At 40.0% G+C, this 70,660-nt stretch overlaps 1 protein-coding gene and 15 non-coding genes across 16 annotated transcripts; all 16 read right to left on the reverse strand.

Moving 5' to 3' along the window:
• Nucleotides 1–381: 381 nt before the first annotated feature.
• Nucleotides 382–21,507, reverse strand: LOC140279823 (platelet-derived growth factor receptor beta-like). The gene is made up of 28 exons (XM_072375019.1): nucleotides 21,429–21,507; nucleotides 20,477–20,582; nucleotides 19,029–19,088; nucleotides 18,859–18,953; nucleotides 18,568–18,763; nucleotides 18,206–18,466; nucleotides 17,967–18,097; nucleotides 17,800–17,881; nucleotides 17,563–17,637; nucleotides 17,299–17,482; nucleotides 17,029–17,144; nucleotides 16,824–16,935; nucleotides 16,647–16,749; nucleotides 16,438–16,546; nucleotides 15,644–15,738; nucleotides 15,389–15,521; nucleotides 15,084–15,188; nucleotides 14,904–15,008; nucleotides 11,375–11,477; nucleotides 11,179–11,300; nucleotides 10,891–11,006; nucleotides 5,478–5,600; nucleotides 5,257–5,368; nucleotides 4,580–4,679; nucleotides 1,420–1,525; nucleotides 1,178–1,295; nucleotides 948–1,071; nucleotides 382–819 (listed from the first exon to the last, which is right to left on the reverse strand). The coding sequence occupies exons 3-28, from the start codon at nucleotides 19,084–19,086 to the stop codon at nucleotides 678–680; spliced, it is 3,126 nt and encodes a 1,041-aa protein (XP_072231120.1). The 5' UTR covers nucleotides 19,087–19,088; nucleotides 20,477–20,582; nucleotides 21,429–21,507; the 3' UTR covers nucleotides 382–677.
• Nucleotides 21,508–23,188: 1,681 nt separating this feature from the next.
• On the reverse strand, nucleotides 23,189–23,260 carry trnaw-cca (transfer RNA tryptophan (anticodon CCA)). Its single transcript has one exon. It is a non-coding gene; the product is annotated as a tRNA-Trp (tRNA).
• A 1,817-nt stretch (nucleotides 23,261–25,077) lies between these two features.
• trnag-ucc (transfer RNA glycine (anticodon UCC)) lies at nucleotides 25,078–25,149 on the reverse strand. Its single transcript has one exon. It is a non-coding gene; the product is annotated as a tRNA-Gly (tRNA).
• A 428-nt stretch (nucleotides 25,150–25,577) lies between these two features.
• trnaw-cca (transfer RNA tryptophan (anticodon CCA)) lies at nucleotides 25,578–25,649 on the reverse strand. Its single transcript has one exon. It is a non-coding gene; the product is annotated as a tRNA-Trp (tRNA).
• Nucleotides 25,650–30,818: 5,169 nt separating this feature from the next.
• Nucleotides 30,819–30,890, reverse strand: trnag-ucc (transfer RNA glycine (anticodon UCC)). Its single transcript has one exon. It is a non-coding gene; the product is annotated as a tRNA-Gly (tRNA).
• Nucleotides 30,891–31,318: 428 nt separating this feature from the next.
• On the reverse strand, nucleotides 31,319–31,390 carry trnaw-cca (transfer RNA tryptophan (anticodon CCA)). The gene has a single exon. It is a non-coding gene; the product is annotated as a tRNA-Trp (tRNA).
• Nucleotides 31,391–44,574: 13,184 nt separating this feature from the next.
• On the reverse strand, nucleotides 44,575–44,646 carry trnag-ucc (transfer RNA glycine (anticodon UCC)). The gene has a single exon. It is a non-coding gene; the product is annotated as a tRNA-Gly (tRNA).
• A 428-nt stretch (nucleotides 44,647–45,074) lies between these two features.
• On the reverse strand, nucleotides 45,075–45,146 carry trnaw-cca (transfer RNA tryptophan (anticodon CCA)). Its single transcript has one exon. It is a non-coding gene; the product is annotated as a tRNA-Trp (tRNA).
• A 10,193-nt stretch (nucleotides 45,147–55,339) lies between these two features.
• trnag-ucc (transfer RNA glycine (anticodon UCC)) lies at nucleotides 55,340–55,411 on the reverse strand. The gene has a single exon. It is a non-coding gene; the product is annotated as a tRNA-Gly (tRNA).
• Nucleotides 55,412–55,839: 428 nt separating this feature from the next.
• trnaw-cca (transfer RNA tryptophan (anticodon CCA)) lies at nucleotides 55,840–55,911 on the reverse strand. Its single transcript has one exon. It is a non-coding gene; the product is annotated as a tRNA-Trp (tRNA).
• Nucleotides 55,912–61,815: 5,904 nt separating this feature from the next.
• trnag-ucc (transfer RNA glycine (anticodon UCC)) lies at nucleotides 61,816–61,887 on the reverse strand. Its single transcript has one exon. It is a non-coding gene; the product is annotated as a tRNA-Gly (tRNA).
• Nucleotides 61,888–62,315: 428 nt separating this feature from the next.
• On the reverse strand, nucleotides 62,316–62,387 carry trnaw-cca (transfer RNA tryptophan (anticodon CCA)). Its single transcript has one exon. It is a non-coding gene; the product is annotated as a tRNA-Trp (tRNA).
• Nucleotides 62,388–63,426: 1,039 nt separating this feature from the next.
• trnag-ucc (transfer RNA glycine (anticodon UCC)) lies at nucleotides 63,427–63,498 on the reverse strand. Its single transcript has one exon. It is a non-coding gene; the product is annotated as a tRNA-Gly (tRNA).
• Nucleotides 63,499–63,926: 428 nt separating this feature from the next.
• On the reverse strand, nucleotides 63,927–63,998 carry trnaw-cca (transfer RNA tryptophan (anticodon CCA)). Its single transcript has one exon. It is a non-coding gene; the product is annotated as a tRNA-Trp (tRNA).
• A 5,488-nt stretch (nucleotides 63,999–69,486) lies between these two features.
• trnag-ucc (transfer RNA glycine (anticodon UCC)) lies at nucleotides 69,487–69,558 on the reverse strand. Its single transcript has one exon. It is a non-coding gene; the product is annotated as a tRNA-Gly (tRNA).
• Nucleotides 69,559–69,986: 428 nt separating this feature from the next.
• On the reverse strand, nucleotides 69,987–70,058 carry trnaw-cca (transfer RNA tryptophan (anticodon CCA)). The gene has a single exon. It is a non-coding gene; the product is annotated as a tRNA-Trp (tRNA).
• Nucleotides 70,059–70,660: the final 602 nt, after the last annotated feature.

A 70,660-nucleotide genomic window follows, 5' to 3' on the forward strand; every position in this document is an offset into this window, starting at 1 on the left:
CTCTGTATCGTAGACATCTCTTCTTCAACTTACCAACATTTGCGCTCTTATTTCAGGCATTACTTGGGTTTTGGACAGCTCAGTTAGCTGCTCCAATAGGTTACCAACTTCCCTATTGCCATGCTTACACATCACAACAGATGGTACTTCTGCTGGTAAAAAATTACCAGCAGAAGTACTTCCAGCCTTCCAGCAGCACAGCATCCAAAGAAGCTCAGAAGCATATTTAAAAAATATGTGTTTTCAGGATAAGCAGAAGCTCATGGTTGGGTAGATGGGTTCTAATGGGAAAAATTAGATAATTTCAGATCTTTTGCTCATCAGGATAGTGTTTTACAATGTGGATTCTGTGATGTAGGCAGCTGAAAGACTCAGAGAAGCTGATGAATATATTTTATTTAAGACTTCAGTTCTGACAGGAGTCAGCAGTTTGTGTGATAAACACAGATACAAATTCCTACATGAGTAATATAAAAGGTTATAAATCTTATCTTAGACCTGTTTCATGTTTGTTTAGCCACACCTGATTACATGTAAAAGATTAATGATCAGTGCCTCTGGCAGCCTTACAGTCTGTGCTCATGGCACAGTCACCAAGCCTCTGATTGGTCCAGCTGTGAAGATAGATGTCAGGGGTTAACAGAACCCTCTGGCTGTCTGTCAGGTAGCTGAGACCTTTACAGACAGCTCTCCTCCTCTTCTTCTTCACGGTCACAGGACGACACTGGAGCCTGTGCAGCTTTCTCTGATGATGTCACTTCCTGTGCTCCTGATTCCTCACGAGACTGCAAGATGCTGAGAGGATCTGACATCAGAGGGCTGGGGAGGAGGCAGACCATCATCATCATTGTCATGGTAACATCCTGGAGGTGTGTTCAGCTGTGTGATCACATGACACAAAGTTCTGTGTAAGAACACTAAGTCTGTTCCACCTGAACGTGTCTTACCTTTCTGCGTCCAGCGCAGCGCCACTGCTGCTTTCTGTGGTGATGTCACTGATGGGAATGATGTAAGTGGTGTGGGAGGGGCCTGCCTCCACTAGGTCAACTTCTACTTCAGAGGCAAGATGTTCTATGAAGATGAAGGGAGTGGGCTTTAACTGCAGTTTTTGTTGATGGATGAATTGATCGCTTGTTATATTAAATGTGTCTCACTAACAGTATTTTGTGTGCATTACCTGTTGAGTGTTTCTGCCCTTCAGTCTGATCTTCACTACTTCTGGATAAACTCCGTCTGGATCGAACAACGGCTGGATTTTCTCCTTTCAGGAAGTTTTCAGTCAGCTGGAGATAACGCTGACAAACAACAACAACAGTATTCAGTGCCTGTTTATGAGGAAGGAGCAGGAATATAAAGCAGAATAACGACCCTCCATCAGCTAAATGAGTCACATCAAACTGAGACTCAATTGCTGGTCACCTGTCTGTAGTTATCAGTCAACATGTTGCCCACGGTGATGACCAGTGAGGAGAAGGGTGGTCTGGACTGAGGTTCTTCCCTCCAGCACTGTTTCATCAGGTCATATCTGCAGACAGAAACGTTTTAAAAATATGTGGTGGAGCAGTTTTTAGATATAGAGAGTGTTGAAAGACTCACAGAAGGTTGTAGGTGTGTGTGTGTGTTAATTATCTTAACTTCATCTCTGATCAAAAAAGGCTTCTCTGGAAAACATCTGATTGATTCTGACATGTTTTCATTACAGCAAAAACCCAGCTCACAGTCATTTGTTTAGGTAAGCTCATTTATATACTGATAGATGTATAAAAGCACAAATAAAAACACAACAAAAAGAAAACAGTAAAACAGAAAAAAAGAGTACAGATGTTCTCTACTTTACATAAAAACAATTGAATCATGTAATCTATTTAAAACAAACAGTTAAACATGTTTTTGTCTCCGGGGAAGTAATAATAAGAATAACAATTAATTAAGTAGGCTCATTACAGAAACACTGCTGAACAGAGATATGATTCTGGATTTGTTTTCCACTCTGAAACTGAGGAGGACGACCTGATTTGGAGGGAGAGACTCCTTCAGAGTGTTACAGGTGGAACTGAAAAGGTCCAATCAGCCAGGATACAAATCTGGATCTCAGAACAACTAAAGCTGCCAATTCAATGACCCAACAGTACAATCTGGAGCAGGAGGCAGAACAGGTCCTTTGTGAGAAAAATTTAGAACAGAGGTTCTTTACGAAAAATTACATTACACCGATGACACTTTGGTGACCCATAAATAAAATTAAGATTTTTGCAGAATTGTTCAAAAAGGAATATAACATACTGTGATTTCACGTGTGGCAGGAGGGTCTGATAAATTCAGAAGGATCTTCTCCAAACACTTCAAACCCAAGAACACCGTCAGACAGAGATTGCTTCACCCAAAGGACCAAACATACAAACGCAGACTGAGTGGTGTTGTGTATGATTGATCTTTATAAAGGGGAACAACAGCTACACAGGAGAACCAGAATCTCAGCTCCAGACTCAGCGGTTCACCTCCATCTGAAGGAGAAGGGACACTCTGAGGACAGTAAAGTCCACATTCTGGTTCCAGAGGAGTCAAATCAGCATTTATGTTAAAGTGGGGAAACCATCACTGAACTGAGGAGGTCGTCTCAGGTATCACATTCCCAAGAGGTTTCACAACCATTCACACCTTGGATCATGTGACCAAAACATGCTTTTTCAGACAGGTAAACAACTCATAGGTAAGAATGACTTAAACCACCCACACATTGGTCAGGTGGTTCCTCAACTGCTTATCAGTTGATGTTGTTTATATATGTTTATGCATTTAGCAGACGCTTTTATCCAAAGCGACTTACAGGTAGGCAGGTAGGGTAAGAGGGTCTTGCAAAACTAACTACAACTCAGCTGAATTACAGATAAAATCATCTCTGTTTTCATTTAGTTTTCTCCCTCGATTACTGCCTGTCCTGCAGTAGCCGCTATGCTGCTACCCTCCCTCCACAAAAATGCCACAGCCTGATATGGGACTATTTCGAGAACGACCCACTGATGGATAAGAGTACATGTATCATGATGAGGACTGAGGGGAACATTTGTGGGATGCAACTAAAGGGGAAAAATCCCTCAAATTTGAAAGTTCATCTTTGGAGCTCTCACAGAGATGCTCATGAAAAGTTCCAGGCATGGGACAAGAAGGCGCCTAGCCCTGAGTCAGACAGTTGCCACGCATCAAGAGGTCCACAAACTTAGTCCTCTCCACAAACGAGACCATTTTCGTAGAGATTTCATAATAGTGAAGATCATTTGATCTAATTGTCTGAGGGGCATAGATGCAGCCTTTATGGTTACATAAGAATTAGTAAAACAATTTCAATTTGAGACCAGAGATATGGTTCTGCCAGAGGTTTCTTCCTGGTTCTGGTTCTGCCAGAGGTTTCTTCCCGTTAAAAGGGAGTTGTTCCTTTCCACAGTCCCTCAGGCTCAAGACGGGAGATTGGACTGAAGACAAGTTTTGGTGCAATATGTTGGTTTCCTTAGATAGGATATTGTTTTTGAATTGGCTCTCTATGAATTAATTGGATTATTTTGGAATTAATTAATTGGATTTCATTGGATTATGATTATAATGAACTGAACTCCTATTGGCTTGAATTGGACTATATTATTTAAGTGCCTTGAGATGATGTTTGTTGTAATTTGGCGCTATATAAATAAAACTGAATTAAATTGAATATGTGAGTATAGGTGCTTCTTTAAGCTGTTCAAACCAACTTGTCTCTCTCTCTCACCTTCTCTACTGCAACTAACATCCTGTTTTTGTTGCTGATATATATAGTTTGTCTTTGGATGAGGGCCTATTAAATAAAAATTCACATTAAAGTTTACTAGATTTACATGCAGAAATCATTTGACTGGTAGTGCAATTCTTATTTTCATATTTATAATATTTTCCTCGGGCAGATATGAGGCATCCATTTTTTATCAAGCCACCTGTGAAATACCTGAGCATTATGACTGTATGGGGTGAGATGAATTGGATTTGTTTTTCAGTTATAGGAGTGTCGCCAGTGTCCCATGTCAAAGTTTTAAAAAAACTAAACATTTTGACTTGTTTCTGGAGGTTCACAACTGTTTTTGTGTGTTAAGGTTTTTCCACAACTTCTTGCTGGAATACAGACCATTTCAAGTATTACTTATGACTTACCTGCAGGTGATGGTTAAAGATTGAAATTAAAGGACTTGATAAACCATATTTGGTGTCACACATTGTTTCATCCTTTTTCAGCTTCAAGGCTTTCTCTTAATACCTGGAAAAACTAAAACTAAGACTAAAACTAAATAAAAACTAAACTGAAACTACAAAATCACTTGTTGAACTAATTAAAACTAAACTGAAATAAAAAAGCAATCTGAAAAACTAAAATAGCTTTGCTCTGGATCAGTTCTACTTGGACATTCAACAGATTCAGTTCTTCATGCTGACTCCAGAGTTTCTGACTGAAGCTGCAGTGATGTTCAGAACTTAGAAGAAAGTTTAGGTAAAACCTTTTGCTAAATGACTGAAAATAAATGTAACATAACTTGTGTCTACATGTGTGTTGTCGTACATGTCATAAGGGGCGTGTTCTGGTCGGTTCATTCTGTGTCCCCTCTTCAGAGCAGAGTAAAACTCTCGAGTCATGGGGAGGTCTGGGTACGGACTGGCGCCTGCGACACAAGACAGATATACTGCAGAGGCATGGATGTAAACTGGTCTGTAAACTGACCTATGATGGTGTGAACTGGTATAAACAGGTGTAAACAGGTGTTCGAAATGGTCTGTGTTGGTGTAAACAGGTCTGTTTCAATCTAAACTGATCTGTGGTGGCGTAGATTGGTCTGTAAACTGGTCGCTAAATTGATCTTTTTCAATGTAAACTGATCTGTTTATGTTTATGCATTTAGCAGACGCTTTTATCCAAAGCGACTTACAGGTAGGCATGTAGGGTAAGGGGGTCTTGCCTAAGGACCCCTACTGGAGGTATTACCTTTCATTTGAACTCAGGTCCCCCACATTGAAGGTGGCAATCATACCACTACACTATCCAGTCCAATCTGTAATTGATATAAACTGGTCTACTTCAGTGGAAACTGGTCTGTGTTGGTGTAAACCGGTCTTTAAACTGGTCTGTTTTAGTGTAAACTGGTCTGTGTTTTTGTGACCTGGTCTGTAAACTGGTCTGTTTTAGTGTAAACTGGACTGTAAACTGGTCTGTGATGGTGTAAATAGGTCTGACTTTGATACCCAAAGAGAAGATCTCCCACAGAAGGACTCCGAATGACCAGATATCACTATTGGAGCTGTAAATGTTCTGGAAAATGCTCTCTGGAGACATCCACTTTAGTGGCAGGAAGCTCTGAAATCAAAGCAGCAGCGAAGGGGTACATCAGGTCTTATGATATCATCAAAGTTGTGACATATTGGTCTCCAATACTCAACAAAGATGATTTAGCATGTTGACTGACGTTTCCTTTAGCGATGTAATTATGATCCTTCTGCAGGTCTCGAGCTAGACCAAAGTCACAGATCTTCACCAGCTTCCCCTCACAGACAAGGACATTTCTTGCTGCCAGGTCTCTGTGGACACACTAAAAAACATGAAACAGGAGGGACATGTCAACATGAGGGACACCCAACATCGCTCTGTTGAGCCATGTATTCTGTTAACTCTCAGTAGAACCTGATTTCTATTTAGACTGTTTTTGTCCAGTCACTCAGTGCAGTTACATGCGGGGCATCGGATCGGATTAATGGCTAAATTACAATAAGATTGAATTATTCAGTTCATGTAGACAGCTTAATCTGATAAGAAATTGAATTGGATCGGGTTACTTGCGATTGAATTAAGACCCCGAGATAACTCGATCCAAATGCCCATTGAACGTGCAGATGACAGTGGATCGGATCGAGCGTTCTGCGCATGCTCAAGATTTTTTCCCGCCATCGTCACCCGGAAGTCGAAGGAGACGATATTTCTGTTGTTTCTGTTTCTGTATTTATCAGACGCTTTTATCCAAAGCGACTCACAAATGAAGATATAACAGCTTTATAAAAAGCTAACAATAAGCTAACAATAAGCTAACAATAAGCTAACAATAAGCTCCATAGAAGGAACCCAGGAGTCCGACTCTGTCAGAGGGGACAGAGTAGAGATAGGGTGCAGGCATAGAAGGAAGTGCAGAAAGATAAAGAGCAGAGATAGAGGGGGTAGGGAAGTACAAGGTAAGTGCTGGGATAGGAGATGCTCTCTGAAGAGCTGGGTTTTCAGGAGCTTCTTGAAGATAGACAGGGACGCCCCTGTTCTGGTAGCGCTCGGTAGGTCATTCCACCATCGTGGGACGACACATGAACAGAGTTTGGATTGTCTTAGGCGTGGTGTAGGAGCTGCTAGACGACAATCCTGGGACCAACGGAGGGACCCAGTTGGGACAGAAGCCTTTGCTTTGTTGTCGCCGCTGTCAGAAAGAAACAAACAACGCGATGGAGAATGCGCCGTTGTGCAGCACGTTTGTGCCATAACCATGTCTAACCCCTGGTTACTGGACATATTAAATAAATAAATAGTAATTTTATTTATAGTACTTGATTTATATTTAGGTTACATGATCTAAATTAATAAATAATTATTAATTAACTAAATAAATACATTTATATATTTCTAATGTAACCATAACAACAGTCCCCTGATATAAAAGGCTGTGTAGACCAAAGTGCCCTCACTCTCAGACAGACGGAGTCAGAGACAGACCAACAGAAAATAAAAAGAAAGAAGAAGAAACCCCTCCTGGAACAGTAATAATCCTGCTGTTTTAAATCAAAGACCCTTGGTGAATTAAACGTTAACGGCTACAGCCTTAGCATTGTTGCCGGTGAATCAGCTGACTATCAGCTGATCCAGTTTGTAATTATAGATAGGTGTGTTTTATTTTGTTTTTACTCTATATTAATAATATAAATGTTATTATAATCAAATGATAACATAACATCATTTAGAAGGTGTGTTTTAGATTAATATTGATTATTTTCCTGGCTTGTGCTTCCAAGGCCAGGAGCTTGTGTGTGTGTGCTGATCGTGACCCTCATCATCATCATCCCCCCTCCTCATCATCATCCCCCCTCCTCATCATCATCCCCCCTTTCATCATCATCCCCCCTTTCATCATCATCCCCCCTCCTCATCATCATCCCCCCTTTCATCATCATCCCCTCCTTCTTTATGGACAACATTCAACTTCTTCAGTTCAGCTGGTCAGACATTACAGTCTGAGCTGAGGTGGCAGCCAAACCCACTGAACCTGGACTGCCAGAGAAGTTGATTTAGTTTATTTGTGATATATTGTGATTGTATAGCCTACTTTTACTGTGGTAACTATTCTTATTTATCTTTGTTTATTGTTTTGATTGAGAGAGGCATAAGTTAAGGAAACCACCTGTCAGTAAGAAACACACTAAAATAGGATTAAAAATACAGAATTATAATTAAACTAGACAATTAGAATAATAACTAAATTAGCACTAAACTAAGAATTGAAGATCAAACAGGTTGATTTGTAAAGGAAAAGAGGGAATAGTTTGTGTATTTTTGATTTTGTCTTATGTGTTATTATTGTATAGAAACCGAGAAGAAGATAATTAATTCATATCGAAATAAATGATGTTTTACTTTTTTTAATATAACACAACAGTGATCTCTTGTTTGTCTTTTCCTACTCACACCCATTTCTCCCGAGTGAATCTAATCTTCTGAATAACTGGTCCACATCTAAATTTCAATTTTATTTATTTTACATTAATAACTGGTTCTATTATTTAACCAGGTGTTACACATGCTCATCACAAATGTAGAGAGATGAAGCTTCTTCTTGCTCTTCGTTCGCCATCTTTCTGAATGCCTGAGTTTGTTGTTGTTGGTGGTGAAAACGTCAACAGGAAGTGGCTCTATTAGCGATAGCTGAAATGGGGACAGCGCCACCTATCGTACTGCGGTATTGCATGCTTTGTGCCAGTGATTCGATTCATTCACCGCCATATATCCAAGGATAATTATCCTTGCTCAGATAAGGAGCAGAACCCAACTATAGCTATAATCCAGTTAATCTCATCATCTTAACCCACTGACTGTCTGAGCTAAAAACAACAATAGATCGAGATAGACATCTAGATAATACTAGATGTAGTTTAGACTGTTCAAGAAAATTTTCCCCTTAATCAATCCTTCCATTTTGGATTGGATCAATCAATTCTTAACAGGTTATGTACCTCACATTTTTAAGGTTGCTGTAATTAAAACTTTATTTAAAAAACTAATCTTGATTCAGAAGTGTTGGCTAATTATCGACCTATATCCAATCTCCCTTTTTTGTCTAAAGTTCTTGAAAAAATAGTTGTAGCTCAACTTTGTGATCATTTACATAGAAATAATCTGTTTGAAGAGTTTCAGTCAGGATTCAGAGTGCATCATAGCACAGAAACAGCACTGGTGAAAGTTACCAATGATCTCCTCTTAGCCTCTGATAGCGGACTTGTTTCTTGTCCTGTTGGATCTCAGAGCTGCATTTGATACGATCGATCACAGCATTCTGTTACAGAGACTTGAACATGTTATTGGGATTAAAGGAACTGCATTAGGCTGGTTTAAGTCATATTTATCTGATAGATTCCAGTTTGTTCTTGTAAATGAAGAATCTTCCTCACACACCAGAGTAAGTCATGGAGTTCCTCAGGGTTCTGTGCTTGGACCGATTCTTTTTACTTTATACATGCTTCCATTAGGTAACATTATCAGACAGCATGGCATAAATTTCCATTGTTATGCTGATGATACTCAGCTGTACTTATCTATGAAACCAGATGAAACCAACAGGTTGGTCAGACTACAAGCCTGTCTTAAAGACATAAAGACCTGGATGACTCAGAACTTTCTGCTTCTAAACTCAGACAAACTGAAGTTGTTCTCTTTGGACCTGAGCGCTTCAGGGAGAAATTGTCTGGTTATATAGTTACTCTAGATGGTATTTATTTGGCTTCTAGTCCTACAGTGAGGAACCTTGGAGTTATTTCTGACCAGGATCTGTTCTTTGACTCTCATATAAAACTGGTTTCTGCCTTCTTTCACCTTTGTAATATCATTAAAATCAGGACCATCCTGTCTCAGGGTGATGCAGAGAAACTGCTCCATGCATCTGTTCCTTCAGGACTGAACTACTGTAATTCCTTATTATTGTTCTGTCCCACAGATTCTCTGAAAAGCCTCCAGCTGATCCAAAACCCTGCAGCCAGAGTTCTGATGAGATCTAACAGCAGAGATCATGTTTCTCCAGTTTTAGCTTCTCTTCATTGGCTCCCTGTTAGATTCAGAATAGAATTTAAGATTCTTCTCCTCACATATAAAGCTCTTAATGACCGAGCTCCATCACATCTTAAAGATCTCACAGTTGGATATTTCCCCAACAGAGCACTTTGCTCTCAGGCTGCAGGTTTCCTTGTGGTTCCCAGAGTTTCTAAAAGCAGAATGGGAGGCAGAGCCTTCAGTTATCAGGCCCCTAAAAGCAGAATGGGAGGCAGAGCCTTCAGTTATCAGGCCCCTAAAAGCAGAATGGGAGGCAGAGCCTTCAGTTATCAGGCCCCTAAAAGCAGAATGGGAGGCAGAGCCTTCAGTTATCAGGCCCCTAAAAGCAGAATGGGAGGCAGAGCCTTCAGTTATCAGGCCCCTAAAAGCAGAACGGGAGGCAGAGCCTTCAGTTATCAGGCCCCTAAAAGCAGAATGGGAGGCAGAGCCTTCAGTTATCAGGCCCCTAAAAGCAGAATGGGAGGCAGAGCCTTCAGTTATCAGGCCCCTCTCTGTGGAACCAGCTGCCAGTTTGGCTTCAGGAAGCAGACACCCTCTCTACCTTTAAGATCAGGCTCAAACTTTCCTTTCTGATAAAGCTTATAGTTAGAGATGGCTCAGGTGAGCCTGAAACATCCCATAATTATGCTGCTATATGACCTACACTGCTGCGGGACCTCTCATGATGCACCTGTCCTCTCTGCTCAATGCCCGTTCGATCGTGACGGATCGGAGCCACCCTTTGGGTCATGAGCTTCTGCTGCTTCCGTCCTGCCAAAATGCAGGGCAAATGGATATAAACATTCTCTCGTCCCTGCTGCCATTGCTCTGCTAAATAAGTAGCTGTACTTTACTTTACTTTGTTTTTATTCACCATTGTCCCCTTGCTCTTATTTTATTTGTTTTGCTTTGTCTTTGTTGTTTTGCATGAATACCGAATGACTGCTTACTGCAAACTAAATTACCCCACGGGGATAATAAAGCCATTTTCAGTGGAAGATTGGTGCCGTTTTGCCTCTTGCCACACCTCGCATAAGATCAAACTCCTCCTACAGATTTGATGATAACGGCCTCAAACTTGGTCTGGTTACTTTTCAGCCATGGTTTATTAAAAGTTGTGATAAACTCTTCCAAAGTCTGAAGGGTGTGGCCTTTGCAGACCCTCAAACTTTGAGGACTTGCTACTGCTTGCCACAGAACACAAAGTCAGAACACAAAGTCAGAACTTGTGCATACATTGTCCGATCTTCATCAAACTTCATAGGCTTGCCTGGGACTCTGCCCTGACTGAGTACATATGCGCATACTGACACTCACCTTTAGCCCCACCTGCTGGTTGTTGGAAAAATCACTTTGTTTCCACACCTGGCATATGATCGAACTGCTCCTACAGATATAATGGTAACGGCTTCAAACTTGACTAGGATGTGCACACGTGCTCGGGCCCGATCATCGCTGCTTGCAGATTTAACTGTGTTTGTTTTTACAGGAATATATCAGAAATGCAGTGATCAGCTGTGTATTGATCTGTGGCTGCTGACTAATCTTACCTTTCTGGAGGAAAGGAAGTCCATAGCCTGAGCGATCTGAAAAGAGAAGCTGATGAGGTCATTGAGGATGAGGAGAGGGGAGCCACTGAGGAGGAGCGATGCCGCCTCTTGGTGGTCTGAAGAGGGATAATCAGTTTGAATATAAGTAACAAACAGGTTAATCAAATAAATAATGATCATTATCTAGTCATAAAAAGCCTGAAAGATCCTATTTTTTTCATCAGAAAACAACTTATTGTTTGTATCATGTTGTGACATGACCACAGAGCAGTAACTGGTGTTTCACACCTTCTGGCATGTGTGACGTTTCATACATGGCAGGTTCAGTGTCGGCATAGCTGAGCTCCTTTGTGGTGACAAACTGACCGCCCTCCTCTTTGTTCATGTCCATGTAGCCTCCATCACTATCGCTGTGGGTGAGAGACACTCCGTCAGAGCACTGACAGGGGAAGAGAGGACTCGTGCTCAGAGTGTGTGTATTCACCTCTTGGTGGGTGTGTTGCCCAGTAGAAAGGTGTGTTTGTTCCTCTGCAGATAGCTCACCAGGTCTCCGTGATGGCAGAACTCGGTGATCAAATAGACTGGACCTGGACAGATAGAATGAGAGTTTGTCTGGGACAATGGAAAAAAGAATTAATTTACCATAAAACAACACAAGACTTAGTGTCGCCATTAAAACAAAAACACGTGGATTGTTTCTAACAAACTCCAACAGGACAAACTCAGTCTGCTCCCACCTGACTGGATCCCAACAAGGAAGGAAGTGTTTCAGAAATCAGAGCTCAGGTTGGTTGTGGTCAGGAGGGTCACTAACTTATATCCATCCTTTCGTTTTTTATACCCGCTTAATTCTTTGGTCGGGTTGCGGGGGAGCTGGAGCCCATCTCAGCAGTCATTTTGTGGGGTACACCCTGGACAAGTCGCCAGTCCATCACAGGGCCACACAGAGATAAACAACACAAACACTCACTCACAAGGACAATTTTCAGGAGCCTAGACAGCGATCACTGGCGTCCCAGAATCACTCTAATTCCAGCCATCACTGCTCCTCACACCACAACAACACCAAACTCCTTTTTCCACAACCACAAGCTAACCCAGCGTCTCATCAACTGCACACCAGTCATAGTGGGATGGGGATACAAACCCTGGTTCGGGTAGGGGGTAGAAATAGAAGAGCCCTGCTCTCTGGTCTTCCAAAAAAGAGTATCTCTAATCTTCAGCTACTCCAGAATTCAGCCACACGAGAGCTGACGAGGACCAGAGGAGCACATTACACCAGTTTTAAAATCGCGCCATTGGCTCACCGTATGCTTCAGGATCAATTTTAAGGTTCTTTTACTCGTTTTTAGATGTCTTAACCGTCTTGGGCCTTCTTTTTTAGTTTTTAGCTCCAGTGTTTCCTCATGGGTGCCTCCCACACTGGGTTCTGCTTTTGGTCCACTGATGGGGCTGCTGTCCTGTGGACTGCTATGGCCCGGGTGGCTGGAGGGCTCTGTACCTTGGTGTGGGGCCTCGTGTCTGCCCGTGTCGAGGTTGTCTCTGTGGCGGCGCTCCCTGTAGCAGTGGGCCTGGAGCCCTCTCAGTGTGGCTTTTTCCTGGCCTTAGGTCTGGGTGCCGCCATGTCTCTCTCAAATAGGTGCAGTGGGTCTGAACTTGACTGTTTGTGTGTGTGTCTCGATATCTCTTTGGGTATTTATGGGGGTGTTTGTTTTGTCATTGTTGTTTTTAGGGTTAGGGTTAAAGCTTTGTGTTGCTTTACAATTATGAATAGTGCCATAACAATAAAACGTGATTTGATTTGATATCACAGGCTCGTTTTGATAGCAAGACAGCTCCTAAGTATCTCAGTGACATAAACAAATTGGATTTTTTTTTTTTTTTTGCCCACAATGGATGATGTCGAAGGAGAAACTAATTTGGTATCAAAACTTGTGAAAATTCCTTTTTCAAGGCGGACTTTTCAAGAAAAGCTGGACATTGCTAGCCAGCTCGTCTCATCCGGGAAAAGGGTTTGTTTATTTAGATATGTAAATGTTAAATTATAAATATAAATGATTAAATATTCTGAACTGCTGATGTCACATTTTAAGTTTAGATTCATGTCTTGTCTCGTCATTTCCTGTTTTATTTTGAAATACTAACTGCCCCTCTCGTTTCAGGTATCTTGCTCTTCCTCTTGTGTCAAGTATCTGATTGTTTTCCCTGATTCCAAAGTGTTTCCACCTGTTCCCCTTGTCTCCTCATGTGTTCAGATAGTCTGCATCTCCCTTGTCTTGTGCCAGTGTGTTGAAACTTGTCACGCTCCTCACTCTAGCGTCCCTGTCCCACAGAAATCCATAGTCCTGAATCCTTGAGCCTGAAGTTGAGCGATCCTCCTTCAGATCTATCTTTATTTGTAATTTATTCCATAGCCATAGTTTAGCCACAGTAAGTTTTTCATAGTCTGTTTTGTTTCCTCCAGTAAGGAGTGGTTTTTTGTTCATGTTAATCTTTCATAGAACCCCCGATAGAGGAGTGTTACGTGTTTAAGTTATTGTTAAGTTTCATAGTGCCTCCGTTAGAGGAGAGGTTTATGTTCCATAATAATTGTGCCCTGCTTATCGGGAGAGGTTCTTTCGTTTCAGTCTGCCTCAGTAGGAGAGCGTGATAAGTTGATTTATAATCGTTTGTGGAGAGAGTTTTGGTTTTGTTAATTTTCATAGCTGCTCTCTCCTCAAATATAGTTATTGAGCAGAGTGCCTCAGGATTTTCACAGCCCCTTGTTTTGCTCTCTCTGGAGATCCTCGACTTGTTTACTGTGAATAAACAGTCTTGCTCTGAAAAGACCATGCACCTGTGTCCTCTGTCCTCACGGTCCATGACAGCTGATATACAGTCTGTGGAAATAATAACAATAACTCGCTCTCAATACGAGAAATGCCTCTCATAATTCATTATAGGCTAATTGATGAATAAACATCCTGACGCTGAATATGTGTTAAAAAAAAATCTGCAGGTAAACCTGCAGAAGAAAGTCTTTTTACAGCCGTCTCTCTGTGTTTATTTGCATACAGCACGGTTAGTGAGATCTGGATCCATGCGGTCACTCAAGACGCATTTAAATAACGACTCTGAATGGACGGTAAACCCACACTGAAGGCCCAGTGGATTAACGAGCCCCTCCCTCAGATCCACAAGCCCTTGCATTTTGAAACATAATTACAGTAACAGAATAGACCAATTCTGATGCTGTGTTTGAAAGTCATGTCCGTAACTCCACCAGACTTTTACACGTTAAATTTGACAATGACTCTCTTTTTCAGAAAATTAGACCTTTCTCTGGTAGAGATGGTAACATACTGGTGGAAGCCAGATTAAACTGTTGTGAGATCCATTTGATTAAAATGACCAACTGATAAAATAGGTTTGTTTGAAACTGAAAACCAGCTTTTCTTATGAGGTTATCACGTAATTGATCTGACAAATCACCACTCTGAGTATGAACGAGCACCAGACATTAATGTCATCCTTTAGTGTGTCAGAGGGATTTGTTTGAGTTGCAGCCTGACCCTTGTCTACTCTGTCCCTCATGAACCAAATATATACCAGAGGGAGTCCTCTTGTTCAAGCTGACTCATTTTAACTCTGCTCTGGCTGGCAGGTCTGAGGATATGAGAGGCAGTGATTGTCTGAGGGTCTGCTGCACTTCACCTAATCTCTTTTACCAACACCGTTGAAGGAAGTTTTATCCCAAGCAATCAATCAAAACGTTAGTGTTTCAGTTTCCATGAGTTAAGAAACTGACAGCAGAAATATGATTTACCATTGGGTCTCTCAACCCAAACTTCTGCATTTTACACCATCCCCCACAAGGTCAGCTCTCATGTGGATGTTTTTCCTGATCTCATGCAGCCTGCTGAGTTTCAGAATGTTTTGTTCCAATTTCCCAGCGCTAAGCTACTTGGAGTGCAGGGTCGGAACAGGATCAGATAAGGACAGAATCAAGACTGAATCAGGATTGTAGTCTGTACCTCCTCTAGTGCAGGCTCCCAGCAGGTTGACAATATTCAAGTGAGGACCAAGATGCCCCAAAACCTTCAACTCGGACACCAGGGACTGAACTGCATCTCTTCTGGCTGGACCAACAAACAAATATACATGTTTTCAGTCTGATATGAGTCTAAAACACTGACGGATAGACAGACACATACGTTTGACCATCTTCACAGCCACTTTAGTTGAAGAATGAGAGGGAATTAAACCAGAGATGGTTGCCTCGACGACACGCCCAATTGCACCTGAACTCAACACCTGACCTGGAGACAGAGACAGATTAAGTTAGCTGGGTTGATGTTTTGAACATCACTTTTACTCTCAATCAGTTCACAGGAGTATTTTGGTGTACTATCTACCTATAATTGTATCTGGTGCTATGCTGTGTTGTTGTAGAATTACTTGGTACTACTTGTCTCACTGTGAAATTACTTCGTATTATGTGGTTTGGTTGTTACGTTACCGAGTACTACATGGTCTCGTGGTATTTCCCAGGCCGAGCTATAGGGCAGGTCTGCAGGGTCAAGGTATGTACAGTGTTTTCCATCAGGACTCATGGACTCGATCACTTTCCAGCGACCTTCATAACGAGGTTTCTACAAACAGGACAAGAGAACTGGGTTTATGAAAACTGTACATGAAAAGAGAGAGCCTTGTCAATGGTGAGTTCTACTGCTCAAGTACTGCTGTATGAAAAAGCACGACACTAAATACTGACTTTTCTCCAGAGAACGATGAGGATGATGAGGAAGATAACAGCAATGACGACCAGAACCAGAACTGCTACCAATACTGCAACCTGAGATAGAAGAGCTGGAGACAGGACAGGTTGAGACATTTACCCATTCTCCAGACCAAAGAAGCTAGTGGAGTACATTATAGTGGTACTGCATTAATATTGGAATAATACTGAGCTGTTGGTGGAGGATAGACATATACTGCTGAAGAGTAGCTGTGAAGTATTTTTTTTCTTCCACAGAAAACATGTTTGTCTAATCCAGTTTGGATCTACCTGTTACCAACACAGCTGTAGCCCTCTGATCTGCTACGTCCTCCTTCCAGTCTTTCTCTGCCAGTGTTCATCTTCTGGTCCTGACCTTAACTAATGACAGGCATCACCAACATTCTTAGAGTGCCGCCATGAAGCTGTCTCGTCCTGGAGATTTTGATCATATTCAGACAACATGTCCCCAGAATGGGGGATAAAATCTCAGGGGTCGAGAACATAATCCCAGAAAATCATCACATAAGATTTGGTATATCACAGGGGTTCAATTCAAGACACAGGCTCAGATTGGGTGTCCTCACACCCTCGTTGCCCAGGTCAACACAGGTAGGCAGATTTATGTAGTGCTGAAGGACAGGAGGCCAATCATACTGCATCAACATTACTGCTACACTGTAGCCAGGGGAGATTTAACTCCACAATAGTTTGTATTTGGAGGTAAGTAGCACTAGTAGTACTGTAGTAGTACAGCTATAATACTGTTGTGGTACTGCTGTATTACTTACAGGTGGACATGACTCGCAGGTCTCGGGCTCGTGCTCCTGCAGAGTTTCGAGCTTCACAGCGAATGGCTGACACGGCGCTCAGACTCTGAAGAGTCAACACACTGCGTACCTGCACAGGTCAGACACAGAGCTGTCAGCTGTCTGTCTCATCAAATTTGGTCCAGTCTCCTCCCACCTGCTGACATCATGGTGATGATGTTTCTGCTTACCTGTGTGATGCCCCTCTCTGTCACCTTGGTGATGTTCTCTTGCAGAGCCACGCCCTCTGACGCCATTGATTGGCTCCTCCAACTGTCACTCAAATTGCTACACCTGCAGCAGGTTGACCACCAGTTACTATGGTAACATGACTGCTGTTTCACCATATTTCGTTCATGTATGTTTACCTTTGTGAGCTCTGACAGGTGTACCATGTAACAGAGGGGGGCGGAGCTCCCTCACTGACACAGAGAACAGCGTTGCTGCCAACCTCTGACAGAGATATGATTTTTGGAGGCGCTAGACACACGGAAACATCCACAGGTAAACACACACTCAAGGAAACACACGGGTAAACACCAGGTAAGCTGTCAATCATCCTGTAATTCATACCTTTGACCTCCAGGTAGAAGACAACCTCTTTAAAATCATCATCATTGAAAGCAGTTGCCTTGTAACTTCCTGTCTGTTCCATCTGCAGTTGGACCAGTGTAAGTGTGCTCCAATATCTGCAATCAATCAATCAATCAATCAATCAATCAATCAATCAATCAATCAATCAATCAATCAATCAATCAATCAATCAATCAATCAATCAATCAATCAATCAATCAATCAATCAATCAATCAATCAATCAATGCCCTTTTCTTCCTTTAATCTACCTGCTGCCTGTTAGGTGAGTGGTGTTGATGGCGGTGGTTTCCAAGGCAACTGTCTGGTTGTCTCTGGTCCACAGGACGGTGGGGGTGGGGTGGGCGTCGACCTCCAGGCTCAGCTCCACCGCATGGTGGAGGAGGGACGTCACGTTGGTCTCACCTGCTGGCCACAGGTAGACGTAACCTCGGTCTGTGGGAGAAGGACGCTGTTTACCTGTGCATGCGTGTGTGTGGGTGGGTGGGTTTTCTGTGTTCTGTGTGTGTTCTGACCCAGCACTCTTATTGTGATGCTCCTCTCCTCGGTGTGTCTCTGCACCGTATCTTGAACCGCACACACGTACACACCTGTCGTAAATACAGACCATCAAATCCCCATGGTAAAAGACTGTCTCCAAGTAAAACATCAGATTTGTTTCCATAGTAACAGGTAAATATTGGTTCAGAACACATGGGGGATTTTAGCTCCCACAGTGTAGTCTGTCAGGCAGTCTCAGTCGGAGCTCCTACCTGCATCTGCTTCTGTGGCAGCGGGGATGGTGACAAACGAGCGGATCTGATTAGGCAGGAAATCTGTCAGAGGTTCTATTTCCTGAAGGAAAAACTCAGCTCAGCATAACCATTTATCAGAGTACAGTGACACAGCAGTTCAGAAAGATAGGTAGAGACACATATACCTGTTTGCGGGGGAAGCTCCAAGAGAAGTAGACCATCTCAGCATCTTTAACAGTGCAATTAACGGTGAGAACCTCCCCCTGTTTCAACACACTGCTGGACACCGTCAGGTCCACCTCCATCACCTGAGGACCTAACAGGTGTGGGTGGAGACAGGCAGGTTACAGAGACAGGAAGGTATACCTCCATCACCTGAGGAGGTGACAGGTATAGAGCGCTGTTCTGCTGAAGCTAGACTAACCTACGATGCTGAAGACGTAGTACACCTGGGATTCCCTTTCATCGACTCCACTGGTGGCCACGCACACGTATGATGTATCGTTGAGACGACCTGTGAAGCCTCGAGCTGGTTCATACGTCATCCCACTGATCAGTTTCCTGTCAGGACGTTCATATAGAGCGACACTGAGCTGTGGGTCGGACACCACACACGGAATTATAGCTTCCTCCGCCTCCTTCATCACCACACCTGTACTGAATGGAACAAACCATTCATCGGGACCTGACGGGGGAGATGGGGAGAAGAGAAGGGGTAAAGTAAGAGTAATACAAGTAGGACAAATGCACCAGGGAAACACAGGTGGAATAGGTGTGGACTTTTACCTTGTCCAGGTATGAAGATATCAATGTCTCTTCTCTGATCAGCTGATGTCTCCTCACAGGTGTATCGACCAGAATTCCTCCAGGTGACATTAAAGAGCTGCAAGGTGCTGCTGGTGCCCTGATTCTGCTCAATTACTCCATCTAACTGGGAGTCCTGAGGTAACCGCCATGTTACCTGACTCCAAGCTGAACACACCTGAGAAGAAAAAACAAGGGACCTGACCACACCTGACCAGAGAGGTACCTGAACACACCTGAAAACAGGCACAGAGACATATAGGTGTTACTGACCACAGTGAAGTTGGAATTTGATTGGAGCAGAACTTCTAAGGATGAAGGCAGCAGTTCCAAGGACACGCCCCCTTTAGGATGAACCAGTAAAACACCTGCAATCAGATAGACAGGGAAACAGTCAGGTTTCTTTTCTTCTTTAAACTCTTACTGAAGTTTTTGTTACTCACCCAATAGGAAGTGCAACAGGTTCAGATTTCCTAAATGTCCTCCAATGGGTGCCATCATGGCTGTTAACCCAGGCCAAGAGGAGAGATGTTAAAGTAAGTCAGTCTGTTCAAACTGAAAGGGCCTCCTGTCAGAGGTGATCATTAAACTGAATGTTACTGTCAACAAGCTGCAGGTTAATTGGGAAGCATTAACTAGGTGCATCATGGGACTTGTAGTTTTACACTGAAAGTTGAAGTCACTTATTGTCATTGATCTGAGAAGCATTCTATGTGACATCATCAGTGCTTGGTATTAAAACTACAGAACTCAAGTATATTCATGAGGTAACAGTTCTATCTGCTTTTCTACATTCAGAAGTATTTTTTTACTGCAACTCAGGTCTGTGATAACTGCAGATTCAGACCCATCTTAACCATCTACAGTGATGAACATTTTACTCTTCATGTCAGCTAAATGTTGTTGAGTGTGTGCTTCTGCTGAATGAACTGTAGCTCTGGTACTCTGAATTCACTGTGCAGTCCATTGAACAGAAACAGCCAACGTCTGTTAAATCAGTCCACTCGTTTCTTAACTGATGTTTCAAGCAGACACCAACACATTCCTCTCTGTGTGTGTGCATGTGTGTCTGTGTCTGTGTGTGTGCGTTCCCAGGGGCCTCGACCAATCACAAGTCTTGTTGATCTGGTTGAATGTGAGTCAATCCCTGAATAAGAAAATAAACAGGAAGGTATTTCCTGTGGGCATCGGAAAGGAGAGCGTACAGACTATCCTCCTAACTCTCAACCAGTCACAGCTCTACACTCTGCCCTGTTGGATCTGCTCTGAGGTCAGTGTTGCAGGAGTGCAGTGATGTCACTGCTGATGTCACAAATCATTGGTGAAAACAGAAAGACCAGGGAATTGCAACGGTTTGGTTCTGACTCACTTCAGCTGCACCATCAGAGTGGGTCATTTACATCAGGGATGATTATAACACACACACACAGGTGAGAATCTGGACATGTAACAACCTGCAAAGGTGCATCACAGCTTCAGATCTGATCCAGAACAATGGCTCTGCTGCTTAGAAAAACTGAAACTTGCCAGCGGTATTGAAGTGAAAACGTCAGCTCAAAGATGACAGCAGGAACTGACACGAGGCAGGACCCTGGTGCGCTTGAGGGCCTCCAGGGCCAAATGTGCTCACTGGGCCCCTGACGGCTGACCACATGTGCCAGTTTTACTTTCTCAGACACCCTGAAACTATTCAGCTTCAGTGCCTACAGACCGAATTCCGGTGTGACTGCACAGACTTAATCATTAAAGAACAATTCCAAATCACGTTGTCGATCCTCCATCATATGTCAGCTTTGAAAATTGTGATCAAGCACATCAATAAATCATCATCCTTTCATCATCTAAAATATTTCAGCAGACAAAAGAAGAACAGCTGTGATGTCACACTCACCTGCACCACAGGTGTCCCAACTGTCTGTCACCCCTGCATGACGTGTCCTCTCTTCCCTCTTGATTGTTTTAGACCAGGTGATTGACAGTTGTCAGTGACCTCTGACCTTCAAAGAGATGGCATGTAAATTAGATAAAGATTTGTTTCCAGAAACCAACTGTGTGTGATATAAATGATTGATAGAACGACAGCACTGTATCTTGTTAAACTCAAACAAAATATGATCCACGTTATTGATGACATTGCTCTTGTCTGACGTGACTGTGGCAAAATGTGTGATGTAATGATGTCGTCAACTGCAATGGTAGACTATGATGACAGTGCCATGTGAAGTGGAGTCAGGGACAGGTGGGTGACGCAGTTGTAGGCAGTTAGGGGTAGAATTATTGTTAGTAGGTAGGGTAAGGGTAGAGGTAGTTATCAGTGGTAATGATAGTGTTAGTTATCAATGTAATAATCATGTTGTCAATGGAAATGGTATAGTTCATGTTAAGTGATAATTGTAGTATTAGTGTTCAGTGGTAACAGTAGATTTATTTTCCATTTGTTATGGTAGTGTTAGTGTTCAATGTTAATAATTGAGTTAGCGTTCAGTTGGGGTTAGGGGTTAAAATATTAGTTTTAGTGCTTAGTGGTAATGGTAGATTTGTGTGTTTTTACTCAGTGGTCTCCCTCCTACGCAACTAGATAGCTGCCATGAAGTTTGGTATAGAAACCAAAGGGGTGCACGCTACAAGTGACGACGGTAGAGTTAGTTATCAGTGGTAAGGGTATAGGTAGTGTTTAGTTGTAATGACAGAATTAGTGTTGAGTGATACTGGTAGCGTTAGTGTTCAATGGTAAAGGTAGAGCTACTTTTAAGGATAGAGTTAGTGTTGAGTGGTAAAGGTAGTTAGTGGTCAGCACTAATGATAGTTAGTACTCATATACCAAATGCTCAGTTTGTTCAAACCTTTTGATGGTCTTTTTCAGTCCTCTTCTTTACTTCTCTTTTTCGGTCCTCTTCTTCGCTCCTCTCTCCTCATTCCAGACTAACGACGAATGAAAACCAGACTGAGTCACAGAGGGAGAGAGCGGGTGAGAGACCTTCACAGACAGTGTAGAGAGAGACTGCGGCTTGGAAGAAAGAAAAAAAGGAGAGACCTAGATTTACACTTGGAGAGAGAGAGACGACGACGTCTGTTTTCAATCTGTCGGTGCCTCCCCCCCCTCCTCTCACAGGAAGTGAACTGAGTCCAATACACACACACACACACACTTTAACACACAGACACCCACACACTTAAACACAAGCTTCACTTTAATGAATTTTTACGAAAAATACTGCAGCAAAAAAAGAAAACACAAAAATACCCTTCCTCTGTGTGTTTTGTACTGTATGTGTTTATTACTGTTTTAGTTTTATTCAGAATTATTAGAAGTATTAGATGGCAGCATTGAACTTTCTCAATACTCATTATCAAATTATTGCATTACAACAATCACACTTAATTTTATAGTGGTATTAAGACGTTTTACATCAAACTACATCACTGAGAACCACGCTTCTTTTAAAAAATAAATCAAGATATTCAATACTTTTTAACTTAAAAATTTGCAAGCTTCCTTTTGCTTACCTTGCTGAGTACGTTCTTACTATGTTCAGCTTAGAAACAATGCCTTCTTTACAACAGAGTTAGGGCGTCCAAGTGTGGGGTGGTTGGGGTTTGGGGTGGGGGTTGGTAGGGGGTTGTGGGAGGACTGGGTGTGCTGTGCTGTGGTGGTTGGATTTGGGATAGTGGGTGCCTGCCAGGGTTGTGACCGGCTAAGGTTGCAGTAGGTATAGAGGTGAGAGGGGGTAAAGAGACCGTCTAATCTAAGGGTTTGGTTGTAACTTTTGAAGGGAAGGTGGTAGAGAGTAGAAAGTGTGGTGCGCCCCCCCTATTTCGGGTGCGTTCCAACGGTGTTGTCCATTTCCCCGAGTGAGATTACATTTGGGAGTTGCAGGCGTTTTTGGGGTGTGTAGGTGCATATCTCAGGAAGGGTAGGTTGTGTGCCGCCCCCCCAAGAGGAGACGGTAAGCCTACCTTTCACTGCAATGTCCCTATAAACAATAAATTGGGTTCTCCTAGGTGTTATACATTTAACTTTCACTTTCCCTTACTTCCTCAAATTAGTTTCAAATTAGCGTAACTTAGCTTATGTTAATTTGTTTTCTTCACACTTCCTTCACAATGTTTCGACTTAGTTTTGTCTTTCTCAGGTGTTAAGTGTGTTCTGTTCCCTTTTTCCCATTTTTTCGCATATTTAGTTTAAATTTTTTAAGATTGCTTTAATTTAGCTTAGGCACCCCCTTTCCGATACACATCCCTCTCTTAATTATTTAGAACATTAAAATGTTTGGACCCCGCCATCCACGACGGAGTCGGGGTCAATGCACACTCCATCCAGCCCCCACCAAAACCCCCCCCCCCCCCACACACACACACACATAAAAGGATATCTAAATAACAAATGTATTATAACAGTGAATAATATGTATATATTCTTTTATGTATAATGAGAAGATATATTGTGTGATTTTAGAAAACGGGAAAAAGTTATAAAGACCTGCTTCAAAATTCTGTCCTGAAGCATCATATTCGCATATGGGGGGGTTGGTGAGGAGCACGACCAATTTTTCGATAATGTTACTTCTTCATAAGGCAGAAGAAACCTATAAAGGTGCAGTAATGACCCTGATGTGATTTGAACACACAACCTTCTGATCTGGAGTCAGACGCGCTACCATTGCGCCACAGAGTCACACGAAGCTGTTTGGTGGACCTCTGGTGTGAAGTATGGGCCGGATGATGTGACCGCACCTGACCCTGAAGCACCAGATGTGATACACCAAAGCTTTGGTGGTATAGTGGTGAGCACAGCTGCCTTCCAAGCAGTTGCCCGGTGTTCGATTCCAGGCCAACGCAGCGCCCGATTTAAAGTGTTGAAAATATGAAACATTTTCATGCAGGAAGTAATGACATTACAGCAATCTTAAAAAAGTAATCAGAATACATTAATCTTTAAAAAAGTAATCAGATTAGAGTAATCTTTTAAAAAGTAATCAGATTACAGTAATCTTGAAAAAGTAATCAGATTACAGTAATCTTTTTAAAAAATAATAAGATAAGAGTAATATTTTCTTAAAAAGTAATCAGATTACAGTAATCTTTAAGAACTAGGCTGAAACTTCTTAACTCGTTCAACAATGAAAAATTTCAATTACATTTTAACACAACAGAAATCCCAGTGTTAAAAATAACGTTGAAAATATGAAACATTTTCATGCAGGAAGTAATGACATTACAGCAATCTTAAAAAAGTAATCAGAATACATTAATCTTAAAAAAGTAATCAGAATACATTAATCTTTAAAAAAGTAATCAGAATACATTAATCTTTAAAAAAGTAATCAGATTACAGTAATCTTTTAAAAAGTAATCAGATTACAGTAATCTTGAAAAAGTAATCAGATTACAGTAATCTTTTTAAAAAATAATAAGATAAGAGTAATATTTTCTTAAAAAGTAATCAGATTACAGTAATCTTTAAGAACTAGGTTGAAACTTCTTAACTCGTTCAACAATGAAAAATTTCAATTACATTTTAACACAACAGAAATCCCAGTGTTAAAAATAACGTTGAAAATATGAAACATTTTCATGCAGGAAGTAATCAGATTACAGTAATCTTATTAAAGTAATAAGATTATAGTAATCTTAAAAAAAATCAGAGCACTCTAATCTTTAAAAAGTAATCAGATTACAGTAATCTTTTAAAAAGTAATCAGATTACAGTAATCTTTGAAAAGTAATCAGATTACACCTATAGTTTTTAAAGTAATCAGATCACAGTAGTATTTTCAAAGTAATCGGATTACAGTAATCTTTCAAAAGTAATCAGATTACACCTATATTTTTTAAAGTAATCAGATCGCAGTAGTATTTTTTAAAGTAATCAGATCAGAGATCAGAGAGTCTGTACTCTCACTCTGATTGGCCGATCTTTAGCTGCGTTATGATTGGTCGGTCTGTACTCTCACTCTGATTGGTCGGTACTCTGATTGGCCGATCTTTAGCTGCGTTATGATCAGTCGGTCTGTACTCTCTCTCTGATTGGCCGATCTTTAGCTGCGTTATGATTGGTGGGTCTGTACTCTCAATCTGATTGTTCGGTACTCCGATTGGCTGATCTTTAGCTGCGTTATGATTGGTCTGCCCTCTCTTATTGGTCTGTACTCTCACTCTGATTAGCCGATCTTTAGCTGCGTTATGATTGGTCGGTCTGTCCTCTCACTCTGATTGGCCGATCTTTAGCTGCGTTATGATTGGTCGGTCTGTCCTCTCACTCTGATTGGCCGATCTTTAGCTGCGTTATGATTGGTCAGTGTGTACTCTCACTCTGATTCGTCGGTACTCTGATTGGCCGTTCTTTAGCTGCGTTATGATTGGTCAGTCTGTACTCTCACTCTTATTAGTCGGTACTCTCACTCTGATTGGCCGATCTTTAGCTGAGCGGTCCGTTTCTACTCTCACTCGTCGATACTCTCACTCTGAGAGTACCGATCTGAAAACGGTCGCTGCGTTGGCCATGACTCGAACCTGGGTCAACTGCTTGGAAGGCAGCTATGCTCACCACTATACCACCAACGCTGTGATGTAACACATCTGGCCCATCTGGAGTGAGACCGACAGCTAAGTGCTTCAGGGTCAGCTGCGGTCACATCATACTTCACACCAGAGGTCCACCAAACAGCTTCGTGTGACTCTGTGGCGCAATGGTAGCGCGTGTGACTCCAAATCAGAAGGTTGTGAGTTCAAATCATATTGGCGCCATGATTATTTCCTGAGACCCGCAGCTGATTCTGAGATGCAATGGTAGTGATTCAATAATATTTCTTTTAAAAAGATTACTGTAATCTGGTTACTTTTTAAAAAGTAAAAAGGTTGATAAAGACTTGCTTCAAAATTCTGTCCTGAAGCATCATATTCGCATATGGGGGGGTTGGTGAGGAGCACGACCAATTTTTCGATAATGTTACTTCTTCATAAGGCAGAAGAAACCTATAAAGGTGCAGTAATGACCCTGATGTGATTTGAACACACAACCTTCTGATCTGGAGTCAGACGCGCTACCATTGCGCCACAGAGTCACACGAAGCTGTTTGGTGGCCCTCTGGTGTGAAGTATGGGCCGGATGATGTGACCGCAGCTGACCCTGAAGCACCAGATGTGATACACCAAAGCTTTGGTGGTATAGTGGTGAGCACAGCTGCCTTCCAAGCAGTTGCCCAGTGTTCGATTCCAGGCCAACGCAGCGCCCGATTTAAAGTGTTGAAAATATGAAACATTTCCATGCAGGAAGTAATGACATTACAGCAATCTTAAAAAAGTAATCAGAATACATTAATCTTTAAAAAAGTAATCAGATTAGAGTAATCTTTTAAAAAGTAATCAGATTACAGTAATCTTGAAAAAGTAATCAGATTACAGTAATCTTTTTAAAAAGTAATGATAAGAGTAATATTTTCTTAAAAAGTAATCAGATTACAGTAATCTTTAAGAACTAGGTTGAAACTTCTTAACTCGTTCAACAATGAAAAATTTCAATTACATTTTAACACAACAGAAATCCCAGTGTTAAAAATAACGTTGAAAATATGAAACATTTTCATGCAGGAAGTAATCAGATTACAGTAATCTTATTAAAGTAATAAGATTATAGTAATCTTAAAAAAAATCAGAGCACTCTAATCTTTAAAAAGTAATCAGATTACAGTAATCTTTTAAAAAGTAATCAGATTACAGTAATCTTTGAAAAGTAATCAGATTACACCTATAGTTTTTAAAGTAATCAGATCACAGTAGTATTTTCAAAGTAATCGGATTACAGTAATCTTTTAAAAGTAATCAGATTACACCTATATTTTTTAAAGTAATCAGATCGCAGTAGTATTTTTTAAAGTAATCAGATTACATTAATCTTTTAAAAAGTAATCAAATTACAGTACTCTCACTCTGATTGGCGGATCTTTAGCTGAGCTCTGATTGGTCGGTCTGTACTCTCACTCTGATTGGTCGGTCTGTACTCTCACTCTGATTGGCCGATCTTTAGCTGCGTTATGATTGGTCGGTCTGTACTCTCACTCTGATTCGTCGGTACTCTGATTGGCCGATCTTTAGCTGCGTTATGATCGGTCGGTCTGTACTCTCACTCTTATTGGTCTGCCCTCTCACTCTGATTGGCCGATCTTTAGCTGCGTTATGATTGGTCGGTCTGTACTCTCACTCTGATTGGCCGATCTTTAGCTGAGCTCTTATTGGTCGGTCTTTCCTCTGGTCGGTCTGTACTCTCACTCTGATTGGCCGATCTTTAGCTGCGTTATGATTCGTCGGTCTGTACTCTCACTCTGATTGGTCGGTCTGTACTCTCACTCTGATTGGCCGATCTTTAGCTGCGTTATGATTGGTCGGTCTGTACTCTCTCTCTGATTGGCCGATCTTTAGCTGCGTTATGATCGGTCGGTCTGTACTCTCAATCTGATTGTTCGGTCTGTCCTCTCACTCTGATTGGCCGATCTTTAGCTGCGTTATGATTGGTCGGTCTGTACTCTCAATCTGATTGTTCGGTACTCTGATTGGCCGATCTTTAGCTGCGTTATGATTGGTCTGCCCTCTCTTATTGGTCGGTACTCTCACTCTGATTGGACGATCTTTAGCTGCGTTATGATTGGTCGGTCTGTACTCTCACTCTGATTGGTCGGTCTGTACTCTCACTCTGATTGGCCGATCTTTAGCTGCGTTATGATTGGTCGGTCTGTTCTCTCTCTCTGATTGGCCGATCTTTAGCTGCGTTATGATTGGTCGGTCTGTTCTCTCTCTCTGATTGGCCGATCTTTAGCTGCGTTATGATTGGTCGGTTTGTACTCTCACTCTGATTCGTCGGTACTCTGATTGGCCGATCTTTAGCTGCGTTATGATTGGTCGGTCTGTACTCTCTCTCTGATTGGCCGATCTTTAGCTGCGTTATGATTGGTCGGTCTGTACTCTCACTCTGATTGGCAGAACTTTAGCTGCGTTATGATCGGTCGGTCTGTACTCTCAATCTGATTGTTCGGTCTGTCCTCTCACTCTGATTGGCCGATCTTTAGCTGCGTTATGATTGGTCGGTCTGTACTCTCAATCTGATTGTTCGATACTCCGATTGGCTGATCTTTAGCTGCGTTATGATTGGTCTGCCCTCTCTTATTGGTCGGTACTCTCACTCTGATTGGCCGATCTTTAGCTGCGTTATGATTGGTCGGTCTGTACTCTCACTCTGATTAGCCGATCTTTAGCTGCGTTATGATTGGTCGGTCTGTCCTCTCACATTAATACATTAATACATTAATCTTTAAAAAAGTAATAAGATAAGAGTAATATTTTCTTAAAAAGTAATCAGATTACAGTAATCTTTAAGAACTAGGTTGAAACTTCTTAACTCGTTCAACAATGAAAAATTTCAATTACATTTTAACACAACAGAAATCCCAGTGTTAAAAATAACGTTGAAAATATGAAACATTTTCATGCAGGAAGTAATGACATTACAGCAATCTTAAAAAAGTAATCAGAATACATTAATCTTTAAAAAAGTAATCAGATTACAGTAATCTTTTAAAAAGTAATCAGATTACAGTAATCTTGAAAAAGTAATCAGATTACAGTAATCTTTTTAAAACGTAATAAGATAAGAGTAATATTTTCTTAAAAAGTAATCAGATTACAGTAATCTTTAAGAACTAGGTTCAAACTTCTTGACTCGTTCAACAATGAAAAATTTCAATTACATTTTAACAAAACAGAAATCCCAGTGTTAAAAATAACGTTGAAAATATGAAACATTTTCATGCAGGAAGTAATGACATTACAGCAATCTTAAAAAAGTAATCAGAATACATTAATCTTAAAAAAGTAATCAGAATACATTAATCTTTAAAAAAGTAATAAGATAAGAGTAATATTTTCTTAAAAAGTAATCAGATTACAGTAATCTTTAAGAACTAGGTTGAAACTTCTTAACTCGTTCAACAATGAAAAATTTCAATTACATTTTAACACAACAGAAATCCCAGTGTTAAAAATAACGTTGAAAATATGAAACATTTTCATGCAGGAAGTAATCAGATTACAGTAATCTTATTAAAGTAATAAGATTATAGTAATCTTAAAAAAAATAAGAGCACTCTAATCTTTAAAAAGTAATCAGATTACAGTAATCTTTTAAAAAGTAATCAGATTACAGTAATCTTTGAAAAGTAATCAGATTACACCTATAGTTTTTAAAGTAATCAGATCACAGTAGTATTTTCAAAGTAATCGGATTACAGTAATCTTTTAAAAGTAATCAGATTACACCTATATTTTTTAAAGTAATCAGATCGCAGTAGTATTTTTTAAAGTAATCAGATTACATTAATCTTTTAAAAAGTAATCAAATTACAGTACTCTCACTCTGATTGGCGGATCTTTAGCTGAGCTCTGATTGGTCGGTCTGTACTCTCACTCTGATTGGTCGGTCTGTACTCTCACTCTAATTGGCCGATCTTTAGCTGCGTTATGATTGGTCGGTCTGTACTCTCACTCTGATTCGTCGGTACTCTGATTGGCCGATCTTTAGCTGCGTTATGATTGGTCTGCCCTCTCTTATTGGTCGGTACTCTCACTCTGATTGGACGATCTTTAGCTGCGTTATGATTGGTCGGTCTGTACTCTCACTCTGATTGGCCGATCTTTAGCTGCGTTATGATTGGTCGGTCTGTACTCTCACTCTGATTAGCCGATCTTTAGCTGCGTTATGATTGGTCGGTCTTTACTCTCACTCTGATTCGTCGGTACTCTGATTGGCCGTTCTTTAGCTGCGTTATGATTGGTCTGCCCTCTCACTCTTATTGGTCGGTACTCTCACTCTGATTGGCCGATCTTTAGCTGAGCTCTGAGTGGTCCGTTTCTACTCTCACTCGTCGATACTCTAAGTAATCAGATTACAGTAATCTTTTTAAAAAGTAATAAGATAAGAGTAATATTTTCTTAAAAAGTAATCAGATCACAGTAGTATTTTCAAAGTAATCAGATTACAGTAATCTTTCAAAAGTAATCAGATTACACCTATAGTTTTTAAAGTAATCAGATCACAGTAGTATTTTCAAAGTAATCAGATTACAGTAATCTTTCAAAAGTAATCAGATTACACCTATAGTTTTTAAAGTAATCACATCACAGTAGTATTTTCAAAGTAATCGGATTACAGTAATCTTTCAAAAGTAATCAGATTACACCTATATTTTTTAAAGTAATCAGATCGCAGTAGTATTTTTTAAAGTAATCAGATTACATTAATCTTTTAAAAAGTAATCAAATTACAGTACTCTCACTCTGATTGGTCGGTCTGTACTCTCACTCTGATTGGCCGATCTTTAGCTGCGTTATGATCAGTCGGTCTGTACTCTCACTCTGATTGGCCGATCTTTAGCTGCGTTATGATTGGTCGATCTGTACTCTCTCTCTGATTGGCCGATCTTTAGCTGCGTTATGATTGGTGGGTCTGTACTCTCAATCTGATTGTTCGGTACTCCGATTGGCTGATCTTTAGCTGCGTTATGATTGGTCTGCCCTCTCTTATTGGTCTGTACTCTCACTCTGATTAGCCGATCTTTAGCTGCGTTATGATTGGTCGGTCTGTCCTCTCACTCTGATTGGCCGATCTTTAGCTGCGTCATGATTGGTCGGTCTGTACTCTCACTCTGATTGGCCGATCTTTAGCTGCGTTATGATTGGTCAGTCTGTACTCTCACTCTTATTGGTCGGTACTCTCACTCTGATTGGCCGATCTTTAGCTGAGCGGTCCGTTTCTACTCTCATTCGTCGATACTCTCACTCTGAGAGATTGGTCTGCCCTCTCTTATTGGTCTGTACTCTCACTCTGATTAGCCGATCTTTAGCTGCGTTATGATTGGTCGGTCTGTCCTCTCACTCTGATTGGCCGATCTTTAGCTGCGTCATGATTGGTCGGTCTGTACTCTCACTCTGATTGGTCGGTCTGTACTCTCACTCTGATTGGCCGATCTTTAGCTGCGTTATGATTGGTCAGTCTGTACTCTCACTCTGATTCGTCGGTACTCTGATTGGCCGTTCTTTAGCTGCGTTATGATTGGTCGGTCTGTACTCTCACTCTTATTGGTCGGTACTCTCACTCTGATTGGCCGATCTTTAGCTGAGCGGTCCGTTTCTACTCTCATTCGTCGATACTCTCACTCTGAGAGTACCGATCTGAAAACGGTCGCTGCGTTGGCCATGACTCGAACCTGGGTCAACTGCTTGGAAGGCAGCTATGCTCACCACTATACCACCAACGCTGTGGTGTAACACATCTGGCCCATCTGGAGTGAGACCGACAGCTAAGTGCTTCAGGGTCAGCTGCGGTCACATCATACTTCACACCAGAGGTCCACGAAACAGCTTCGTGTGACTCTGTGGCGCAATGGTAGCGCGTGTGACTCCAAATCAGAAGGTTGCGAGATCAAATCATATTGGCGCCATGATTATTTCCTGAGACCCGCAGCTGATTCTGAGATGCAATGGTAGTGATTCAATAATATTTCTTTTAAAAAGATTACTGTAATCTGGTTACTTTTTAAAAAGTAAAAAGGTTGATAAAGACTTGCTTCAAAATTCTGTCCTGAAGCATCATATTCGCATATGGGGGGGTTGGTGAGGAGCACGACCAATTTTTCGATAATGTTACTTCTTCATAAGGCAGAAGAAACCTATAAAGGTGCAGTAATGACCCTGATGTGATTTGAACACACAACCTTCTGATCTGGAGTCAGACGCGCTACCATTGCGCCACAGAGTCACACGAAGCTGTTTGGTGGCCCTCTGGTGTGAAGTATGGGCCGGATGATGTGACCGCAGCTGACCCTGAAGCACCAGATGTGATACACCAAAGCTTTGGTGGTATAGTGGTGAGCACAGCTGCCTTCCAAGCAGTTGCCCAGTGTTCGATTCCAGGCCAACGCAGCGCCAGATTTAAAGTGTTGAAAATATGAAACATTTTCATGCAGGAAGTAATGACATTACAGCAATCTTAAAAAAGTAATCAGAATACATTAATCTTTAAAAAAGTAATCAGATTGGAGTAATCTTTTAAAAAGTAATCAGATTACAGTAATCTTGAAAAAGTAATCAGATTACAGTAATCTTTTTAAAAAGTAATGATAAGAGTAATATTTTCTTAAAAAGTAATCAGATTACAGTAATCTTTAAGAACTAGGTTGAAACTTCTTAACTCGTTCAACAATGAAAAATATCAATTACATTTTAACACAACAGAAATCCCAGTGTTAAAAATAACGTTGAAAATATGAAACATTTTCATGCAGGAAGTAATCAGATTACAGTAATCTTATTAAAGTAATAAGATTACAGTAATCTTAAAAAAAATCAGAGCACTCTAATCTTTAAAAAGTAATCAGATTACAGTAATCTTTTAAAAAGTAATCAGATTACAGTAATGTTTGAAAAGTAATCAGATTACACCTATAGTTTTGAAAGTAATCAGATCGCAGTAGTATTTTTTAAAGTAATCAGATTACATTAATCTTTTAAAAAGTAATCAAATTACAGTACTCTCACTCTGATTGGCGGATCTTTAGCTGAGCTCTGATTGGTCGGTCTGTACTCTCACTCTGATTGGTCGGTCTGTACTCTCACTCTGATTGGCCGATCTTTAGCTGCGTTATGATTGGTCGGTCTGTTCTCTCTCTCTGATTGGCCGATCTTTAGCTGCGTTATGATTGGTCGGTCTGTACTCTCACTCTGATTCGTCGGTACTCTGATTGGTCGATCTTTAGCTGCGTTATGATCAGTCGGTCTGTACTCTCACTCTGATTGGTCGGTCTGTACTCTCACTCTGATTGGCCGATCTTTAGCTGCGTTATGATTGGTCGGTCTGTTCTCTCTCTCTGATTGGCCGATCTTTAGCTGCGTTATGATTGGTCGGTCTGTTCTCTCTCTCTGATTGGCCGATCTTTAGCTGCGTTATGATTGGTCGGTTTGTACTCTCACTCTGATTCGTCGGTACTCTGATTGGCCGATCTTTAGCTGCGTTATGATTGGTCGGTCTGTACTCTCTCTCTGATTGGCCGATCTTTAGCTGCGTTATGATTGGTCGGTCTGTACTCTCACTCTGATTGGCAGAACTTTAGCTGCGTTATGATCGGTCGGTCTGTACTCTCACTCTGATTGTTCGGTCTGTCCTCTCACTCTGATTGGCCGATCTTTAGCTGCGTTATGATTTGTCGGTCTGTACTCTCAATCTGATTGTTCGATACTCCGATTGGCTGATCTTTAGCTGCGTTATGATTGGTCTGCCCTCTCTTATTGGTCGGTACTCTCACTCTGATTGGACGATCTTTAGCTGCGTTATGATTGGTCGGTCTGTACTCTCACTCTGATTAGCCGATCTTTAGCTGCGTTATGATTGGTCGGTCTGTCCTCTCACATTAATACATTAATACATTAATCTTTAAAAAAGTAATAAGATAAGAGTAATATTTTCTTAAAAAGTAATCAGATTACAGTAATCTTTAAGAACTAGGTTGAAACTTCTTAACTCGTTCAACAATGAAAAATTTCAATTATATTTTAACACAACAGAAATCCCAGTGTTAAAAATAACGTTGAAAATATGAAACATTTTCATGCAGGAAGTAATGACATTACAGCAATCTTAAAAAAGTAATCAGAATACATTAATCTTTAAAAAAGTAATCAGATTACAGTAATCTTGAAAAAGTAATCAGATTACAGTAATCTTTTTAAAACGTAATAAGATAAGAGTAATATTTTCTTAAAAAGTAATCAGATTACAGTAATCTTTAAGAACTAGGTTCAAACTTCTTGACTCGTTCAACAATGAAAAATTTCAATTACATTTTAACAAAACAGAAATCCCAGTGTTAAAAATAACGTTGAAAATATGAAACATTTTCATGCAGGAAGTAATGACATTACAGCAATCTTAAAAAAGTAATCAGAATACATTAATCTTAAAAAAGTAATCAGAATACATTAATCTTTAAAAAAGTAATAAGATAAGAGTAATATTTTCTTAAAAAGTAATCAGATTACAGTAATCTTTAAGAACTAGGTTGAAACTTCTTAACTCGTTCAACAATGAAAAATTTCAATTACATTTTAACACAACAGAAATCCCAGTGTTAAAAATAACGTTGAAAATATGAAACATTTTCATGCAGGAAGTAATCAGATTACAGTAATCTTATTAAAGTAATAAGATTATAGTAATCTTAAAAAAAATCAGAGCACTCTAATCTTTAAAAAGTAATCAGATTACAGTAATCTTTTAAAAAGTAATCAGATTACAGTAATCTTTGAAAAGTAATCAGATTACACCTATAGTTTTTAAAGTAATCAGATCACAGTAGTATTTTTTAAAGTAATCAGATTACATTAATCTTTTAAAAAGTAATCAAATTACAGTACTCTCACTCTGATTGGCGGATCTTTAGCTGAGCTCTGATTGGTCGGTCTGTACTCTCACTCTGATTGGTCGGTCTGTACTCTCACTCTGATTGGCCGATCTTTAGCTGCGTTATGATTGGTCGGTCTGTACTCTCACTCTGATTCGTCGGTACTCTGATTGGCCGATCTTTAGCTGCGTTATGATCGGTCGGTCTGTACTCTCACTCTTATTGGTCTGCCCTCTCACTCTGATTGGCCGATCTTTAGCTGCGTTATGATTGGTCGGTCTGTACTCTCACTCTGATTGGCCGATCTTTAGCTGAGCTCTTATTGGTCGGTCTTTCCTCTGGTCGGTCTGTACTCTCACTCTGATTGGCCGATCTTTAGCTGCGTTATGATTCGTCGGTCTGTACTCTCACTCTGATTGGTCGGTCTGTACTCTCACTCTGATTGGCCGATCTTTAGCTGCGTTATGATTGGTCGGTCTGTACTCTCTCTCTGATTGGCCGATCTTTAGCTGCGTTATGATCGGTCGGTCTGTACTCTCAATCTGATTGTTCGGTCTGTCCTCTCACTCTGATTGGCCGATCTTTAGCTGCGTTATGATTGGTCGGTCTGTACTCTCAATCTGATTGTTCGGTACTCTGATTGGCCGATCTTTAGCTGCGTTATGATTGGTCTGCCCTCTCTTATTGGTCGGTACTCTCACTCTGATTGGACGATCTTTAGCTGCGTTATGATTGGTCGGTCTGTACTCTCACTCTGATTGGCCGATCTTTAGCTGCGTTATGATTGGTCGGTCTGTACTCTCACTCTGATTCGTCGGTACTCTGATTGGCCGTTCTTTAGCTGCGTTATGATTGGTCTGCCCTCTCACTCTTATTGGTCGGTACTCTCACTCTGATTGGCCGATCTTTAGCTGAGCTCTGAGTGGTCCGTTTCTACTCTCACTCGTCGATACTCTAAGTAATCAGATTACAGTAATCTTATTAAAGTAATAAGATTACAGTAATCTTAAAAAAAATCAGAGCACTCTAATCTTTAAAAAGTAATCAGATTACAGTAATCTTTTAAAAAGTAATCAGATTACAGTAATGTTTGAAAAGTAATCAGATTACACCTATAGTTTTGAAAGTAATCAGATCGCAGTAGTATTTTTTAAAGTAATCAGATTACATTAATCTTTTAAAAAGTAATCAAATTACAGTACTCTCACTCTGATTGGCGGATCTTTAGCTGAGCTCTGATTGGTCGGTCTGTACTCTCACTCTGATTGGTCGGTCTGTACTCTCACTCTGATTGGCCGATCTTTAGCTGCGTTATGATTGGTCGGTCTGTTCTCTCTCTCTGATTGGCCGATCTTTAGCTGCGTTATGATTGGTCGGTCTGTACTCTCACTCTGATTCGTCGGTACTCTGATTGGTCGATCTTTAGCTGCGTTATGATCAGTCGGTCTGTACTCTCACTCTGATTGGTCGGTCTGTACTCTCACTCTGATTGGCCGATCTTTAGCTGCGTTATGATTGGTCGGTCTGTTCTCTCTCTCTGATTGGCCGATCTTTAGCTGCGTTATGATTGGTCGGTCTGTTCTCTCTCTCTGATTGGCCGATCTTTAGCTGCGTTATGATTGGTCGGTTTGTACTCTCACTCTGATTCGTCGGTACTCTGATTGGCCGATCTTTAGCTGCGTTATGATTGGTCGGTCTGTACTCTCTCTCTGATTGGCCGATCTTTAGCTGCGTTATGATTGGTCGGTCTGTACTCTCACTCTGATTGGCAGAACTTTAGCTGCGTTATGATCGGTCGGTCTGTACTCTCACTCTGATTGTTCGGTCTGTCCTCTCACTCTGATTGGCCGATCTTTAGCTGCGTTATGATTGGTCGGTCTGTACTCTCAATCTGATTGTTCGATACTCCGATTGGCTGATCTTTAGCTGCGTTATGATTGGTCTGCCCTCTCTTATTGGTCGGTACTCTCACTCTGATTGGACGATCTTTAGCTGCGTTATGATTGGTCGGTCTGTACTCTCACTCTGATTAGCCGATCTTTAGCTGCGTTATGATTGGTCGGTCTGTCCTCTCACATTAATACATTAATACATTAATCTTTAAAAAAGTAATAAGATAAGAGTAATATTTTCTTAAAAAGTAATCAGATTACAGTAATCTTTAAGAACTAGGTTGAAACTTCTTAACTCGTTCAACAATGAAAAATTTCAATTATATTTTAACACAACAGAAATCCCAGTGTTAAAAATAACGTTGAAAATATGAAACATTTTCATGCAGGAAGTAATGACATTACAGCAATCTTAAAAAAGTAATCAGAATACATTAATCTTTAAAAAAGTAATCAGATTACAGTAATCTTGAAAAAGTAATCAGATTACAGTAATCTTTTTAAAACGTAATAAGATAAGAGTAATATTTTCTTAAAAAGTAATCAGATTACAGTAATCTTTAAGAACTAGGTTCAAACTTCTTGACTCGTTCAACAATGAAAAATTTCAATTACATTTTAACAAAACAGAAATCCCAGTGTTAAAAATAACGTTGAAAATATGAAACATTTTCATGCAGGAAGTAATGACATTACAGCAATCTTAAAAAAGTAATCAGAATACATTAATCTTAAAAAAGTAATCAGAATACATTAATCTTTAAAAAAGTAATAAGATAAGAGTAATATTTTCTTAAAAAGTAATCAGATTACAGTAATCTTTAAGAACTAGGTTGAAACTTCTTAACTCGTTCAACAATGAAAAATTTCAATTACATTTTAACACAACAGAAATCCCAGTGTTAAAAATAACGTTGAAAATATGAAACATTTTCATGCAGGAAGTAATCAGATTACAGTAATCTTATTAAAGTAATAAGATTATAGTAATCTTAAAAAAAATCAGAGCACTCTAATCTTTAAAAAGTAATCAGATTACAGTAATCTTTTAAAAAGTAATCAGATTACAGTAATCTTTGAAAAGTAATCAGATTACACCTATAGTTTTTAAAGTAATCAGATCACAGTAGTATTTTTTAAAGTAATCAGATTACATTAATCTTTTAAAAAGTAATCAAATTACAGTACTCTCACTCTGATTGGCGGATCTTTAGCTGAGCTCTGATTGGTCGGTCTGTACTCTCACTCTGATTGGTCGGTCTGTACTCTCACTCTGATTGGCCGATCTTTAGCTGCGTTATGATTGGTCGGTCTGTACTCTCACTCTGATTCGTCGGTACTCTGATTGGCCGATCTTTAGCTGCGTTATGATCGGTCGGTCTGTACTCTCACTCTTATTGGTCTGCCCTCTCACTCTGATTGGCCGATCTTTAGCTGCGTTATGATTGGTCGGTCTGTACTCTCACTCTGATTGGCCGATCTTTAGCTGAGCTCTTATTGGTCGGTCTTTCCTCTGGTCGGTCTGTACTCTCACTCTGATTGGCCGATCTTTAGCTGCGTTATGATTCGTCGGTCTGTACTCTCACTCTGATTGGTCGGTCTGTACTCTCACTCTGATTGGCCGATCTTTAGCTGCGTTATGATTGGTCGGTCTGTACTCTCTCTCTGATTGGCCGATCTTTAGCTGCGTTATGATCGGTCGGTCTGTACTCTCAATCTGATTGTTCGGTCTGTCCTCTCACTCTGATTGGCCGATCTTTAGCTGCGTTATGATTGGTCGGTCTGTACTCTCAATCTGATTGTTCGGTACTCTGATTGGCCGATCTTTAGCTGCGTTATGATTGGTCTGCCCTCTCTTATTGGTCGGTACTCTCACTCTGATTGGACGATCTTTAGCTGCGTTATGATTGGTCGGTCTGTACTCTCACTCTGATTGGCCGATCTTTAGCTGCGTTATGATTGGTCGGTCTGTACTCTCACTCTGATTAGCCGATCTTTAGCTGCGTTATGATTGGTCGGTATGTACTCTCACTCTGATTCGTCGGTACTCTGATTGGCCGTTCTTTAGCTGCGTTATGATTGGTCTGCCCTCTCACTCTTATTGGTCGGTACTCTCACTCTGATTGGCCGATCTTTAGCTGAGCTCTGAGTGGTCCGTTTCTACTCTCACTCGTCGATACTCTAAGTAATCAGATTACAGTAATCTTTTTAAAAAGTAATAAGATAAGAGTAATATTTTCTTAAAAAGTAATCAGATTACAGTAATCTTTTAAAAAGTAATCAGATTACAGTAATCTTTGAAAAGTAATCAGATTACACCTATAGTTTTTAAAGTAATCAGATCACAGTAGTATTTTCAAAGTAATCGGATTACAGTAATCTTTTAAAAGTAATCAGATTACACCTATATTTTTTAAAGTAATCAGATCGCAGTAGTATTTTTTAAAGTAATCAGATTACATTAATCTTTTAAAAAGTAATCAAATTACAGTACTCTCACTCTGATTGGCGGATCTTTAGCTGAGCTCTGATTGGTCGGTCTGTACTCTCACTCTGATTGGTCGGTCTGTACTCTCACTCTGATTGGCCGATCTTTAGCTGCGTTATGATTGGTCGGTCTGTACTCTCACTCTGATTCGTCGGTACTCTGATTGGCCGATCTTTAGCTGCGTTATGATCGGTCGGTCTGTACTCTCACTCTTATTGGTCTGCCCTCTCACTCTGATTGGCCGATCTTTAGCTGCGTTATGATTGGTCGGTCTGTACTCTCACTCTGATTGGCCGATCTTTAGCTGAGCTCTTATTGGTCGGTCTTTCCTCTGGTCGGTCTGTACTCTCACTCTGATTGGCCGATCTTTAGCTGCGTTATGATTCGTCGGTCTGTACTCTCACTCTGATTGGTCGGTCTGTACTCTCACTCTGATTGGCCGATCTTTAGCTGCGTTATGATTGGTCGGTCTGTACTCTCTCTCTGATTGGCCGATCTTTAGCTGCGTTATGATCGGTCGGTCTGTACTCTCAATCTGATTGTTCGGTCTGTCCTCTCACTCTGATTGGCCGATCTTTAGCTGCGTTATGATTGGTCGGTCTGTACTCTCAATCTGATTGTTCGGTACTCTGATTGGCCGATCTTTAGCTGCGTTATGATTGGTCTGCCCTCTCTTATTGGTCGGTACTCTCACTCTGATTGGACGATCTTTAGCTGCGTTATGATTGGTCGGTCTGTACTCTCACTCTGATTTGTCGGTCTGTACTTTCACTCTGATTGGCCGATCTTTAGCTGCGTTATGATTGGTCGGTCTGTTCTCTCTCTCTGATTGGCCGATCTTTAGCTGCGTTATGATTGGTCGGTCTGTTCTCTCTCTCTGATTGGCCGATCTTTAGCTGCGTTATGATTGGTCGGTTTGTACTCTCACTCTGATTCGTCGGTACTCTGATTGGCCGATCTTTAGCTGCGTTATGATTGGTCGGTCTGTACTCTCTCTCTGATTGGCCGATCTTTAGCTGCGTTATGATTGGTCGGTCTGTACTCTCACTCTGATTGGCAGAACTTTAGCTGCGTTATGATCGGTCGGTCTGTACTCTCAATCTGATTGTTCGGTCTGTCCTCTCACTCTGATTGGCCGATCTTTAGCTGCGTTATGATTGGTCGGTCTGTACTCTCAATCTGATTGTTCGATACTCCGATTGGCTGATCTTTAGCTGCGTTATGATTGGTCTGCCCTCTCTTATTGGTCGGTACTCTCACTCTGATTGGCCGATCTTTAGCTGCGTTATGATTGGTCGGTCTGTACTCTCACTCTGATTAGCCGATCTTTAGCTGCGTTATGATTGGTCGGTCTGTCCTCTCACATTAATACATTAATACATTAATCTTTAAAAAAGTAATAAGATAAGAGTAATATTTTCTTAAAAAGTAATCAGATTACAGTAATCTTTAAGAACTAGGTTGAAACTTCTTAACTCGTTCAACAATGAAAAATTTCAATTACATTTTAACACAACAGAAATCCCAGTGTTAAAAATAACGTTGAAAATATGAAACATTTTCATGCAGGAAGTAATGACATTACAGCAATCTTAAAAAAGTAATCAGAATACATTAATCTTTAAAAAAGTAATCAGATTACAGTAATCTTTTAAAAGTAATCAGATTACACCTATATTTTTTAAAGTAATCAGATCGCAGTAGTATTTTTTAAAGTAATCAGATTACATTAATCTTTTAAAAAGTAATCAAATTACAGTACTCTCACTCTGATTGGCGGATCTTTAGCTGAGCTCTGATTGGTCGGTCTGTACTCTCACTCTGATTGGTCGGTCTGTACTCTCACTCTGATTGGCCGATCTTTAGCTGCGTTATGATTGGTCGGTCTGTACTCTCACTCTGATTCGTCGGTACTCTGATTGGCCGATCTTTAGCTGCGTTATGATCGGTCGGTCTGTACTCTCACTCTTATTGGTCTGCCCTCTCACTCTGATTGGCCGATCTTTAGCTGCGTTATGATTGGTCGGGCTGTACTCTCACTCTGATTGGCCGATCTTTAGCTGAGCTCTTATTGGTCGGTCTTTCCTCTGGTCGGTCTGTACTCTCACTCTGATTGGCCGATCTTTAGCTGCGTTATGATTCGTCGGTCTGTACTCTCACTCTGATTGGTCGGTCTGTACTCTCACTCTGATTGGCCGATCTTTAGCTGCGTTATGATTGGTCGGTCTGTACTCTCTCTCTGATTGGCCGATCTTTAGCTGCGTTATGATCGGTCGGTCTGTACTCTCAATCTGATTGTTCGGTCTGTCCTCTCACTCTGATTGGCCGATCTTTAGCTGCGTTATGATTGGTCGGTCTGTACTCTCAATCTGATTGTTCGGTACTCTGATTGGCCGATCTTTAGCTGCGTTATGATTGGTCTGCCCTCTCTTATTGGTCGGTACTCTCACTCTGATTGGACGATCTTTAGCTGCGTTATGATTGGTCGGTCTGTACTCTCACTCTGATTGGTCGGTCTGTACTCTCACTCTGATTGGCCGATCTTTAGCTGCGTTATGATTGGTCGGTCTGTTCTCTCTCTCTGATTGGCCGATCTTTAGCTGCGTTATGATTGGTCGGTCTGTTCTCTCTCTCTGATTGGCCGATCTTTAGCTGCGTTATGATTGGTCGGTTTGTACTCTCACTCTGATTCGTCGGTACTCTGATTGGCCGATCTTTAGCTGCGTTATGATTGGTCGGTCTGTACTCTCTCTCTGATTGGCCGATCTTTAGCTGCGTTATGATTGGTCGGTCTGTACTCTCACTCTGATTGGCAGAACTTTAGCTGCGTTATGATCGGTCGGTCTGTACTCTCAATCTGATTGTTCGGTCTGTCCTCTCACTCTGATTGGCCGATCTTTAGCTGCGTTATGATTGGTCGGTCTGTACTCTCAATCTGATTGTTCGATACTCCGATTGGCTGATCTTTAGCTGCGTTATGATTGGTCTGCCCTCTCTTATTGGTCGGTACTCTCACTCTGATTGGCCGATCTTTAGCTGCGTTATGATTGGTCGGTCTGTACTCTCACTCTGATTAGCCGATCTTTAGCTGCGTTATGATTGGTCGGTCTGTCCTCTCACATTAATACATTAATACATTAATCTTTAAAAAAGTAATAAGATAAGAGTAATATTTTCTTAAAAAGTAATCAGATTACAGTAATCTTTAAGAACTAGGTTGAAACTTCTTAACTCGTTCAACAATGAAAAATTTCAATTACATTTTAACACAACAGAAATCCCAGTGTTAAAAATAACGTTGAAAATATGAAACATTTTCATGCAGGAAGTAATGACATTACAGCAATCTTAAAAAAGTAATCAGAATACATTAATCTTTAAAAAAGTAATCAGATTACAGTAATCTTTTAAAAAGTAATCAGATTACAGTAATCTTGAAAAAGTAATCAGATTACAGTAATCTTTTTAAAACGTAATAAGATAAGAGTAATATTTTCTTAAAAAGTAATCAGATTACAGTAATCTTTAAGAACTAGGTTCAAACTTCTTGACTCGTTCAACAATGAAAAATTTCAATTACATTTTAACAAAACAGAAATCCCAGTGTTAAAAATAACGTTGAAAATATGAAACATTTTCATGCAGGAAGTAATGACATTACAGCAATCTTAAAAAAGTAATCAGAATACATTAATCTTAAAAAAGTAATCAGAATACATTAATCTTTAAAAAAGTAATAAGATAAGAGTAATATTTTCTTAAAAAGTAATCAGATTACAGTAATCTTTAAGAACTAGGTTGAAACTTCTTAACTCGTTCAACAATGAAAAATTTCAATTACATTTTAACACAACAGAAATCCCAGTGTTAAAAATAACGTTGAAAATATGAAACATTTTCATGCAGGAAGTAATCAGATTACAGTAATCTTATTAAAGTAATAAGATTATAGTAATCTTAAAAAAATCAGAGCACTCTAATCTTTAAAAAGTAATCAGATTACAGTAATCTTTTAAAAAGTAATCAGATTACAGTAATCTTTGAAAAGTAATCAGATTACACCTATAGTTTTTAAAGTAATCAGATCACAGTAGTATTTTCAAAGTAATCGGATTACAGCAATCTTTTAAAAGTAATCAGATTACACCTATATTTTTTAAAGTAATCAGATCGCAGTAGTATTTTTTAAAGTAATCAGATTACATTAATCTTTTAAAAAGTAATCAAATTACAGTACTCTCACTCTGATTGGCGGATCTTTAGCTGAGCTCTGATTGGTCGGTCTGTACTCTCACTCTGATTGGTCGGTCTGTACTCTCACTCTAATTGGCCGATCTTTAGCTGCGTTATGATTGGTCGGTCTGTACTCTCACTCTGATTCGTCGGTACTCTGATTGGCCGATCTTTAGCTGCGTTATGATTGGTCTGCCCTCTCTTATTGGTCGGTACTCTCACTCTGATTGGACGATCTTTAGCTGCGTTATGATTGGTCGGTCTGTACTCTCACTCTGATTGGCCGATCTTTAGCTGCGTTATGATTGGTCGGTCTGTACTCTCACTCTGATTAGCCGATCTTTAGCTGCGTTATGATTGGTCGGTCTGTACTCTCACTCTGATTCGTCGGTACTCTGATTGGCCGTTCTTTAGCTGCGTTATGATTGGTCTGCCCTCTCACTCTTATTGGTCGGTACTCTCACTCTGATTGGCCGATCTTTAGCTGAGCTCTGAGTGGTCCGTTTCTACTCTCACTCGTCGATACTCTAAGTAATCAGATTACAGTAATCTTTTTAAAAAGTAATAAGATAAGAGTAATATTTTCTTAAAAAGTAATCAGATCACAGTAGTATTTTCAAAGTAATCAGATTACAGTAATCTTTCAAAAGTAATCAGATTACACCTATAGTTTTTAAAGTAATCAGATCACAGTAGTATTTTCAAAGTAATCAGATTACAGTAATCTTTCAAAAGTAATCAGATTACACCTATAGTTTTTAAAGTAATCAGATCACAGTAGTATTTTCAAAGTAATCCGATTACAGTAATCTTTCAAAAGTAATCAGATTACACCTATATTTTTTAAAGTAATCAGATCGCAGTAGTATTTTTTAAAGTAATCAGATTACATTAATCTTTTAAAAAGTAATCAAATTACAGTACTCTCACTCTGATTGGTCGGTCTGTACTCTCACTCTGATTGGCCGATCTTTAGCTGCGTTATGATTGGTCGGTCTGTACTCTCACTCTGATTGGCCGATCTTTAGCTGCGTTATGATTGGTCGATCTGTACTCTCTCTCTGATTGGCCGATCTTTAGCTGCGTTATGATTGGTGGGTCTGTACTCTCAATCTGATTGTTCGGTACTCCGATTGGCTGATCTTTAGCTGCGTTATGATTGGTCTGCCCTCTCTTATTGGTCTGTACTCTCACTCTGATTAGCCGATCTTTAGCTGCGTTATGATTGGTCGGTCTGTCCTCTCACTCTGATTGGCCGATCTTTAGCTGCGTCATGATTGGTCGGTCTGTACTCTCACTCTGATTGGTCGGTCTGTACTCTCACTCTGATTGGCCGATCTTTAGCTGCGTTATGATTGGTCAGTCTGTACTCTCACTCTGATTCGTCGGTACTCTGATTGGCCGTTCTTTAGCTGCGTTATGATTGGTCGGTCTGTACTCTCACTCTTATTGGTCGGTACTCTCACTCTGATTGGCCGATCTTTAGCTGAGCGGTCCGTTTCTACTCTCATTCGTCGATACTCTCACTCTGAGAGATTGGTCTGCCCTCTCTTATTGGTCTGTACTCTCACTCTGATTAGCCGATCTTTAGCTGCGTTATGATTGGTCGGTCTGTCCTCTCACTCTGATTGGCCGATCTTTAGCTGCGTCATGATTGGTCGGTCTGTACTCTCACTCTGATTGGTCGGTCTGTACTCTCACTCTGATTGGCCGATCTTTAGCTGCGTTATGATTGGTCAGTCTGTACTCTCACTCTGATTCGTCGGTACTCTGATTGGCCGTTCTTTAGCTGCGTTATGATTGGTCGGTCTGTACTCTCACTCTTATTGGTCGGTACTCTCACTCTGATTGGCCGATCTTTAGCTGAGCGGTCCGTTTCTACTCTCATTCGTCGATACTCTCACTCTGAGAGTACCGATCTGAAAACGGTCGCTGCGTTGGCCATGACTCGAACCTGGGTCAACTGCTTGGAAGGCAGCTATGCTCACCACTATACCACCAACGCTGTGGTGTAACACATCTGGCCCATGTGGAGTGAGACCGACAGCTAAGTGCTTCAGGGTCAGCTGCGGTCACATCATACTTCACACCAGAGGTCCACGAAACAGGTTCGTGTGACTCTGTGGCGCAATGGTAGCGCGTGTGACTCCAAATCAGAAGGTTGCGAGTTCAAATCATATTGGCGCCATGATTATTTCCTGAGACCCGCAGCTGATTCTGAGATGCAATGGTAGTGATTCAATAATATTTCTTTTAAAAAGATTACTGTAATCTGGTTAATTTTTAAAAAGTAAAAAGGTTGATAAAGACTTGCTTCAAAATTCTGTCCTGAAGCATCATATTCGCATATGGGGGGGTTGGTGAGGAGCACGACCAATTTTTCGATAATGTTACTTCTTCATAAGGCAGAAGAAACCTATAAAGGTGCAGTAATGACCCTGATGTGATTTGAACACACAACCTTCTGATCTGGAGTCAGACTCGCTACCATTGCGCCACAGAGTCACACGAAGCTGTTTGGTGGCCCTCTGGTGTGAAGTATGGGCCGGATGATGTGACCGCAGCTGACCCTGAAGCACCAGATGTGATACACCAAAGCTTTGGTGGTATAGTGGTGAGCACAGCTGCCTTCCAAGCAGTTGCCCAGTGTTCGATTCCAGGCCAACGCAGCGCCAGATTTAAAGTGTTGAAAATATGAAACATTTTCATGCAGGAAGTAATGACATTACAGCAATCTTAAAAAAGTAATCAGAATACATTAATCTTTAAAAAAGTAATCAGATTGGAGTAATCTTTTAAAAAGTAATCAGATTACAGTAATCTTGAAAAAGTAATCAGATTACAGTAATCTTTTTAAAAAGTAATGATAAGAGTAATATTTTCTTAAAAAGTTATCAGATTACAGTAATCTTTAAGAACTAGGCTGAAACTTCTTAACTCGTTCAACAATGAAAAATATCAATTACATTTTAACACAACAGAAATCCCAGTGTTAAAAATAACGTTGAAAATATGAAACATTTTCATGCAGGAAGTAATCAGATTACAGTAATCTTATTAAAGTAATAAGTTTACAGTAATCTTAAAAAAAATCAGAGCACTCTAATCTTTAAAAAGTAATCAGATTACAGTAATCTTTTAAAAAGTAATCAGATTACAGTAATGTTTGAAAAGTAATCAGATTACACCTATAGTTTTGAAAGTAATCAGATCGCAGTAGTATTTTTTAAAGTAATCAGATTACATTAATCTTTTAAAAAGTAATCAAATTACAGTACTCTCACTCTGATTGGCGGATCTTTAGCTGAGCTCTGATTGGTCGGTCTGTACTCTCACTCTGATTCGTCGGTACTCTGATTGGCCGATCTTTAGCTGCGTTATGATTGGTCTGCCCTCTCTTATTGGTCGGTACTCTCACTCTGATTGGACGATCTTTAGCTGCGTTATGATTGGTCGGTCTGTACTCTCACTCTGATTGGCCGATCTTTAGCTGCGTTATGATTGGTCGGTCTGTTCTCTCTCTCTGATTGGCCGATCTTTAGCTGCGTTATGATTGGTCGGTCTGTTCTCTCTCTCTGATTGGCCGATCTTTAGCTGCGTTATGATTGGTCGGTTTGTACTCTCACTCTGATTCGTCGGTACTCTGATTGGCCGATCTTTAGCTGCGTTATGATTGGTCGGTCTGTACTCTCTCTCTGATTGGCCGATCTTTAGCTGCGTTATGATTGGTCGGTCTGTACTCTCACTCTGATTGGCAGAACTTTAGCTGCGTTATGATCGGTCGGTCTGTACTCTCACTCTGATTGTTCGGTCTGTCCTCTAACTCTGATTGGCCGATCTTTAGCTGCGTTATGATTGGTCGGTCTGTACTCTCAATCTGATTGTTCGATACTCCGATTGGCTGATCTTTAGCTGCGTTATGATTGGTCTGCCCTCTCTTATTGGTCGGTACTCTCACTCTGATTGGACGATCTTTAGCTGCGTTATGATTGGTCGGTCTGTACTCTCACTCTGATTAGCCGATCTTTAGCTGCGTTATGATTGGTCGGTCTGTCCTCTCACATTAATACATTAATACATTAATCTTTAAAAAAGTAATAAGATAAGAGTAATATTTTCTTAAAAAGTAATCAGATTACAGTAATCTTTAAGAACTAGGTTGAAACTTCTTAACTCGTTCAACAATGAAAAATTTCAATTATATTTTAACACAACAGAAATCCCAGTGTTAAAAATAACGTTGAAAATATGAAACATTTTCATGCAGGAAGTAATGACATTACAGCAATCTTAAAAAAGTAATCAGAATACATTAATCTTTAAAAAAGTAATCAGATTACAGTAATCTTTTTAAAAGTAATCAGATTACAGTAATCTTGAAAAAGTAATCAGATTACAGTAATCTTTTTAAAACGTAATAAGATAAGAGTAATATTTTCTTAAAAAGTAATCAGATTACAGTAATCTTTAAGAACTAGGTTCAAACTTCTTGACTCGTTCAACAATGAAAAATTTCAATTACATTTTAACAAAACAGAAATCCCAGTGTTAAAAATAACGTTGAAAATATGAAACATTTTCATGCAGGAAGTAATGACATTACAGCAATCTTAAAAAAGTAATCAGAATACATTAATCTTAAAAAAGTAATCAGAATACATTAATCTTTAAAAAAGTAATAAGATAAGAGTAATATTTTCTTAAAAAGTAATCAGATTACAGTAATCTTTAAGAACTAGGTTGAAACTTCTTAACTCGTTCAACAATGAAAAATTTCAATTACATTTTAACACAACAGAAATCCCAGTGTTAAAAATAACGTTGAAAATATGAAACATTTTCATGCAGGAAGTAATCAGATTACAGTAATCTTATTAAAGTAATAAGATTATAGTAATCTTAAAAAAAATCAGAGCACTCTAATCTTTAAAAAGTAATCAGATTACAGTAATCTTTTAAAAAGTAATCAGATTACAGTAATCGTTGAAAAGTAATCAGATTACACCTATAGTTTTTAAAGTAATCAGATCACAGTAGTATTTTTTAAAGTAATCAGATTACATTAATCTTTTAAAAAGTAATCAAATTACAGTACTCTCACTCTGATTGGCGGATCTTTAGCTGAGCTCTGATTGGTCGGTCTGTACTCTCACTCTGATTGGTCGGTCTGTACTCTCACTCTGATTGGCCGATCTTTAGCTGCGTTATGATTGGTCGGTCTGTACTCTCACTCTGATTCGTCGGTACTCTGATTGGCCGATCTTTAGCTGCGTTATGATCGGTCGGTCTGTACTCTCACTCTTATTGGTCTGCCCTCTCATTCTGATTGGCCGATCTTTAGCTGCGTTATGATTGGTCGGTCTGTACTCTCACTCTGATTGGCCGATCTTTAGCTGAGCTCTTATTGGTCGGTCTTTCCTCTGGTCGGTCTGTACTCTCACTCTGATTGGCCGATCTTTAGCTGCGTTATGATTCGTCGGTCTGTACTCTCACTCTGATTGGTCGGTCTGTACTCTCACTCTGATTGGCCGATCTTTAGCTGCGTTATGATTGGTCGGTCTGTACTCTCTCTCTGATTGGCCGATCTTTAGCTGCGTTATGATCGGTCGGTCTGTACTCTCAATCTGATTGTTCGGTCTGTCCTCTCACTCTGATTGGCCGATCTTTAGCTGCGTTATGATTGGTCGGTCTGTACTCTCAATCTGATTGTTCGGTACTCTGATTGGCCGATCTTTAGCTGCGTTATGATTGGTCTGCCCTCTCTTATTGGTCGGTACTCTCACTCTGATTGGCCGATCTTTAGCTGCGTTATGATTGGTCGGTCTGTACTCTCACTCTGATTAGCCGATCTTTAGCTGCGTTATGATTGGTCGGTCTGTACTCTCACTCTGATTCGTCGGTACTCTGATTGGCCGTTCTTTAGCTGCGTTATGATTGGTCTGCCCTCTCACTCTTATTGGTCGGTACTCTCACTCTGATTGGCCGATCTTTAGCTGAGCTCTGAGTGGTCCGTTTCTACTCTCACTCGTCGATACTCGAAGTAATCAGATTACAGTAATCTTTTTAAAAAGTAATAAGATAAGAGTAATATTTTCTTAAAAAGTAATCAGATTACAGTAATCTTTTAAAAAGTAATCAGATTACAGTAATCTTTGAAAAGTAATCAGATTACACCTATAGTTTTTAAAGTAATCAGTTCACAGTAGTATTTTCAAAGTAATCGGATTACAGTAATCTTTTAAAAGTAATCAGATTACACCTATATTTTTTAAAGTAATCAGATCGCAGTAGTATTTTTTAAAGTAATCAGATTACATTAATCTTTTAAAAAGTAATCAAATTACAGTACTCTCACTCTGATTGGCGGATCTTTAGCTGAGCTCTGATTGGTCGGTCTGTACTCTCACTCTGATTGGTCGGTCTGTACTCTCACTCTGATTGGCCGATCTTTAGCTGCGTTATGATTGGTCGGTTTGTACTCTCACTCTGATTCGTCGGTACTCTGATTGGCCGATCTTTAGCTGCGTTATGATTGGTCGGTCTGTACTCTCTCTCTGATTGGCCGATCTTTAGCTGCGTTATGATTGGTCGGTCTGTACTCTCACTCTGATTGGCAGAACTTTAGCTGCGTTATGATCGGTCGGTCTGTACTCTCAATCTGATTGTTCGGTCTGTCCTCTCACTCTGATTGGCCGATCTTTAGCTGCGTTATGATTGGTCGGTCTGTACTCTCAATCTGATTGTTCGATACTCCGATTGGCTGATCTTTAGCTGCGTTATGATTGGTCTGCCCTCTCTTATTGGTCGGTACTCTCACTCTGATTGGCCGATCTTTAGCTGCGTTATGATTGGTCGGTCTGTACTCTCACTCTGATTAGCCGATCTTTAGCTGCGTTATGATTGGTCGGTCTGTCCTCTCACATTAATACATTAATACATTAATCTTTAAAAAAGTAATAAGATAAGAGTAATATTTTCTTAAAAAGTAATCAGATTACAGTAATCTTTAAGAACTAGGTTGAAACTTCTTAACTCGTTCAACAATGAAAAATTTCAATTACATTTTAACACAACAGAAATCCCAGTGTTAAAAATAACGTTGAAAATATGAAACATTTTCATGCAGGAAGTAATGACATTACAGCAATCTTAAAAAAGTAATCAGAATACATTAATCTTTAAAAAAGTAATCAGATTACAGTAATCTTTTAAAAAGTAATCAGATTACAGTAATCTTGAAAAAGTAATCAGATTACAGTAATCTTTTTAAAACGTAATAAGATAAGAGTAATATTTTCTTAAAAAGTAATCAGATTACAGTAATCTTTAAGAACTAGGTTCAAACTTCTTGACTCGTTCAACAATGAAAAATTTCAATTACATTTTAACAAAACAGAAATCCCAGTGTTAAAAATAACGTTGAAAATATGAAACATTTTCATGCAGGAAGTAATGACATTACAGCAATCTTAAAAAAGTAATCAGAATACATTAATCTTAAAAAAGTAATCAGAATACATTAATCTTTAAAAAAGTAATAAGATAAGAGTAATATTTTCTTAAAAAGTAATCAGATTACAGTAATCTTTAAGAACTAGGTTGAAACTTCTTAACTCGTTCAACAATGAAAAATTTCAATTACATTTTAACACAACAGAAATCCCAGTGTTAAAAATAACGTTGAAAATATGAAACATTTTCATGCAGGAAGTAATCAGATTACAGTAATCTTATTAAAGTAATAAGATTATAGTAATCTTAAAAAAAATCAGAGCACTCTAATCTTTAAAAAGTAATCAGATTACAGTAATCTTTTAAAAAGTAATCAGATTACAGTAATCTTTGAAAAGTAATCAGATTACACCTATAGTTTTTAAAGTAATCAGATCACAGTAGTATTTTCAAAGTAATCGGATTACAGTAATCTTTTAAAAGTAATCAGATTACACCTATATTTTTTAAAGTAATCAGATCGCAGTAGTATTTTTTAAAGTAATCAGATTACATTAATCTTTTAAAAAGTAATCAAATTACAGTACTCTCACTCTGATTGGCGGATCTTTAGCTGAGCTCTGATTGGTCGGTCTGTACTCTCACTCTGATTGGTCGGTCTGTACTCTCACTCTAATTGGCCGATCTTTAGCTGCGTTATGATTGGTCGGTCTGTACTCTCACTCTGATTCGTCGGTACTCTGATTGGCCGATCTTTAGCTGCGTTATGATTGGTCTGCCCTCTCTTATTGGTCGGTACTCTCACTCTGATTGGACGATCTTTAGCTGCGTTATGATTGGTCGGTCTGTACTCTCACTCTGATTGGCCGATCTTTAGCTGCGTTATGATTGGTCGGTCTGTACTCTCACTCTGATTAGCCGATCTTTAGCTGCGTTATGATTGGTCGGTCTGTACTCTCACTCTGATTCGTTGGTACTCTGATTGGCCGTTCTTTAGCTGCGTTATGATTGGTCTGCCCTCTCACTCTTATTGGTCGGTACTCTCACTCTGATTGGCCGATCTTTAGCTGAGCTCTGAGTGGTCCGTTTCTACTCTCACTCGTCGATACTCTAAGTAATCAGATTACAGTAATCTTTTTAAAAAGTAATAAGATAAGAGTAATATTTTCTTAAAAAGTAATCAGATCACAGTAGTATTTTCAAAGTAATCAGATTACAGTAATCTTTCAAAAGTAATCAGATTACACCTATAGTTTTTAAAGTAATCAGATCACAGTAGTATTTTCAAAGTAATCAGATTACAGTAATCTTTCAAAAGTAATCAGATTACACCTATAGTTTTTAAAGTAATCAGATCACAGTAGTATTTTCAAAGTAATCGGATTACAGTAATCTTTCAAAAGTAATCAGATTACACCTATATTTTTTAAAGTAATCAGATCGCAGTAGTATTTTTTAAAGTAATCAGATTACATTAATCTTTTAAAAAGTAATCAAATTACAGTACTCTCACTCTGATTGGTCGGTCTGTACTCTCACTCTGATTGGCCGATCTTTAGCTGCGTTATGATTGGTCGGTCTGTACTCTCTCTCTGATTGGCCGATCTTTAGCTGCGTTATGATCAGTCGGTCTGTACTCTCACTCTGATTGGCCGATCTTTAGCTGCGTTATGATTGGTCGATCTGTACTCTCTCTCTGATTGGCCGATCTTTAGCTGCGTTATGATTGGTGGGTCTGTACTCTCAATCTGATTGTTCGGTACTCCGATTGGCTGATCTTTAGCTGCGTTATGATTGGTCTGCCCTCTCTTATTGGTCTGTACTCTCACTCTGATTAGCCGATCTTTAGCTGCGTTATGATTGGTCGGTCTGTCCTCTCACTCTGATTGGCCGATCTTTAGCTGCGTCATGATTGGTCGGTCTGTACTCTCACTCTGATTGGTCGGTCTGTACTCTCACTCTGATTGGCCGATCTTTAGCTGCGTTATGATTGGTCAGTCTGTACTCTCACTCTGATTCGTCGGTACTCTGATTGGCCGTTCTTTAGCTGCGTTATGATTGGTCTGCCCTCTCACTCTTATTGGTCGGTACTCTCACTCTGATTGGCCGATCTTTAGCTGAGCTCTGAGTGGTCCGTTTCTACTCTCACTCGTCGATACTCTAAGTAATCAGATTACAGTAATCTTTTTAAAAAGTAATAAGATAAGAGTAATATTTTCTTAAAAAGTAATCAGATCACAGTAGTATTTTCAAAGTAATCAGATTACAGTAATCTTTCAAAAGTAATCAGATTACACCTATAGTTTTTAAAGTAATCAGATCACAGTAGTATTTTCAAAGTAATCGGATTACAGTAATCTTTCAAAAGTAATCAGATTACACCTATATTTTTTAAAGTAATCAGATCGCAGTAGTATTTTTTAAAGTAATCAGATTACATTAATCTTTTAAAAAGTAATCAAATTACAGTACTCTCACTCTGATTGGTCGGTCTGTACTCTCACTCTGATTGGCCGATCTTTAGCTGCGTTATGATTGGTCGGTCTGTACTCTCTCTCTGATTGGCCGATCTTTAGCTGCGTTATGATCAGTCGGTCTGTACTCTCACTCTGATTGGCCGATCTTTAGCTGCGTTATGATTGGTCGATCTGTACTCTCTCTCTGATTGGCCGATCTTTAGCTGCGTTATGATTGGTGGGTCTGTACTCTCAATCTGATTGTTCGGTACTCCGATTGGCTGATCTTTAGCTGCGTTATGATTGGTCTGCCCTCTCTTATTGGTCTGTACTCTCACTCTGATTAGCCGATCTTTAGCTGCGTTATGATTGGTCGGTCTGTCCTCTCACTCTGATTGGCCGATCTTTAGCTGCGTCATGATTGGTCGGTCTGTACTCTCACTCTGATTGGTCGGTCTGTACTCTCACTCTGATTGGCCGATCTTTAGCTGCGTTATGATTGGTCAGTCTGTACTCTCACTCTGATTCGTCGGTACTCTGATTGGCCGTTCTTTAGCTGCGTTATGATTGGTCTGCCCTCTCACTCTTATTGGTCGGTACTCTCACTCTGATTGGCCGATCTTTAGCTGAGCTCTGAGTGGTCCGTTTCTACTCTCACTCGTCGATACTCTAAGTAATCAGATTACAGTAATCTTTTTAAAAAGTAATAAGATAAGAGTAATATTTTCTTAAAAAGTAATCAGATCACAGTAGTATTTTCAAAGTAATCAGATTACAGTAATCTTTCAAAAGTAATCAGATTACACCTATAGTTTTTAAAGTAATCAGATCACAGTAGTATTTTCAAAGTAATCGGATTACAGTAATCTTTCAAAAGTAATCAGATTACACCTATATTTTTTAAAGTAATCAGATCGCAGTAGTATTTTTTAAAGTAATCAGATTACATTAATCTTTTAAAAAGTAATCAAATTACAGTACTCTCACTCTGATTGGTCGGTCTGTACTCTCACTCTGATTGGCCGATCTTTAGCTGCGTTATGATTGGTCGGTCTGTACTCTCTCTCTGATTGGCCGATCTTTAGCTGCGTTATGATCAGTCGGTCTGTACTCTCACTCTGATTGGCCGATCTTTAGCTGCGTTATGATTGGTCGATCTGTACTCTCTCTCTGATTGGCCGATCTTTAGCTGCGTTATGATTGGTGGGTCTGTACTCTCAATCTGATTGTTCGGTACTCCGATTGGCTGATCTTTAGCTGCGTTATGATTGGTCTGCCCTCTCTTATTGGTCTGTACTCTCACTCTGATTAGCCGATCTTTAGCTGCGTTATGATTGGTCGGTCTGTCCTCTCACTCTGATTGGCCGATCTTTAGCTGCGTCATGATTGGTCGGTCTGTACTCTCACTCTGATTGGTCGGTCTGTACTCTCACTCTGATTGGCCGATCTTTAGCTGCGTTATGATTGGTCAGTCTGTACTCTCACTCTGATTCGTCGGTACTCTGATTGGCCGTTCTTTAGCTGCGTTATGATTGGTCTGCCCTCTCACTCTTATTGGTCGGTACTCTCACTCTGATTGGCCGATCTTTAGCTGAGCTCTGAGTGGTCCGTTTCTACTCTCACTCGTCGATACTCTAAGTAATCAGATTACAGTAATCTTTTTAAAAAGTAATAAGATAAGAGTAATATTTTCTTAAAAAGTAATCAGATCACAGTAGTATTTTCAAAGTAATCAGATTACAGTAATCTTTCAAAAGTAATCAGATTACACCTATAGTTTTTAAAGTAATCAGATCACAGTAGTATTTTCAAAGTAATCAGATTACAGTAATCTTTCAAAAGTAATCAGATTACACCTATAGTTTTTAAAGTAATCAGATCACAGTAGTATTTTCAAAGTAATCGGATTACAGTAATCTTTCAAAAGTAATCAGATTACACCTATATTTTTTAAAGTAATCAGATCGCAGTAGTATTTTTTAAAGTAATCAGATTACATTAATCTTTTAAAAAGTAATCAAATTACAGTACTCTCACTCTGATTGGTCGGTCTGTACTCTCACTCTGATTGGCCGATCTTTAGCTGCGTTATGATTGGTGGGTCTGTACTCTCAATCTGATTGTTCGGTACTCCGATTGGCTGATCTTTAGCTGCGTTATGATTGGTCTGCCCTCTCTTATTGGTCTGTACTCTCACTCTGATTAGCCGATCTTTAGCTGCGTTATGATTGGTCGGTCTGTCCTCTCACTCTGATTGGCCGATCTTTAGCTGCGTCATGATTGGTCGGTCTGTACTCTCACTCTGATTGGTCGGTCTGTACTCTCACTCTGATTGGCCGATCTTTAGCTGCGTTATGATTGGTCAGTCTGTACTCTCACTCTGATTCGTCGGTACTCTGATTGGCCGTTCTTTAGCTGCGTTATGATTGGTCGGTCTGTACTCTCACTCTTATTGGTCGGTACTCTCACTCTGATTGGCCGATCTTTAGCTGAGCGGTCCGTTTCTACTCTCATTCGTCGATACTCTCACTCTGAGAGATTGGTCTGCCCTCTCTTATTGGTCTGTACTCTCACTCTGATTAGCCGATCTTTAGCTGCGTTATGATTGGTCGGTCTGTCCTCTCACTCTGATTGGCCGATCTTTAGCTGCGTCATGATTGGTCGGTCTGTACTCTCACTCTGATTGGTCGGTACTCTCACTCTGATTGGCCGATCTTTAGCTGAGCGGTCCGTTTCTACTCTCATTCGTCGATACTCTCACTCTGAGAGTACCGATCTGAAAACGGTCGCTGCGTTGGCCATGACTCGAACCTGGGTCAACTGCTTGGAAGGCAGCTATGCTCACCACTATACCACCAACGCTGTGGTGTAACACATCTGGCCCATCTGGAGTGAGACCGACAGCTAAGTGCTTCAGGGTCAGCTGCGGTCACATCATACTTCACACCAGAGGTCCACGAAACAGCTTCGTGTGACTCTGTGGCGCAATGGTAGTGCGTGTGACTCCAAATCAGAAGGTTGCGAGTTCAAATCATATTGGCGCCATGATTATTTCCTGAGACCCGCAGCTGATTCTGAGATGCAATGGTAGTGATTCAATAATATTTCTTTTAAAAAGATTACTGTAATCTGGTTACTTTTTAAAAAGTAAAAAGGTTGATAAAGACTTGCTTCAAAATTCTGTCCTGAAGCATCATATTCGCATATGGGGGGGTTGGTGAGGAGCACGACCAATTTTTCGATAATGTTACTTCTTCATAAGGCAGAAGAAACCTATAAAGGTGCAGTAATGACCCTGATGTGATTTGAACACACAACCTTCTGATCTGGAGTCAGACGCGCTACCATTGCGCCACAGAGTCACACGAAGCTGTTTGGTGGCCCTCTGGTGTGAAGTATGGGCCGGATGATGTGACCGCAGCTGACCCTGAAGCACCAGATGTGATACACCAAAGCTTTGGTGGTATAGTGGTGAGCACAGCTGCCTTCCAAGCAGTTGCCCAGTGTTCGATTCCAGGCCAACGCAGCGCCAGATTTAAAGTGTTGAAAATATGAAACATTTTCATGCAGGAAGTAATGACATTACAGCAATCTTAAAAAAGTAATCAGAATACATTAATCTTTAAAAAAGTAATCAGATTGGAGTAATCTTTTAAAAAGTAATCAGATTACAGTAATCTTGAAAAAGTAATCAGATTACAGTAATCTTTTTAAAAAGTAATGATAAGAGTAATATTTTCTTAAAAAGTTATCAGATTACAGTAATCTTTAAGAACTAGGCTGAAACTTCTTAACTCGTTCAACAATGAAAAATATCAATTACATTTTAACACAACAGAAATCCCAGTGTTAAAAATAACGTTGAAAATATGAAACATTTTCATGCAGGAAGTAATCAGATTACAGTAATCTTATTAAAGTAATAAGTTTACAGTAATCTTAAAAAAAATCAGAGCACTCTAATCTTTAAAAAGTAATCAGATTACAGTAATCTTTTAAAAAGTAATCAGATTACAGTAATGTTTGAAAAGTAATCAGATTACACCTATAGTTTTGAAAGTAATCAGATCGCAGTAGTATTTTTTAAAGTAATCAGATTACATTAATCTTTTAAAAAGTAATCAAATTACAGTACTCTCACTCTGATTGGCGGATCTTTAGCTGAGCTCTGATTGGTCGGTCTGTACTCTCACTCTGATTGGTCGGTCTGTACTCTCACTCTGATTGGCCGATCTTTAGCTGCGTTATGATTGGTCGGTCTGTTCTCTCTCTCTGATTGGCCGATCTTTAGCTGCGTTATGATTGGTCGGTCTGTACTCTCACTCTGATTCGTCGGTACTCTGATTGGTCGATCTTTAGCTGCGTTATGATCAGTCGGTCTGTACTCTCACTCTGATTGGTCGGTCTGTACTCTCACTCTGATTGGCCGATCTTTAGCTGCGTTATGATTGGTCGGTCTGTTCTCTCTCTCTGATTGGCCGATCTTTAGCTGCGTTATGATTGGTCGGTCTGTTCTCTCTCTCTGATTGGCCGATCTTTAGCTGCGTTATGATTGGTCGGTTTGTACTCTCACTCTGATTCGTCGGTACTCTGATTGGCCGATCTTTAGCTGCGTTATGATTGGTCGGTCTGTACTCTCTCTCTGATTGGCCGATCTTTAGCTGCGTTATGATTGGTCGGTCTGTACTCTCACTCTGATTGGCAGAACTTTAGCTGCGTTATGATCGGTCGGTCTGTACTCTCAATCTGATTGTTCGGTCTGTCCTCTCACTCTGATTGGCCGATCTTTAGCTGCGTTATGATTGGTCGGTCTGTACTCTCAATCTGATTGTTCGATACTCCGATTGGCTGATCTTTAGCTGCGTTATGATTGGTCTGCCCTCTCTTATTGGTCGGTACTCTCACTCTGATTGGACGATCTTTAGCTGCGTTATGATTGGTCGGTCTGTACTCTCACTCTGATTAGCCGATCTTTAGCTGCGTTATGATTGGTCGGTCTGTCCTCTCACATTAATACATTAATACATTAATCTTTAAAAAAGTAATAAGATAAGAGTAATATTTTCTCAAAAAGTAATCAGATTACAGTAATCTTTAAGAACTAGGTTGAAACTTCTTAACTCGTTCAACAATGAAAAATTTCAATTATATTTTAACACAACAGAAATCCCAGTGTTAAAAATAACGTTGAAAATATGAAACATTTTCATGCAGGAAGTAATGACATTACAGCAATCTTAAAAAAGTAATCAGAATACATTAATCTTTAAAAAAGTAATCAGATTACAGTAATCTTGAAAAAGTAATCAGATTACAGTAATCTTTTTAAAACGTAATAAGATAAGAGTAATATTTTCTTAAAAAGTAATCAGATTACAGTAATCTTTAAGAACTAGGTTCAAACTTCTTGACTCGTTCAACAATGAAAAATTTCAATTACATTTTAACAAAACAGAAATCCCAGTGTTAAAAATAACGTTGAAAATATGAAACATTTTCATGCAGGAAGTAATGACATTACAGCAATCTTAAAAAAGTAATCAGAATACATTAATCTTAAAAAAGTAATCAGAATACATTAATCTTTAAAAAAGTAATAAGATAAGAGTAATATTTTCTTAAAAAGTAATCAGATTACAGTAATCTTTAAGAACTAGGTTGAAACTTCTTAACTCGTTCAACAATGAAAAATTTCAATTACATTTTAACACAACAGAAATCCCAGTGTTAAAAATAACGTTGAAAATATGAAACATTTTCATGCAGGAAGTAATCAGATTACAGTAATCTTATTAAAGTAATAAGATTATAGTAATCTTAAAAAAAATCAGAGCACTCTAATCTTTAAAAAGTAATCAGATTACAGTAATCTTTTAAAAAGTAATCAGATTACAGTAATCTTTGAAAAGTAATCAGATTACACCTATAGTTTTTAAAGTAATCAGATCACAGTAGTATTTTCAAAGTAATCGGATTACAGTAATCTTTTAAAAGTAATCAGATTACACCTATATTTTTTAAAGTAATCAGATCGCAGTAGTATTTTTTAAAGTAATCAGATTACATTAATCTTTTAAAAAGTAATCAAATTACAGTACTCTCACTCTGATTGGCGGATCTTTAGCTGAGCTCTGATTGGTCGGTCTGTACTCTCACTCTGATTGGTCGGTCTGTACTCTCACTCTAATTGGCCGATCTTTAGCTGCGTTATGATTGGTCGGTCTGTACTCTCACTCTGATTCGTCGGTACTCTGATTGGCCGATCTTTAGCTGCGTTATGATTGGTCTGCCCTCTCTTATTGGTCGGTACTCTCACTCTGATTGGACGATCTTTAGCTGCGTTATGATTGGTCGGTCTGTACTCTCACTCTGATTGGCCGATCTTTAGCTGCGTTATGATTGGTCGGTCTGTACTCTCACTCTGATTAGCCGATCTTTAGCTGCGTTATGATTGGTCGGTCTGTACTCTCACTCTGATTCGTCGGTACTCTGATTGGCCGTTCTTTAGCTGCGTTATGATTGGTCTGCCCTCTCACTCTTATTGGTCGGTACTCTCACTCTGATTGGCCGATCTTTAGCTGAGCTCTGAGTGGTCCGTTTCTACTCTCACTCGTCGATACTCTAAGTAATCAGATTACAGTAATCTTTTTAAAAAGTAATAAGATAAGAGTAATATTTTCTTAAAAAGTAATCAGATCACAGTAGTATTTTCAAAGTAATCAGATTACAGTAATCTTTCAAAAGTAATCAGATTACACCTATAGTTTTTAAAGTAATCAGATCACAGTAGTATTTTCAAAGTAATCAGATTACAGTAATCTTTCAAAAGTAATCAGATTACACCTATAGTTTTTAAAGTAATCAGATCACAGTAGTATTTTCAAAGTAATCGGATTACAGTAATCTTTCAAAAGTAATCAGATTACACCTATATTTTTTAAAGTAATCAGATCGCAGTAGTATTTTTTAAAGTAATCAGATTACATTAATCTTTTAAAAAGTAATCAAATTACAGTACTCTCACTCTGATTGGTCGGTCTGTACTCTCACTCTGATTGGCCGATCTTTAGCTGCGTTATGATTGGTCGGTCTGTTCTCTCACTCTGATTGGCGGATCTTTAGCTGAGCTCTGATTGGTCGGTCTGTACTCTCACTCTGATTGGTCGGTCTGTACTCTCACTCTGATTGGCCGATCTTTAGCTGCGTTATGATTGGTCGGTCTGTACTCTCACTCTGATTCGTCGGTACTCTGATTGGCCGATCTTTAGCTGCGTTATGATCGGTCGGTCTGTACTCTCACTCTTATTGGTCTGCCCTCTCACTCTGATTGGCCGATCTTTAGCTGCGTTATGATTGGTCGGTCTGTACTCTCACTCTGATTGGCCGATCTTTAGCTGAGCTCTTATTGGTCGGTCTTTCCTCTGGTCGGTCTGTACTCTCACTCTGATTGGCCGATCTTTAGCTGCGTTATGATTCGTCGGTCTGTACTCTCACTCTGATTGGTCGGTCTGTACTCTCACTCTGATTGGCCGATCTTTAGCTGCGTTATGATTGGTCGGTCTGTACTCTCTCTCTGATTGGCCGATCTTTAGCTGCGTTATGATCGGTCGGTCTGTACTCTCAATCTGATTGTTCGGTCTGTCCTCTCACTCTGATTGGCCGATCTTTAGCTGCGTTATGATTGGTCGGTCTGTACTCTCAATCTGATTGTTCGGTACTCTGATTGGCCGATCTTTAGCTGCGTTATGATTGGTCTGCCCTCTCTTATTGGTCGGTACTCTCACTCTGATTGGACGATCTTTAGCTGCGTTATGATTGGTCGGTCTGTACTCTCACTCTGATTGGCCGATCTTTAGCTGCGTTATGATTGGTCGGTCTGTACTCTCACTCTGATTAGCCGATCTTTAGCTGCGTTATGATTGGTCGGTCTGTACTCTCACTCTGATTCGTCGGTACTCTGATTGGCCGTTCTTTAGCTGCGTTATGATTGGTCTGCCCTCTCACTCTTATTGGTCGGTACTCTCACTCTGATTGGCCGATCTTTAGCTGAGCTCTGAGTGGTCCGTTTCTACTCTCACTCGTCGATACTCTAAGTAATCAGATTACAGTAATCTTTTTAAAAAGTAATAAGATAAGAGTAATATTTTCTTAAAAAGTAATCAGATCACAGTAGTATTTTCAAAGTAATCAGATTACAGTAATCTTTCAAAAGTAATCAATTACACCTATAGTTTTTAAAGTAATCAGATCACAGTAGTATTTTCAAAGTAATCAGATTACAGTAATCTTTCAAAAGTAATCAGATTACACCTATAGTTTTTAAAGTAATCAGATCACAGTAGTATTTTCAAAGTAATCGGATTACAGTAATCTTTCAAAAGTAATCAGATTACACCTATAGTTTTTAAAGTAATCAGATCACAGTAGTATTTTCAAAGTAATCGGATTACAGTAATCTTTCAAAAGTAATCAGATTACACCTATATTTTTTAAAGTAATCAGATCGCAGTAGTATTTTTTAAAGTAATCAGATTACATTAATCTTTTAAAAAGTAATCAAATTACAGTACTCTCACTCTGATTGGTCGGTCTGTACTCTCACTCTGATTGGCCGATCTTTAGCTGCGTTATGATTGGTCGGTCTGTTCTCTCACTCTGATTGGCGGATCTTTAGCTGAGCTCTGATTGGTCGGTCTGTACTCTCACTCTGATTGGTCGGTCTGTACTCTCACTCTGATTGGCCGATCTTTAGCTGCGTTATGATTGGTCGGTCTGTTCTCTCTCTCTGATTGGCCGATCTTTAGCTGCGTTATGATTGGTCGGTCTGTACTCTCACTCTGATTCGTGGGTACTCTGATTGGCCGATCTTTAGCTGCGTTATGATCAGTCGGTCTGTACTCTCACTCTGATTGGTCGGTCTGTACTCTCACTCTGATTGGCCGATCTTTAGCTGCGTTATGATTGGTCGGTCTGTTCTCTCTCTCTGATTGGCCGATCTTTAGCTGCGTTATGATTGGTCTGTTTGTACTCTCACTCTGATTCGTCGGTACTCTGATTGGCCGATCTTTAGCTGCGTTATGATTGGTCGGTCTGTACTCTCACTCTGATTGGCAGAACTTTAGCTGCGTTATGATCGGTCGGTCTGTACTCTCACTCTTATTGGTCGGTACTCTCACTCTGATTGGCCGATCTTTAGCTGAGCGGTCCATTTCTACTCTCATTCGTCGATACTCTCACTCTGAGAGTACCGATCTGAAAACGGTCGCTGCGTTGGCCATGACTCGAACCTGGGTCAACTGCTTGGAAGGCAGCTATGCTCACCACTATACCACCAACGCTGTGGTGTAACACATCTGGCCCATCTGGAGTGAGACCGACAGCTAAGTGCTTCAGGGTCAGCTGCGGTCACATCATACTTCACACCAGAGGTCCACCAAACAGCTTCGTGTGACTCTGTGGCGCAATGGTAGCGCGTGTGACTCCAAATCAGAAGGTTGTGAATTCAAATCATATTGGCGCCATGATTATTTCCTGAGACCCGCAGCTGATTCTGAGATGCAATGGTAGTGATTCAATAATATTTCTTTTAAAAAGATTACTGTAATCTGGTTACTTTTTAAAAAGTAAAAAGGTTGATAAAGACTTGCTTCAAAATTCTGTCCTGAAGCATCATATTCGCATATGGGGGGGTTGGTGAGGAGCACGACCAATTTTTCGATAATGTTACTTCTTCATAAGGCAGAAGAAACCTATAAAGGTGCAGTAATGACCCTGATGTGATTTGAACACACAACCTTCTGATCTGGAGTCAGACGCGCTACCATTGCGCCACAGAGTCACACGAAGCTGTTTGGTGGCCCTCTGGTGTGAAGTATGGGCCGGATGATGTGACCGCAGCTGACCCTGAAGCACCAGATGTGATACACCAAAGCTTTGGTGGTATAGTGGTGAGCACAGCTGCCTTCCAAGCAGTTGCCCAGTGTTCGATTCCAGGCCAACGCAGCGCCCGATTTAAAGTGTTGAAAATATGAAACATTCTCATGCAGGAAGTAATGACATTACAGCAATCTTAAAAAAGTAATCAGAATACATTAATCTTTAAAAAAGTAATCAGATTGGAGTAATCTTTTAAAAAGTAATCAGATTACAGTAATCTTGAAAAAGTAATCAGATTACAGTACTCTCACTCTGATTGGTCGGTCTGTACTCTCACTCTGATTGGCCGATCTTTAGCTGCGTTATGATTGGTCGGTCTGTTCTCTCACTCTGATTGGCGGATCTTTAGCTGAGCTCTGATTGGTCGGTCTGTACTCTCACTCTGATTGGTCGGTCTGTACTCTCACTCTGATTGGCCGATCTTTAGCTGCGTTATGATTGGTCGGTCTGTTCTCTCTCTCTGATTGGCCGATCTTTAGCTGCGTTATGATTGGTCGGTCTGTACTCTCACTCTGATTCGTGGGTACTCTGATTGGCCGATCTTTAGCTGCGTTATGATCAGTCGGTCTGTACTCTCACTCTGATTGGTCGGTCTGTACTCTCACTCTGATTGGCCGATCTTTAGCTGCGTTATGATTGGTCGGTCTGTTCTCTCTCTCTGATTGGCCGATCTTTAGCTGCGTTATGATTGGTCTGTTTGTACTCTCACTCTGATTCGTCGGTACTCTGATTGGCCGATCTTTAGCTGCGTTATGATTGGTCGGTCTGTACTCTCACTCTGATTGGCAGAACTTTAGCTGCGTTATGATCGGTCGGTCTGTACTCTCACTCTTATTGGTCGGTACTCTCACTCTGATTGGCCGATCTTTAGCTGAGCGGTCCGTTTCTACTCTCATTCGTCGATACTCTCACTCTGAGAGTACCGATCTGAAAACGGTCGCTGCGTTGGCCATGACTCGAACCTGGGTCAACTGCTTGGAAGGCAGCTATGCTCACCACTATACCACCAACGCTGTGGTGTAACACATCTGGCCCATCTGGAGTGAGACCGACAGCTAAGTGCTTCAGGGTCAGCTGCGGTCACATCATACTTCACACCAGAGGTCCACCAAACAGCTTCGTGTGACTCTGTGGCGCAATGGTAGCGCGTGTGACTCCAAATCAGAAGGTTGTGAATTCAAATCATATTGGCGCCATGATTATTTCCTGAGACCCGCAGCTGATTCTGAGATGCAATGGTAGTGATTCAATAATATTTCTTTTAAAAAGATTACTGTAATCTGGTTACTTTTTAAAAAGTAAAAAGGTTGATAAAGACTTGCTTCAAAATTCTGTCCTGAAGCATCATATTCGCATATGGGGGGGTTGGTGAGGAGCACGACCAATTTTTCGATAATGTTACTTCTTCATAAGGCAGAAGAAACCTATAAAGGTGCAGTAATGACCCTGATGTGATTTGAACACACAACCTTCTGATCTGGAGTCAGACGCGCTACCATTGCGCCACAGAGTCACACGAAGCTGTTTGGTGGCCCTCTGGTGTGAAGTATGGGCCGGATGATGTGACCGCAGCTGACCCTGAAGCACCAGATGTGATACACCAAAGCTTTGGTGGTATAGTGGTGAGCACAGCTGCCTTCCAAGCAGTTGCCCAGTGTTCGATTCCAGGCCAACGCAGCGCCCGATTTAAAGTGTTGAAAATATGAAACATTCTCATGCAGGAAGTAATGACATTACAGCAATCTTAAAAAAGTAATCAGAATACATTAATCTTTAAAAAAGTAATCAGATTAGAGTAATCTTTTAAAAAGTAATCAGATTACAGTAATCTTGAAAAAGTAATCAGATTACAGTAATCTTTGAAAAGTAATCAGATTACACCTATAGTTTTTAAAGTAATCAGATCGCAGTAGTATTTTTTAAAGTAATCAGATTACATTAATCTTTTAAAAAGTAATCAAATTACAGTACTCTCACTCTGATTGGCGGATCTTTAGCTGAGCTCTGATTGGTCGGTCTGTACTCTCACTCTGATTGGTCGGTCTGTACTCTCACTCTGATTGGCCGATCTTTAGCTGCGTTATGATTGGTCGGTCTGTTCTCTCTCTCTGATTGGCCGATCTTTAGCTGCGTTATGATTGGTCGGTCTGTACTCTCACTCTGATTCGTCGGTACTCTGATTGGTCGATCTTTAGCTGCGTTATGATCAGTCGGTCTGTACTCTCACTCTGATTGGTCGGTCTGTACTCTCACTCTGATTGGCCGATATTTAGCTGCGTTATGATTGGTCGGTCTGTTCTCTCTCTCTGATTGGCCGATCTTTAGCTGCGTTATGATTGGTCGGTCTGTTCTCTCTCTCTGATTGGCCGATCTTTAGCTGCGTTATGATTGGTCGGTTTGTACTCTCACTCTGATTCGTCGGTACTCTGATTGGCCGATCTTTAGCTGCGTTATGATTGGTCGGTCTGTACTCTCACTCTGATTGGCCGATCTTTAGCTGCGTTATGATTGGTCGGTCTGTACTCTCAATCTGATTGTTCGATACTCCGATTGGCTGATCTTTAGCTGCGTTATGATTGGTCTGCCCTCTCTTATTGGTCGGTACTCTCACTCTGATTGGACGATCTTTAGCTGCGTTATGATTGGTCGGTCTGTACTCTCACTCTGATTAGCCGATCTTTAGCTGCGTTATGATTGGTCGGTCTGTCCTCTCACATTAATACATTAATACATTAATCTTTAAAAAAGTAATAAGATAAGAGTAATATTTTCTTAAAAAGTAATCAGATTACAGTAATCTTTAAGAACTAGGTTGAAACTTCTTAACTCGTTCAACAATGAAAAATTTCAATTACATTTTAACACAACAGAAATCCCAGTGTTAAAAATAACGTTGAAAATATGAAACATTTTCATGCAGGAAGTAATGACATTACAGCAATCTTAAAAAAGTAATCAGAATACATTAATCTTTAAAAAAGTAATCAGATTACAGTAATCTTTTAAAAAGTAATCAGATTACAGTAATCTTGAAAAAGTAATCAGATTACAGTAATCTTTTTAAAACGTAATAAGATAAGAGTAATATTTTCTTAAAAAGTAATCAGATTACAGTAATCTTTAAGAACTAGGTTCAAACTTCTTGACTCGTTCAACAATGAAAAATTTCAATTACATTTTAACAAAACAGAAATCCCAGTGTTAAAAATAACGTTGAAAATATGAAACATTTTCATGCAGGAAGTAATGACATTACAGCAATCTTAAAAAAGTAATCAGAATACATTAATCTTAAAAAAGTAATCAGAATACATTAATCTTTAAAAAAGTAATAAGATAAGTGTAATATTTTCTTAAAAAGTAATCAGATTACAGTAATCTTTAAGAACTAGGTTGAAACTTCTTAACTCGTTCAACAATGAAAAATTTCAATTACATTTTAACACAACAGAAATCCCAGTGTTAAAAATAACGTTGAAAATATGAAACATTTTCATGCAGGAAGTAATCAGATTACAGTAATCTTATTAAAGTAATAAGATTATAGTAATCTTAAAAAAAATCAGAGCACTCTAATCTTTAAAAAGTAATCAGATTACAGTAATCTTTTAAAAAGTAATCAGATTACAGTAATCTTTGAAAAGTAATCAGATTACACCTATAGTTTTTAAAGTAATCAGATCACAGTAGTATTTTCAAAGTAATCGGATTACAGTAATCTTTTAAAAGTAATCAGATTACACCTATATTTTTTAAAGTAATCAGATCGCAGTAGTATTTTTTAAAGTAATCAGATTACATTAATCTTTTAAAAAGTAATCAAATTACAGTACTCTCACTCTGATTGGCGGATCTTTAGCTGAGCTCTGATTGGTCGGTCTGTACTCTCACTCTGATTGGTCGGTCTGTACTCTCACTCTAATTGGCCGATCTTTAGCTGCGTTATGATTGGTCGGTCTGTACTCTCACTCTGATTCGTCGGTACTCTGATTGGCCGATCTTTAGCTGCGTTATGATTGGTCTGCCCTCTCTTATTGGTCGGTACTCTCACTCTGATTGGACGATCTTTAGCTGCGTTATGATTGGTCGGTCTGTACTCTCACTCTGATTGGCCGATCTTTAGCTGCGTTATGATTGGTCGGTCTGTACTCTCACTCTGATTAGCCGATCTTTAGCTGCGTTATGATTGGTCGGTCTGTACTCTCACTCTGATTCGTCGGTACTCTGATTGGCCGTTCTTTAGCTGCGTTATGATTGGTCTGCCCTCTCACTCTTATTGGTCGGTACTCTCACTCTGATTGGCCGATCTTTAGCTGAGCTCTGAGTGGTCCGTTTCTACTCTCACTCGTCGATACTCTAAGTAATCAGATTACAGTAATCTTTTTAAAAAGTAATAAGATAAGAGTAATATTTTCTTAAAAAGTAATCAGATCACAGTAGTATTTTCAAAGTAATCAGATTACAGTAATCTTTCAAAAGTAATCAGATTACACCTATAGTTTTTAAAGTAATCAGATCACAGTAGTATTTTCAAAGTAATCAGATTACAGTAATCTTTCAAAAGTAATCAGATTACACCTATAGTTTTTAAAGTAATCAGATCACAGTAGTATTTTCAAAGTAATCGGATTACAGTAATCTTTCAAAAGTAATCAGATTACACCTATATTTTTTAAAGTAATCAGATCGCAGTAGTATTTTTTAAAGTAATCAGATTACATTAATCTTTTAAAAAGTAATCAAATTACAGTACTCTCACTCTGATTGGTCGGTCTGTACTCTCACTCTGATTGGCCGATCTTTAGCTGCGTTATGATTGGTCGGTCTGTTCTCTCACTCTGATTGGCGGATCTTTAGCTGAGCTCTGATTGGTCGGTCTGTACTCTCACTCTGATTGGTCGGTCTGTACTCTCACTCTGATTGGCCGATCTTTAGCTGCGTTATGATTGGTCGGTCTGTACTCTCACTCTGATTCGTCGGTACTCTGATTGGCCGATCTTTAGCTGCGTTATGATCGGTCGGTCTGTACTCTCACTCTTATTGGTCTGCCCTCTCACTCTGATTGGCCGATCTTTAGCTGCGTTATGATTGGTCGGTCTGTACTCTCACTCTGATTGGCCGATCTTTAGCTGAGCTCTTATTGGTCGGTCTTTCCTCTGGTCGGTCTGTACTCTCACTCTGATTGGCCGATCTTTAGCTGCGTTATGATTCGTCGGTCTGTACTCTCACTCTGATTGGTCGGTCTGTACTCTCACTCTGATTGGCCGATCTTTAGCTGCGTTATGATTGGTCGGTCTGTACTCTCTCTCTGATTGGCCGATCTTTAGCTGCGTTATGATCGGTCGGTCTGTACTCTCAATCTGATTGTTCGGTCTGTCCTCTCACTCTGATTGGCCGATCTTTAGCTGCGTTATGATTGGTCGGTCTGTACTCTCAATCTGATTGTTCGGTACTCTGATTGGCCGATCTTTAGCTGCGTTATGATTGGTCTGCCCTCTCTTATTGGTCGGTACTCTCACTCTGATTGGACGATCTTTAGCTGCGTTATGATTGGTCGGTCTGTACTCTCACTCTGATTGGCCGATCTTTAGCTGCGTTATGATTGGTCGGTCTGTACTCTCACTCTGATTAGCCGATCTTTAGCTGCGTTATGATTGGTCGGTCTGTACTCTCACTCTGATTCGTCGGTACTCTGATTGGCCGTTCTTTAGCTGCGTTATGATTGGTCTGCCCTCTCACTCTTATTGGTCGGTACTCTCACTCTGATTGGCCGATCTTTAGCTGAGCTCTGAGTGGTCCGTTTCTACTCTCACTCGTCGATACTCTAAGTAATCAGATTACAGTAATCTTTTTAAAAAGTAATAAGATAAGAGTAATATTTTCTTAAAAAGTAATCAGATCACAGTAGTATTTTCAAAGTAATCAGATTACAGTAATCTTTCAAAAGTAATCAATTACACCTATAGTTTTTAAAGTAATCAGATCACAGTAGTATTTTCAAAGTAATCAGATTACAGTAATCTTTCAAAAGTAATCAGATTACACCTATAGTTTTTAAAGTAATCAGATCACAGTAGTATTTTCAAAGTAATCGGATTACAGTAATCTTTCAAAAGTAATCAGATTACACCTATAGTTTTTAAAGTAATCAGATCACAGTAGTATTTTCAAAGTAATCGGATTACAGTAATCTTTCAAAAGTAATCAGATTACACCTATATTTTTTAAAGTAATCAGATCGCAGTAGTATTTTTTAAAGTAATCAGATTACATTAATCTTTTAAAAAGTAATCAAATTACAGTACTCTCACTCTGATTGGTCGGTCTGTACTCTCACTCTGATTGGCCGATCTTTAGCTGCGTTATGATTGGTCGGTCTGTTCTCTCACTCTGATTGGCGGATCTTTAGCTGAGCTCTGATTGGTCGGTCTGTACTCTCACTCTGATTGGTCGGTCTGTACTCTCACTCTGATTGGCCGATCTTTAGCTGCGTTATGATTGGTCGGTCTGTTCTCTCTCTCTGATTGGCCGATCTTTAGCTGCGTTATGATTGGTCGGTCTGTACTCTCACTCTGATTCGTGGGTACTCTGATTGGCCGATCTTTAGCTGCGTTATGATCAGTCGGTCTGTACTCTCACTCTGATTGGTCGGTCTGTACTCTCACTCTGATTGGCCGATCTTTAGCTGCGTTATGATTGGTCGGTCTGTTCTCTCTCTCTGATTGGCCGATCTTTAGCTGCGTTATGATTGGTCTGTTTGTACTCTCACTCTGATTCGTCGGTACTCTGATTGGCCGATCTTTAGCTGCGTTATGATTGGTCGGTCTGTACTCTCACTCTGATTGGCAGAACTTTAGCTGCGTTATGATCGGTCGGTCTGTACTCTCACTCTTATTGGTCGGTACTCTCACTCTGATTGGCCGATCTTTAGCTGAGCGGTCCATTTCTACTCTCATTCGTCGATACTCTCACTCTGAGAGTACCGATCTGAAAACGGTCGCTGCGTTGGCCATGACTCGAACCTGGGTCAACTGCTTGGAAGGCAGCTATGCTCACCACTATACCACCAACGCTGTGGTGTAACACATCTGGCCCATCTGGAGTGAGACCGACAGCTAAGTGCTTCAGGGTCAGCTGCGGTCACATCATACTTCACACCAGAGGTCCACCAAACAGCTTCGTGTGACTCTGTGGCGCAATGGTAGCGCGTGTGACTCCAAATCAGAAGGTTGTGAATTCAAATCATATTGGCGCCATGATTATTTCCTGAGACCCGCAGCTGATTCTGAGATGCAATGGTAGTGATTCAATAATATTTCTTTTAAAAAGATTACTGTAATCTGGTTACTTTTTAAAAAGTAAAAAGGTTGATAAAGACTTGCTTCAAAATTCTGTCCTGAAGCATCATATTCGCATATGGGGGGGTTGGTGAGGAGCACGACCAATTTTTCGATAATGTTACTTCTTCATAAGGCAGAAGAAACCTATAAAGGTGCAGTAATGACCCTGATGTGATTTGAACACACAACCTTCTGATCTGGAGTCAGACGCGCTACCATTGCGCCACAGAGTCACACGAAGCTGTTTGGTGGCCCTCTGGTGTGAAGTATGGGCCGGATGATGTGACCGCAGCTGACCCTGAAGCACCAGATGTGATACACCAAAGCTTTGGTGGTATAGTGGTGAGCACAGCTGCCTTCCAAGCAGTTGCCCAGTGTTCGATTCCAGGCCAACGCAGCGCCCGATTTAAAGTGTTGAAAATATGAAACATTCTCATGCAGGAAGTAATGACATTACAGCAATCTTAAAAAAGTAATCAGAATACATTAATCTTTAAAAAAGTAATCAGATTGGAGTAATCTTTTAAAAAGTAATCAGATTACAGTAATCTTGAAAAAGTAATCAGATTACAGTACTCTCACTCTGATTGGTCGGTCTGTACTCTCACTCTGATTGGCCGATCTTTAGCTGCGTTATGATTGGTCGGTCTGTTCTCTCACTCTGATTGGCGGATCTTTAGCTGAGCTCTGATTGGTCGGTCTGTACTCTCACTCTGATTGGTCGGTCTGTACTCTCACTCTGATTGGCCGATCTTTAGCTGCGTTATGATTGGTCGGTCTGTTCTCTCTCTCTGATTGGCCGATCTTTAGCTGCGTTATGATTGGTCGGTCTGTA

This window comes from Leuresthes tenuis, unplaced genomic scaffold, assembly GCF_036924035.1.
Source record: "Leuresthes tenuis unplaced genomic scaffold, fLeuTen1.0.hap1 SCAF_21, whole genome shotgun sequence".
NCBI classification, from domain to species: domain Eukaryota; kingdom Metazoa; phylum Chordata; class Actinopteri; order Atheriniformes; family Atherinopsidae; genus Leuresthes; species Leuresthes tenuis.

Bases quoted from the DNA above. Each gene is read 5' to 3' on its own strand.
- LOC140279823 (XM_072375019.1), bottom strand. From the start codon at position 19,086: ATGATGGCACCCATTGGAGGACATTTAGGAAATCTGAACCTGTTGCAC. The intron at 18,954-19,028 runs GTGAGTAACAAA...ATCTGATTGCAG, and splicing joins CCTGTTGCACTTCCTATTGG to GTGTTTTACTGGTTCATCCT. The intron at 1,526-4,579 runs GTACGACAACAC...TTCTGTCTGCAG, and splicing joins GAACACGCCCCTTATGACAT to ATATGACCTGATGAAACAGT.